Raw genomic sequence first — 59,900 nt, 5'->3', positions numbered from 1 at the left:
GAAGAAGCAGAAAATGGATGATCTGATGATCATTTTTTTTTTTTTTGTGGATAGCTGGGGACCAAAGGGGCCCAAAGGCAATGATCTGATGATCATTAATTGTAAAAGAAAAGCCAAATATATTATTGGCTTAATTATTAAAATTAATTTTAAAGATTTTTCAACCACTTATATTACTCTTTTTACGTCTATATATATATATATATATATATATTCATAATTATATAATTAAATAAAAATTAAAAAGTTAACATTTTTTGTAAACTCTCATTTTAATAATTATACACAGTCAAAACACTTTTGTTTTGCAATTTACCAAACACCTAGAAATTGCTTTTCATTCTCACAGCATTTTTAAAGACAGTTTACCAAATACCTCAGCTGCTTCCACTCACAGCAAGTTCGGAAGAACTTCCTCTCACAACAAGTTAGGAAGTGCTTCCTCTCATAGCACAGTAATCCCAAACTAAGCCTAAGTCAAGTAGGGAGAGGATGAAACTTCTTTTAAAATGAATAGCACAAAATCTCTTGTCATCAAACCTCACCTAGTTCTTTCTTGCCAAAAACAAGTCTCCAAAAAGTGGCACCAGAACGTTGGAGACAATTGATGAAGTCAGCAGAGATAAGAGAATGAATAAAGATTTGAGCCGGAGCCTGGAGATGAAAAAAATGTAGCATCCATTCCCATTCTTCAAAAACCACTCTACATTGCAAGAATAGATGTTCCAACGCATCCAGAGAAGAATTGGGGAAGGAACACATTGAACATAAAGAGTGACCACGTAGTTACAGCAAGGCATCAACTTGGACTTTCTCATGAAATACTTTCCAAGTAAGCAAACTTTTCCGTGGTTGAATAGCAGGGTGCCATATACGTATTCCCCAATTTACAATAGGATGATGAAGTAGTAGAAAATCATAGGCATCATGAGCAGAAAGTTTACTTGAGGTTGACCCAGACAAGATGACTTGGTCCTCAATGTCCTCCGTGGGGAGGACAATCTCTTGGATGTGATTAGCCACCGACGGAAAGAGTTAAGAAAACATAGGAGGCAAAACCCAGTGGTGATCAACAATGTAATCCTTGACACTTGCATTCAAAAGAGAAAGAAGTGAAGCATCAATATTACAGAGTTGAAATAGAGGTTGTCCAACCCAATTGTCCTTCCAAAAATAAGTCTTGAGACCATTTCCGATTAACCTATTTGAGCCCAAAAGTGACTTTGGGCTAGGTCCAAGAAGGATAAGCACCATGGGCTGAACTAGCGGCCCAACTTGGAAAGGACTCGCCTCGGGCCGAATGGGAAACCAAATGGGGATTCCCGCGAGAGCCCAAAATGGAGCCCATGACCCGCGGCGGTGAACAGTAATCATCAAGATTCCTTGCCCACATGAAGATTGAAGGAAACAAAAAGGCTTCCCTGCAAATAAGGGAATATGTTGGGCATATAGGACCACGCGATCACCTTTTATCGCAGAAAAGCAGGAATCTATCATCATGACTATATTAGTGCGCGACCATGGTGGAATTCTCGCGGGGATGAGCTTAAATAGTATACCCCAATTTCCTGCACTCAAAAAGGGGGCCAGCTTTACTCTTATTCTAAGCATATCTAGATTAATTAAACAAAGGATAATGCATTAAAAAAAAGGGGGTCAGCTTTACTCTTATTCTAAGCATATCTAGATTAATTAAACAAAGGATAATGCATTAAAAAAAGGGGGTCAGCTTTACTCTTATTCTAGGCATATCTAGATTAATTAAACAAAGGATAATGCATTAAAAAAAGGGGGTTAGCTTTACTCCCGAGGTAATACGTCTACAAGTCATATACTCCTGATCTAGAATAGAATATTCTACATTCTTCCAGCAAGAATAGCCTATATAAAGAGGCTAGCACGAAAGAGCAAAGCACAGAGCCAATTCATCAATTAATCTCTACGATTATCCAAGCCTCTTCGGACCAACTCCTCTCCTTCTCTTACCGGTGACCACACTCCAGTCCCAGTCTCCTCAGGAGCCGACTGTCAGTGCCACCAAACCCTCTGTCAACGTGCTTGGGTCCTAGTCTCCTCGGGAGCCGACTATAGTATCTCGACCACAATGGTTACGGAACCAACCAAGCAACGGTAACGCCCTCGCAAACCAGCCAAGCTAAAGTCACGCTTTAGCAAGTTCTCCCTACTTCCTAGTGATTTTCGCTCTACTCGATCTACGGCGTCGAGTATCGATTGTGTGATTTTGAAGAAACATTTCTCCTCACTCGGATTTCCCTTCAGCCAATAGTCAACATTTGTCCGCGAGGAACAAGGTGATAGCACTCTCACGGGGCTCAAGGAGAAGGCCAACGAAATCTTGGCAAGAAATATTTGTTCGCGAAGAACATTTTCGCCAAGCTCAAAGAGATTTCTCCTCACTTAGAGCTCTCTTGAGAAGACTTCTTCTTATTCAGATCTTCCTTAAAGGAAAAAGTCAATGAGTCTTCGTGGGTAACAAGGAGATAGGATTCTAGTCAATGTTTGAAGAAGCTTAGCAAAAGTCCTCACCACGAGTCACAAAGAATCCTGCGACGAGGTTGGTGCTCTCCTCATCCACAATCGCTTGAAAGAAGTTAGGTCAAGGGACACCCCAGACCGACTGCACCAGAACGGTGCTGGCACGACTGCACCCGAACGGTGCTGGCACGACTGCACCCGAACGGTGTTGGCACGCCCGCACAGAAAAGAGACTGTTGACTAGCTGCAACAAAACTGGAGCCAAACATAACCAATGAACATTTTCAACAAGAGTCGGCCGAAGCTTTTTCAAACCAGTCCAAATGGAAGACTTACAGTATGCATTAGAGGGAGTGAGACAAGGATCAACAAATCTATCTCTCGAAAATGAGGTCGAAGGTAAGCTTCATTGGCCACCTCCCAGCAACTTTTTAGAAGTAGGCTTTAGTTAAGTGTGACAATATTTTCAAGACTCGGGCCACCTTCATTTTGAGGAAGACAACAGGTTAACCAAGCCACAAAAGCCGAGCTTGACTTTAAAGGGTCTCCCACCCAAAAGAAGTTTCTCATCCAACCTTGAGTATAGCGTGGCCACTCATAAATTTGAAAGCTATACACAAGAATACCTTGTAGGGATAGTTTCTCTCCCGCTATCTCTCTCTGCAATAACTGTTTTATTCAATTATTTTCTTTTCTATTTTCTCAAAAAAAGAAAAAGAAAAAAAAAAACTATTACACATGGTGACATGCAAAGCATGTATAGAGAAAACTAGTATTAATTACTATGTGCGGTCTGCCTACGCATTGGAGTAATCTAACGGCTCACATTAAAACTCCAAAAGAACACACCACAAAGAAACCATATTTGGATACTTTTTCAGGAAAAAAAAAATCAACTTTATATCCTAATCAATAAAATTACATAGGTGAGATGGCCTAGTATTCTCTTCATCTCCATTGCGGACAAGATATTGTCTACCTACAAACTCCGTAATTGGTAAAGGTAAAATTCCGGTAGGGGTGGTCGATGAGGAAGAAAGAGTTTTAATCAGTATCCCGACATATAAAGTTACAAACCTTGCAGCTTCACTATTTATGGCAAAATTAATAGTTTTGGGGTCAAAATATTAAAACACCAAATTGAGAAGGGAAAATTTTGCAAACAGTACACCAAGTAAAAACCACTAATAATTTCTATACATATAGTTTCAAACCGAGTATTTTGGTACAGGAAATCTGAAATTTGACCCACTATCTAGACACGACGTCAATGACACCATTAAGTTAAGGGGTATTATGGTCTATTCAGATTTTTACTATGAGCTCTCTCTCTCTCTCTCACTATGACTCTATCAGCACCTCATCTCTCTTCCCACCTCCCAATCCCGATCACCTCTGCAATTCCAACCATCCACATCTTCTCTCTATTGGATTCATCAAACAACCCATTTTCATCATCCAACCTGCCTTCCTTACACGAGCCATTTATTAAGGATTCATAAAAAAACCCAATGCGGTAGTCGCCGGGGGAGAGAGAGAGAGAGAGAGAGAGAGAGAGAGAGAGAGAGAGAGAGAGAGAGAGAGAGAGAGAGAGAGAGAGAGAGAGAGAGAGAGAGAGAGAGAGAGAGAGCTTTTTGGGTTTGGGTATGTTTTGTTGTTCGGCGGTGGCTTTAAGAGACTCTGACGAGGTCTGTGGAGGATGTGGTGGTTCTCTAAGGCGATCGGCGGCGGCTGGGTCGCAGAGGAGTTAACCTCCAATCTCCTTTCAGTTTCAGGTCGGATCGGGAGATTCCCTTGCACCCCACAACGATGGTGGAGGTCCTGAGTTAGCCTACAGTGAATTTTGCCTTTGTTTCCTCGTCCACCTTCTTTATTATAATAATAGTATTCTATTGTGATCCCCATGCTCAAAGTTTCTTGCTTTTTCTTCCTTCTTTCAATTTTTTTTTTGTTTGTAAAAAGTTAAAAAATCCCAAATTGTAGAGGAATTCATAGATGGGTATTGATAAATAGGCGTTTAGAAAGCGACCCAGATAGTAAAGTTTTGATCTTTGGTCAATATGTGGAGGAGTGGGTGGAGAACAACCAGTGTTGTGCTCAAGGATTTGGTGCACCATGGAGGACCCAAAAGCCAAAACCCATGTGCTGTGTTTGGTTTGAGGCGTTTTGGGAATGATGAGGAACAATGTGGGTTTTTGAATTCTCTTGGAAAGTTTCAGAGAAGGGCTGGGTTGGCATCTTCTGGTGGGGATGTCAATGGGGAGGGTGAAAATATCAGTAAAGGTGCAGTTTTGGGAGGAATGCCCATAAGTTTTGGGGAGGCCAAGAGGCTTATGAGGCTTGTGAATGTGGAGGCTTTGAAGACTAAGCTTGTCAGAGCATTGGTGTGGCTGGAAGAATGGATTGATATGAAAGGGAAGATGGAGAGGAGATGGGTTCTAGGATAAATGGATTGACAGAGAGGTGTGTGGATAATGGCGGTTGTGCTGGTGCTGAGTCGGGGCCGAGAGAGAGAGAGAGAGAGAGGAGATTCTTTTTCTTTTCTTTTCTTTTCTTTTTTTACCAAAAAAGTGGGCCAGAATGTGAGAGTATTAAATTACCATTTAACAAATGAACAATGACATAAAAGTTAACGGCGTTATTGAGGTCATGTCTATATAGTGGGTCGGGCTTCAGATTTCGTGTACCAAATTTTCCCAATTGAGAATAAAACTTCCAGTTTAAAACCAAGGTCTTTTTTTCAAGTCTCCAACTCTTAAACTACTGGAGTGAGAGGCTTGAGACTACTGAGAGAAAGCCTGCAATGGAGGCGCCGCCAATTATTTCCCCTACCAAAACGCTGCCGTTCCGATCAGCTTCCCCTTCCTCCTCTCTTCTCTTTCGCCGCAAGCATCGTCTCAATTGCGGCCGCAGACCTTCTAGAAGCTTCACCGTCCGTGCCTCTTCCGCTGCTAGTGATGATTCAGGTACTCTCTCTTTTTCTCTCTCTCTCTCTCTCACTGTGATGTTCGTCTTCCATTGTTCTGATGATTGAATTGGTTTCAGTGGTGACTCTGCTTGACTACGGTGCCGGCAATGTTCGGAGTGTCAGGAACGCCATTCGCCGCCTCGGCTTCCAAGTCAAAGATGTAATTTTTTTTTTCTTTGTTAATTTGAATTGCTTACAACTACCTACGTTACATTTTCATCTGTTCCTCATTGAATTAAGTTTTTCAATTTTTGTATCATTGCGTTTTCTTGTGTCGAATGCTTTATTCTTAGCAAAGAATCTTTGTAATGTCTGGTGAATTGGTTCTTTCTGCTGCTAAGTTGATGATTTTGGGGTTGCATATTTCTTAAGATCCATATAACATTAGTAAAATTGATGAACTTATTTTTTATTTTTATAACAAAAAAAATCAAAATGTAGGTCCAAACTCCTAAAGATATTTTGAATGCCAACCGCCTTATCTTTCCTGGTGTGGGGGCTTTCGCAGCGGCCATGGATGTGCTGAGCAAAAATGGGTATGTTTTTCATTTCTCTATTTTGGCTCACTTTTTTATGCTGATTCTGTAAGGATCAATCGCTTGTTTTAGTTCTTTGAAATGGGTTGCTGATAAGAGCTGAAAATCTCTGAACGTGCCAATAAATTAAACAGTATGACAGTGATTAATGGTTGTTTAGAAAATCAAATGGTAGAAAGCATGTCATTTTCTTTAATTAATCGTGTAATTTAACCAAGGTTTACCCTAATTAATCAATTACTATGAAACAAGAAAATATAATGTAACTTCTTATATTGTGAAAAAATTCTCAACCCTTTAATGTTTATTTAGGATGGCTGAAGCGCTCTGTGAATATATTGAGAGAGATCGGCCGTTTTTAGGCATTTGTCTTGGACTTCAGCTCCTTTTTGAATCCAGTGAGGAAAAGGGACAAGGTCAGTGCTTCATGCCTCATCTTTTCAGTAAAATTCTGTTTCTACTTTTTGTAACTATCATTTGCATGGAATCTTTAAGGATCTTAAAGAAAGGATTTGGATTTGACAATAAGATCCCCAGATATTATTGGACTTCAGCTCCTTTCTGTTTCTGCTTCTGACCTTGTTTAAAATTGGAATGACAAAATGCATAATATCTCAGTGAGTGGTCTTGGCTTGATACCTGGAGTGGTTGGGCGTTTTGACTCATCAAATGGTGTTCGAGTGCCACATATCGGGTGGAATGCTTTGCAGATTAGAGAAGACTCTTTAATTTTGGATGATGTTGGAACCCATCACGTCTATTTCGTCCACTCTTACAGAGCAATGCCAGTATGTCTTGGTCTTTTTTTTTTTTGGGTGGATACAAAATGAAGAGTTCTAAGTAATGCTTCTGCTGCATATTTGTACTGTTTAATGGGGCTGACATGCTTCTATATAAACTTTCAGTCGGATGATAACAAAGAATGGGTTTCATCTACCTGCAACTATGGTGACAATTTCATTGCATCTGTTAGAAGGGGAAATGTGCATGCAGTTCAATTCCACCCTGAGAAAAGTGGAGGCAAGATATCATTTGCTCTCTCTTGTTTGTTAATGATTGTTCAAGATGTACAGGAATTACAGTAATCTTCCATGTCTTGTTTCTTTCGTTACTAGGGATCATATAATATCTAAGGGATCATATAATATCTAACAGGATTTTCGACCTTCAAGTTCCTTCTGAATTCTAATTATGTATATTGAAGAAGAAATCGAAGATCAAATGTAAAACCCACTCAACTCTCAAGATATGAAAGAAATAAAAGTGAACTCTTAAAATTTTAAAACATGAGCTTAATCTTACATTCTAGAAGTTAATTATTTATTTTTCCCCATTCCAAGGATCAAGAGGATAAAAGTTTTTGTCTGAGGTCTAAGTCGTGATATTCTGTTTGGTCTGTAATTCTTGGCTATCAGATGTAAAGAGCTCTTTTATATTTTTCTTTAACTATAGAACTACTGCAGTATTATTAACATCAATTAGTGAAAATGGTTTTGTAGATGTTGGTCTTTCCATATTGAGAAGATTTCTCTATCCAAACTCACCCTTGGAGAAGGTAACCTCTACCTCTGAAAAAATGCCTATTATATGTTGACAACTAGATCATCCATCTAACAATCTGAGAGTTCTTGTGAAGACAGAAGCCCATTGAAGGGAAGGGTTCCAAACTTGCAAAGAGGGTAGGTCCAAGTTAAAATATCAGAGCTCTGATAATTATTTACCTCTTTGTCTTTCATACACAAACTGTGAAGGTTCTCTCTGAATTGTGTTACTTATGCTAGGTTATTGCTTGTCTGGATGTGAGGACAAATGACAAAGGAGATCTTGTTGTAACCAAAGGAGACCAATATGACGTAAGAGAGCATACAAAAGAGAATGAGGTATTCCAAGAACTCTTGACTGCATTCTTGTATCATTTGTGTGGTTCTTTGGACCTGACTATTGGGTGCAAACTGTCACAATTAAAGAAATATCAGAAACCCCCAGCCTTCAGTGCATCACAATCTAGTTCTATAACCCCACTCATGGATCTTACTGTTCATTCTGTATTTTCTTCAAACACATCTAAATTGATATCCTTTCTCCCTCTTCGTGCACAAGACCTAAAGGAACCTAGGTGTCATGAAGAAAAAGCATAACTATATGTTGATGGATTAATGAGGTCACTTGAAAAGACAAATGTTTACTTTTGCAATTTTGTTGTCGTTTGGTTATATCAAGCCTGTGGAAGTCATGTTGGACATCTGTTATAGTCTGATATGGTTCAAGTTATTCATTGTGCCATGAATGTAGCTCCTATTTTTGCTAATCAGAATCTTTGATAGGTGAGAGAACTTGGAAAGCCTGTGGAGCTTGCTGGGCAGTATTACACAGATGGAGCTGATGAGGTATACCATGCCTCCTTGAGTTGGGACATATTTCACTGCCATTCATTATCAAAGTAGCTGTTGTAGTTTTACACCAAACAAGTAATAATAATAAATAATAAAATAGCTATTATATTGTGCTTGAAGTCTTGGTCTTAAATTGCAGGTCAGCTTTCTGAATATTACCGGTTTCCGGGACTTCCCTTTGGGTGACTTGCCTATGCTACAGGTTTATATTCGTAAATGTTTAACCTAAAGTTTTCAATTTCTACTGGAGAGAATATTAAAATTTTGATGTTGTGATATTACACGTCAAGTATTTTCCAATTTATTGTTTACATGCCATGTTTTGTAGGTATTGAGATATGCATCAGAAAATGTTTTCGTGCCATTAACAGTTGGAGGTGGCATTAGAGATTTTACCGATGCAACTGGCAGGTAATTGTCATGGGTGCTCTAATTTGTTTGACCAGTTTTGGTTTACATGTTTGCAACTATCTATCATTGTAATTCTCCAGGTGATGATTATATAGCTTCCACTCAAAATTTTTATGACCAGTCAAATGTAGCGTGGTACACTGGTATGGACATGGATTTTATAAGTTCGTTCTTCTTTTTCAGGCACTATTCTAGTTTGGAAGTTGCTTCAGAATATTTTAGATGTGGGGCTGATAAGATCTCCATTGGAAGTGATGCAGTTTATGCTGCAGAAGAATATTTAAGAACTGGAGTATGCAATAATTTTCATCTTTTTATATTCAGATCTGCATGTATGCACAAATCTGTGGGACACCTCACAGTTCTCAACTATTTTTTTTAGGTGAAAAGTGGAAAAAGCAGCTTAGAGCAGATATCCAGAGTTTACGGAAATCAGGTAATATCTCTGTCTAGTTGTAAATGCATGCTTGCCATAATGCTTCAGTTCATTTATATTCTGTTGAGATGAGCTGCACACTTTCACAACATGGTTACATTTTGTGGTTCCAATTAATCATAATAGTTCATTGGTTTCCTCGTTGATTGTTACCTGGCTTCTGGTTGCTGTACTATTTCGAGAACTCATGCTAGTTCTAGTAACATCACTTAGAAACTAGAGTAAAATAAAAAGATCTTTATTTGCTTAACTGTGGCCTTGAAATTTCCAACTTTTGTGTTTTCACTTTCATACTCATGAGCATTTATTGAGGATCTCAGACTTTACTATTGCTTGTGATATTTTTCTGGACGGCTTAAAATGTTCAATCTGCCAAACTCTATTTTTGCAAGAAACTAGATTTATTTCTTTCTAAGTTTATTGTATGTTTCAGGCTGTGGTTGTAAGCGTTGATCCTCGCAGAGTGTATGTTAAAAATCAAAATGATGTAAAGTTAAAGACTATAAGAGTAACAAATCCAGGTAAGGAGACAATTTCAATTTTTGTTGCTTGGCTTGGCCATTGTTCTTTTTATGCATGTAAAACCTTCTTTCTGGCTTCTGTCTTTCATGGAAAGTTTCAAATTTTGTGTGTATTATTAATTTCAGGTCCAAATGGCGAAGAATATGCTTGGTATCAGTGTACAGTAAGTATTCTTTACTTTCTTTACCAGTGCTTAGAGTTCAAAGTAAAACATCATATATATTGTTTATTTTCTGGACCTAAAACAAAAAAAAGAATACATCTGTATAGAATCACATATATTTGAATTTTGGAGCATGCTCATGACATGGATTTGCTTTGTGCAACTTGTGCGGCTCATGCCCAGAAGGAAAACATGCATTCTCCATGTCTAGGGAGTTTGCTTGGCATTAAATATTTCAGGTCTAAAGACATGATTTAATGTAACTTGAATCACCAGAACATGTCCACGTGGATATAGAGTTTTGATTCCTTAGAAGGAAGAAATGAGCTTAGAGAAACTTATGTCATCCACATAGATGCACGACATATTCGCATCGCGCCCTGCTTCTCTTATTTCTCAAACTTAACCTATATTATGTAAGCAGTTATTTCTGTGCTTTCAACGTATGCATTAAATAATAATTTGTTGAATGAGCCGATCAGCTTCAGCTTCTTCTTCTTCTTTTATTTTATTTATTTATTTAATGCAACTGAACTTGAGATGTTTGCTTTGACATGTTTCCATTTCAAGGTTTTTCTTATGGTATACTAACATCTTGATGTTTGTTCTTAAGGTTAGCGGTGGGCGGGAAGGCAGACCAATTGGAGCGTATGAGCTTGCAAAAGCAGTTGAGGAGCTAGGAGCTGGAGAAATTCTGCTAAACTGCATTGATTGCGATGGTAAAGTCACTTTTTGCACTCCTTATGCTTGCTTATGCAAAGCCTTTATATGAGAAAGGCAAAGAGAAAGTGGTCATTACATTTAATGAATGGCATGTTAGGCTTCTGATTGTCCTCCCACGTATCTTTAGTTTAACACTCATCGCAGTTTGAGATAATGCCAAAATGTTTGAAGTTATCTACATGTGTTCGGGAAGGCATTGCTATGCTTTTTTGTGTTCTCCATACTTATTTAAAATAGTTTGTATCTGCCAATTGTATATTAACTCTTTGATGCTTTTCAGGTCAAGGGAAAGGATTTGATATAGATTTAGTAAAGCTCATCTCTGATGCTGTGACCATTCCCGTGATTGCAAGTAGTGGTGCTGGTGGTGTTGAACACTTCTCAGAGGTTTTCATGAAAACAAATGCATCTGCTGCCCTTGCTGCTGGCATATTCCATCGCAAGGAGGTAATGTTTTACATTACTTGTAGTGTTCCTAGTGCTGATGATTATTTCCATATGAACACACTGACTATGATTGTTGCAGGTGCCAATTCATTCTGTAAAGGAGCACTTGCTAAAGGAAGGCATAGAAGTCAGAATCTGAACAACATTATTCCTCCTAATGCTGTCAATCTGTTGTCTGGACTCAACACTATCCAAAAAGGAAAAAGATGGAGAGAGATGAGAGATGTTGAACTCTTTGACCAGAGCGTGTACTGTATGATTAGATCAATTTTGTAGCAAGCATTGATTCCAAAAGTCCTTCAAGTTATTTGGTTGTGGTAACCTTAGTTTATTGCCTGAGACAGAACGCATAGAATGTAACTTTTGTTCTTTCCTGAATGATTCCAGTAAATGATTTTGGTAAATGAGATTTTCAAAGTTTTTTATTGTTCAACCTAGTAATTCTTTTTCTTGCCAATGTTCTATGTTATACCATTGTACGACTTGCATTGATTTCTTTTTGGCATGTTAGGATCTGTCATGGTCAAGCTGCTTAGCGTCTTCACTTGAGTCGATTAGTATGTTTGTTTTACTCAATTATAGGGGTAGTGTGACTCAGAAATCAGGGTTTCTTGAGGAAAACATATTGCCTAGTTGCAGAAACGCCAATTGCTGTCGGGGTCGATAGCTTATTAGGACAAAGGAGCAGGTTATTTTGCTCGACATCTTAATATTGTTATATTCTTACTTAAGTATCATTCTCACATGTTTTTTCATACAGAGCATCAATTATTTCCCTTTTAAAAATAGTGAATTAGTGATGCACGAAATCCTTATCCTAAGCAAATGGCTTGGAAATTCTGCAAAACACGTGTGATAAGATGATAAGGAAAAGCGCCAATCTTCTAGGCTATTTTTAAAACAAGAAATGGAAAGATGATTCGTGCTGAGAGTACTTAGAAGAGCCCGGAAGCCCTTGGCTCATGCGGGTTAGGTGTCGGTTTACGGCTAATGAGCCTTAAACAATTTTCTAAACAGTAACGGACACACTTTTAACGATGATTGATTTTCGTCAGAAATATATCATAAAAATATAAAATAAAAAGAAATTTTATTTATACATCTAAATATCAAATGTACATCTCTTTTTTCATACATCCAAAATCAAATTTTATGAATATGTCAAAAATAAAGAAAAATAATTAGAATATGCTATCCCAATTTAGTATTTTCTTCTGCTCTATGTGAATGACGTGAATAAAGATGCAAACTTAGAACCCTAATCAGTGTTTTTTTTTGTGAATTGTGAATAAAGGTAAACCTTTTGAACGGTAGCATCATATATCAGTGTTTGGCTTTACATCTAGACTTGTTGAAAAGTTATATGGCCACCAATTGAAAGAAACAAAATATGTACAAAAAAGGAGTCCAAAATATCTTCATATCTCCATAGTAACTCATGTTCCACGTTGTTGTGGAAAGCAAAATTTGATGAACTCATTATCAATGGTTGTATGTTTGCAAACCCCACACTGATAGTAATCCCCATGCCATGGTATAAGCATAATTGATCGCCAGTTTACCATCAAAACCAAAACTATTATATAGATTCATCAATTCATTTGCGTTTGGTGAGAATGCCCTATTGACATACACAAACAACGTATTCCGGTGAAGTTGCCTCCTTAAAAAGCCAATCACCTTAGGAAATTTGTCCGTTATATCTTGAATTTGGCTTACTTTTGTATAGGGACATCACTAGTAGCTCTAAGATGAATAACCACTTTCTTAGCAGCAGTCAGAGATTTTGTGATAGACATTGCTGTGAATCCTTGTTGCAAAAATCTCAACTTGATTAATACGCAGTTCGACTTACATTAAATTTTGTCAAAGATTAATGGTTTGGAATAGAGAGTGATGGAGATGAATTCGATTTTTTTTTTTTTTTTGAGGGAAATGGAATCAGGTTCCAATATATTACGACGTCACAGCGTCAAGCTAGAGGGTTCTAAGGAACCACTCATAGTACAAATACAGCACAATACAGACTGCACAAAGCAGCCAAAATCTCCTAACCAAACTACACAAAGCAGCCAAATTATTACTAGCTAAAACTAGAAAAAGAAAAAGCAACAAGTAAAGAAACCCAACACATATCCAACCCTAAACCAAAGTCACTAACATAACAAGTATTGACGCCTAAGACCTTCATGGTGTACATCGCTACTCATCAAATCAGCACACTACAACGATCAAGGGCAGAATAGGAGGTGAGCCAAGCCAAGCTCAATTATTCAAACCAAGAAGAAAGAAACTACCACTCTTCCAAAAACCTAAAACAGGCCCGGTCCAAGCAAAGAAAGGGAATCAAAGAAGCCAGACCACTAGGAGCGGCCCAGGCAGGCGGAGGCCCATCCCATACCCCTCTCCATCCTCGACCTACCCGTAACAGGCTTCGAGAAAGCAGCCTCCATTCACAAGTCCAGCGGCCAGCAGTGGACCTCCACCATGACCATGGTCAAGTCTGGACCCCGACCCGGATAAGTCGATCTGTCATCCCCTAGAGCAGATGAAACCTGCCTCTGAGATACCTCAAAAAGCCACGCCTCCAAACCACCACTGCAACAGCAAAAACTACCGCCGCACCAACAGAAACCACAACTGTAGCCGAAACGATGATCTCCTCAGCAAAATCCAACTTAGAGCCTTACGACCTCGAGCCCAAACCGTCGCGAGATCGACCTCTTATGCAGCCCAGACCGCCGTATCGAATCCAGAAAAGCACGGTCAGATAAGCCTCCAAACCAGAAGCTTCTCACCACCAAACAAGATCAACGCAGAGTACCTGCCGTGCCGCCGCCGTACCTCCCCACTCCGCGATCGTTGCCGTACCTAAAAGAAGTGCGCCGCCGCAAGTCGAAACCTAGGTTTCGAAAACCCTCATTGTGAAGAGGTTTTTTTGTCAATGAGATGAATTTGATTTGTATATTCAAAAGATTGACAAAGATAAAGAGAATTGAATTTTCCACAGATTGACAAAGATTGACAAAGGTAAACCTTTGTTTTTGTTTTTGTTTTTGTTTTTGTTTTTTTGTTTTTTTTGTTTTTTTTTCAAGTTAAGATGGTATATATATATAAAAGGATATGTATTTAGTTAATGGGTATGATGGATTTGAATGAGGATAGTTTAGAAAGTTTGGAGTTGTGTTTCTAGTAAAATGTTAATCTAAAGAAGTTAATAGGTGGTGTATCAAACATTATATAATATTTCACTATTTTGCAAGGGGGCGGATCAGTGACCACCTAAATTATAGTTAGGATTATACTCTAAATCTTGTCCATTAAATCAAATAACAATCAAAGGTTCAGAGTAAAGACAATTTATTGGTTCTTTTTGAATAAATACAATATATAATATCAATTCAACTAATTATGCATTAATACTTTTCTTTCTCTCTCTCCTTCTTTAAATTCTTCTTAATTAAATATTTTTCAGAACTACCCCATTTTAGAATATCAATAATTACCAAAATCAGGAGTTTAAGAAACATACAGGCTTGACCTAAACTTCGTCTCCTTCGTTATTCTTCGTCTTCACCACAAGGAGATCAACTCTTTATCAATGAAGCATATTGTGAAAAATTCTGATCGAGTTGGTGACCATCTCTTCCATATTGGCCTCTTACAGACACCTGTTATTCGACGTAGTCATACTTTCATTGCTTCCCTTATATTTCGTTGTGCCGCTAGCTAGAATGCTATGGGCTTCTAATGGTGGCAGTTCATAACAATTGAATTCTTCTTTGTGAATGAAAAGCATGAAATGTTTTATTAGGTTAAGCAATGAGCAAGACTTTGCAACAAAAAAACAGGCAACAAATGTTTACACGAATGATTGTTAAGATCAATTGAATTGATATGCACTGAGAGTATGATGAATCTCTGTCATCTTGATGAGGAAAGAAGTGAGAAAGAGGTAGACACGAGATTGAAACTCAATCAATTTTAATAAAAAAGTATCCGCTTTTATCTATGAAAATTCATCATAAAAAAGTATCTCTTTAGGAGATTTTTCTCAACGAATTTTTCTTTCCACCAAAAAAAAAAAAAAATTCCTCTAAGTAACTTATGCATTGAATTGTACAACGTAAAAGCCTCCTATATGAAAAAGAAAACAAAATAAAAAGAGACACACTTATGTAATTGAATTTTTCATCGGTAAAAGCCTCGTAAAAAAAATATATATATAATCAGACACTCCTTAACTGATAAACAATTTGTCCTGAAAAATTATTCATAAAAGATAATGAACACACGTTTGATTATGGTCGATAAAACCTCATATAATAAAAATAAAAAGAGGTCACTCGAGGCGACAAAAGATTTGTTGCTATAAGCTGGCTAGGTTATGGAAGGCATACAACTACACTAGTACAACCCCTCATCGAATAGTAGTGGCTAAAGTTTTTTTTTATTTTTTTCAAGCAACTAGAAACTAATGCTTTGTATAGTTATTAGCTCATGCTAACTAGAAACAACAAAAAGAAATAAATAAGAACAAATGAAAACCAGAAATCAAGGCACATGCATGCAGCGACTCCATGGTCTTATAATACTATTGGTCGAGTAGTTCATCGAGAAGAATCAATTTCAATCTTTTTAATTAAACATTTTTAATGTAAAGGTTGACTGGGAACTCTTAATGCATATGTATAAAAATGAGTGCAGTCGCATCTAAATAATTTAGCCTATTATACTTCGAAGCGTATTCAGTCTACCGCCGGTGAAGGTTCAATGACGGATCAACCACCACCAAAACGTCTAACTGGGTTTCATGTCTCTTTCTACTACTCGAGCGTTCAATGATATATCCATGAATTAACTCTAGGCTTGCCGAAAAAACCAGTGGCTTGTTTTCATTGAAATATCAACACTGGACAATGAGTTTGATGACCAGTTTAATGGTTGCGTGACTAAAGACTTGTTGTCTTATCAGGAGGTACACTCTAGCTCAACATGATCTGTGCTACCTAAATATACATTTCAGTCTCTTAGCAAATTAATCCATACACAAAACTAATCAAAAAAGCTTGCTTGCAAATTCTTCTTTGGCCTGTTGAATTCTTGAAGACAAAGATGAAGCACTTGCAAGGTCTCTGAGCTCAGACAAACTCCTCCCAAGCTGAAGAGCCACTTTCACTTCAAAGAGCTCCCCATTTTCTCTATCCCCAACCTCTCTTTCCTTCAAAGTTGACTCAATGGTCTCCTCCATGAGCTTGAAGAACCCTGCAGAGCTCCTATACATCTCAAACACCATCCCAACTTGCCCTCCATGCTCCAAACTGTTAACCACAGTGCCCAAAGCCCCCAAAACCACACCCAAAACAGCACCCCATGACCCAAAACCAGGCAATCCAATAAGACCTGACCCAATTGCAGCAGACCCAGTAAGCAAAGGACCACAGAAAGCCAAGACCTTGTTGACCTTCAACACCATGTTGCTTAGCCTTGCATATTCTGCGGAGTCCCTTCCCTTCATTACGCATAAAACCTCCTTCAGTTCCTCTTCAAGATTCTCATTCCACCCATTCCTCTCAAACTTGTCACTCATGTTATGATCATGGCACTTGGGTTCTTCCTCAGGCCACCACACAGCTGGCTTCACAATTTGAGGAAACTTCTCAATCATGGTTCCAAGTAAGGGAAGTGGGTATGCCTTATCCAAAGCCAAAACCTTTTCCATTGTGACTTTCACATCATAAGAAGTAACTGGGGTTTTGAGAGCCAAAGTGGTTTTGATTTCTTCATGAAGCTTCTTGAACAGCCTTGAAGCGTTTCTTTGTTCCTCTGCTAGCTGTGAAGGTTGGATCTTGTTCATCACTAGAACAATCCCAGTCACAGCCATGTACAGGAGACTTGATGAGATCTTGAGAGACAAAATGGACGGCCCAGATCCAGAGATAGATGCAAGTCCCGCCATGATTGCAGCTGTGGCTGTCATCCCATTCACAGAGTTGAGAAGCAGAACATTCCAGTTGTCCCTCTGCGCCTTTATGTTGTTGTGCATTTCTATTCTATCTGCCACAATTTCCATTATTGCATAGAGCTCTTGGACAAAATTTGAATCTGAAACTGAGTCACCGAGACTTGATCTTTTTCTGTTGTCAAATAATGGTTTCACTTCTAGTATTTCAGATGAAGTGGCTGTTAGGTTGGGTGACCCATTTCTTTGATTCAGTTCATTAACCAGGAGCCTGGGAACTGAAAGATGCGATGATTCAAAGTTTTGGGAGTGGAAAGTAACTTTGGTTTTTCTAGAGGAAGATGAAGAAAATGAAGCAGAACAAAAAGAAGCTTGAATAGTGGCCATGAACAAGAACACAAAGAAGCTTGGAAGTGGCTTTGATTCAAACAGATTTGTAGTGTGGTCTGTTTGAGACTTGAGATTGTAGGTGTTGTAGTGAGATGAGTGGGAGTTGGGTCCATATTTATACAGAAGGGAAAGGGAGAGAACCAGGAAATGGGCGTGGGGTTGGTTTTTTGGCTTTTAATATTTAAAGCCTTAAAGGAACTCAATACGAGTGTTTGACCATGTACTAAAACCAACATTAGTACTTGACTGAATGACTTTCAACTACAATTTGGAGGGGGTCAAATTTTGAACCCTGTCTTGGACACAGTCTATATAATTTCTAGTTGTGACTACAAATGGAAAACCAATTCAAAATGTAATTGAGCTCTAACCAAAATTTGACATTATGAAAATATATACAAATCCACCGTAAAAGTAGTTAAATCAATATTTGGCTTTGCCATCTTCACATGTTTTTCAGGAAGACAATTACGTTGTAAATGATTTGGTAAGTCTTACTCGGACTGTTGTTGCTTTGGTTCAGTGGGACTTGGTCCATTTCCCTTATACTTATAGTTATTGCTTGAGTTTTGCTAATTTTATTTTCTATTAGATTATTGTTTTGGGGAATCGATATTTGGGAGAGAATTTGCTGTGCTTTCATTGATAATAGAGATCTCCTTATATAGAAAATTACAAGCATAGAGATAGAGTTGTACAAGGAAATGTAATCATACATTGATTGGATATCTCTAAGATTCTCCGAGATTATCTCTAATTCTAACCCTATTTCAACTAGAGCAAGTAACCTCGAGTTTGGGCCAGACACAAATTCTGGATTTACTTGAACACTTCTCCCAAACGTGGTGCTCCTCTTGTAGCCTCATTAAAAACCTTTTTGAGTAACAAAAACCATGTGGGACAAAAATAACCTCAGTCGAAGGAGGAAAAGAGCACAACACACCCTTCACGTTTTGAGATCAACACGTAGACATCTCCCTCTGATGTCTGCGTCTCCCCCTGATGACTACGATCATGAGAGTTTGGATAACTTTCGCAAACCAACGCTTGTAATATGTTTCTTGAACGTGGATTTAGGTAGTGACTTAGTAAAAAAGTCTTCCACATTGTCCTCAAATCGAACCTGGTTCAATCTAATCTTAAGGAGCTTCTGTTGTTGCTAATTGTAGAAGAATTTGCGCGATATATGCTTGGTGTTGTTGCCTTTGATGTAGCCTTACTTCATTTGTTCAATGCAAGCAGCATTATCCTCATAAATGCTGGTAGGTTCATCTGTGGTAGGCTTCAGACCACAATTGCTTCAAACATGCGTAACTATGGATCTAAGCCATATACATTCATGAACTGCTTTGCGAAGAACAACAATCTCTGCATGCTTTGAAGAATTAGAGACTAGGGTCTGTTTTGTAGACCTCCAAGATATCGCCGTCTTACCCATGATGAACACATAACCAGTTTGGGAACAACATTTGTGTGGGTTAGAGAGGTACCTAGCATCAGCAAAACCTTCCAAAACACTAATGTCGTTTTGGGATGGGGAGAGGAAACGCAGACATTGTTAGTGGCGTCCTTAACATATGATGGGTCCAAATCCATCGTCTCTCTGTAGGGATAGAACAAGTCCATATCAATGGTACCACTTAGTATCGAAAGATATCTTTAACACCAGTTCAATGGTGTCGTGTTATAGCTGAGCTATATCTAGCTAACAAGTTCATGGCGAAAGAGATGTCATGTCTTGTGCATTGTGCTAAGTACAATAATGCTCCTATTGCACTTAGGCATGACACCTCTGCCTCTAGCACATCTTCATCGTCATCTTTTAGATGGAATAGATCCTTATTTGGATCAAGACTACGGACAACCATTGGGGTGCTTGAAGGCTTAACTTTCTCAGTATTAAAAAGCCTAAGCATCTTTTGGGTATAAGCTGATTGATGAATTAAGATACCATCTTCATGGTGCTCAAGTTCCAAACCAAGGCAAAACCGTGTTCTTCAAGATCTTTCATCTCAAACTCGGATTTCAAGTGTTCAATGGTTTCCCATAACTCTTTAAGGGTGCCAATTATGTTTATATCATCAACATAAACCGCTACTATTACAAATCCGAAATTTGTTCGTTTTATGAACACACATGGGCATAGTTCATTGTTAACATATCCCTTCCCAATCAAGTAGTCACTTAGATGGTTATACCACATCCGTCCGGATTGCTTCAATCCATATAGTGAGTGTTTCAATCTTATTGCAAAAGCGCTCTGTGGTTTAGAGTCACTTGATTTGGGTAACTGAAGTTCATTTGGGACCTTTATGTAAATCTCTGTATCTAGATCCCCATATAGATACGCAGTAACCACATCCATAAGCTGCATGTTCAGTTTTTCAGAAATGTGCTCCATTACTGAAAAAATATGTCTCCTCATAGTCGATTTCATGGCTTTGTGAGAAGCCTTGCGCCACAAGGCGAACTTTGTACCTTAGAATCTCGTTTCTCTCATTACGCTTTCTAACGAATACCCATTTGTGACCAACTAGTTTGGTGTTGGGCGGTATTGGCACAACTTACCCAAATACCTTTCTTTTCGCTAGAGAATCAAATTATGCCTGGATCACATTTTTCCATTTTGGCTAATCGGCTTTACATTGACATTCATCAACAGAGTGTGGTTCGATGTCATCGGTCTTAATAATCTCTCGCGCTACTGAATACGCGAATACATCATTAATGATGATGAGTTTCTTTCCCATGTTCCATGTACACTAGTGTAATTTACAGAGATCTATACGTTCTCAGGGGTAGGTTTTGACATTGAGGCGTCCTCCAAACATGTCTCTTGGACATAACCATAATCTAAAACATTATCATAGGACCGATTTTGAGTATCAATAATAAATGGATTTGTTTGTGCCTCATTCGCTCTCTTTCTAGGGCGAGTGTCCTTGCAGGACTTGCAGCCATAACGCCACATCACTGCAAATATGGGCAGTGGTGCCATCTCCTGGTGTCACAGGAGCGGTGTTACGTCTAGTATTTGGGATGTTAATCCTTGCAGGCACATTTGCAGCAAGTATATGTGATCTTGTCACTTTAGCAACATCAGAAAATGCATCAGGCAGAGTGTCTGCTACGTTCTGGAGCTTGATAATTGGTCGCACTTCAATTTCAGACTGTGCAGTATAAGGATCGAGATGAGACATAGTGGGGACAGACCACGACGCTTGTGTTCTTATCTCCCCCTAACGACAGGAGGACTATCTCATCAAAGTGACAATCCTCAAATCTAGCGGTAAAGAGATCACCTGTCAAGGGTTCCAGGTAGCGGACTATAGTTGGAGCTTCATATCTAACATATATGCCCATTCGTCTCTGTGCACCCATTTTAGTACGTTGTGGCAGCATAATAGGTACATAAATGACACACCTAAAAATGCGTAAGTGCGAGATATCAGGCTTGTACCTAGCCACTAGTTGTATCGCAGAATAAGGTTGGATGATAGTGGGTTGTAGAAGAATCAGCATTGCTACATGCAGTATTGCATATCCCCAAGAGGAAACAAGGAGATTGGTGCGCATAACCAATGTACATGCTATCATTTGTAGACGCTTAATGGCGATTTTCTCGAGACAATTTTGGACATGCACATGGGGAACTAGATGCTCTACTTCAATCCCCAGTGACATACAATAGTCATCGAATGTTTTTGATGTAAACTCTTGTACATACCTCCAACAATATGGAGGATTTGCTACATCACCAAGCATAAGTAACACCCTCTTGAGGGGTCCAAAAGCCATGGTGGGGCCCAACCGAGACATGCATGCCATAGCCCGATGTCCAAGCTTCGCCACAGTAGTCGGAAGCGGCCAATACCTCACCTGGAAGCCACCTTCTCAGCCTTGCCAACATGCCTCCACAATATGGCTTTCTAGACTAGAATAGTGGTTTTGCATCCCACATCTAAGAAAATGTAAATGAGAGGGGGTTCCATTACCTATAAAAGGGACCCCTCCTCCCACATAAACTCCATCCCATTACACACTTTGTAATCCTCTTGGGCCGCAAGGCCCAACACACATAGTTAAGCTTTCAAGTGGACGTAACCACTATACTTCTTGTGTCATGCTCTCTCTCTCTCTCTCTCTCTCATATGTTAATTAGACCCCTCGGTTAACAACATTAACATTGGCGCCGTCTGTGGAAAGCTAACACAAAGGCTTCGTCATATACCATGAACTTTGGCCCGTTAGAGTCAAGTCAATGCTCGGTCAACATCAAACTAGGGCTAGTCAAATGCCCATAGGGTTGGTCAACGCCCATCAGGGCCGGTCAACACCAACCAACTCTAGTCAACTTTGATCAAATGTCGGTCAACGAGTGATAACGCTAGTAAACGCCAATAACAAAAAGTCAACGTTGCACCACTCCAAAAAAGAAAAAGAAAAAGATCATTTGTCAATTTACTTTGGGCACCCATTCTGGACACCTACTCCTTCAGTGAAGCCTCATCGCCTCAACTTCCATTTTGTCGCTCCTCTGCTCTAGAAGCAAAAAAAAAAAAAAAAAAAAATCACTTGTCGAATTACTCAGGACACACATTCATGCTTTGACAGAGCTTCACTACCGCTGGGGAAGGCTCCACCAGAAACCAACGCTAGCAAGCCAGCTTTTCGCTGGAAACCTCAGCCCAACAAGGCACCGCAACATGGTCGTCAAGCATCAATCATAGCAGCACCATCACCTACCCATGGCAAGCATCAGTAATAGCAACAACTGGCAAACACCATCCTCTTTAACCCAACACCGCTAGCACACAGCCAGATGTGGCAATGCCCAGCGTACGACGTCAACCTCCGCCAGCACGACACCCCCAGGCCTTGCTCCTCTGCCAAGTTCGACAGCAGCTTCCGCCAATCAAGCACCTGCTGAGCACCAGTGGCCTCCATTCGGCCATCTTCTACCACACTGTACACCGCTACTTTCAACCGTTAGCAAGCCAAGCCTCCGTTAAGCAACTTCAGCTGCACGCAACCCGCTGGGCAACTCAACCCCAAATAGCCGCCGCTAGGATCCTCCACCAAGCTCTGGACACCTAGAAATTACTCTGGACACCTATTCCATCTTCAATTATCCTCTCCGCCAAACTCCAAGCTTCCGCCGAGCTCCACGTCTCCGCCGAACTCCAATCACATCTAACACCAGCAACCAGCGCCCCCGCTAGTGTGGCCAGCGACCATCCTCCGCCCGAAGAGGCTAACAACCATCACCAAACTCCGCTTAGTGAGGCTAGCGGCACCAACAAAGGCACAACTAATCGAATTAGACTCCGCCAACCGTCGTCGCAAGTCAGAATTCTGCTCAGTCAACCCGCATTTCTACCAAGGCTCCTCCGAGCTCCTCCGCTGACCAACCAGTTGTGTAGTAGTCATCTTTTCTTCTCTTGGCACCAGAGACCAATTCTCTCCATCGACAACAACGTTCATCGCTGAGCTCTCAGGAAACCGCCAAAAGGCAGCCATCAACTACAGATGGTCAACCTTGATGAGTCATGTTGCGAAACTTGCCGGTCCTAGCGGTAGCGCGCGTTAACTATGATCAATCCTTCGGGCTCATCCCCACGTTCTTCACCGAGCCTCCACTTTGAATCTCTTTAAATGGAACACTTGGTCTCTTCACTGAACTTGCCCAGAGCCAACCATCAAGATAAGTCTTCTTATATCTTTATTTGGTTATTCACGTGCCTAGGTGTTCACATGGATGAACTAACTTATAACAGTTGGTCAAGTGATGCATGGTTAATAATTCAATGCCACGTCTAAGTTATGCTTGTCTCATGTACACACTTTTTATGCATTGCTGCAATTACACTCTCACGTGCTGCAATTAGACCATGATTTCATACACTTGTTATCAAATATAACGACACAACATTATAATCATGTACACGTATATGCTCTTGTCTATGCTACACGTATCAACTACAATAGTTGTTTACCACACACAAATACATAACTTTTTATTTGGACGCCTCGTTCACACAGAACATGCACTTTGTCTATTCATAAAGCATGGGCACATATAATTGAACTTGGCTAATGTTTTCTATATGCCTGAACACAACTATAGCTTAATTGCTAGACACATGGTACCATGCTCATAATACTATCAACACATTCAAATGGGGTTTGCTCATTTCTCCCATACAATTGAGCTATTCACTCTAAACTTCGAAGTTCATGGTACAAACCCACAAATGAAACAACATTTTCTTGTACACTTTGGTTAAAACTTTATCAAAGTACGTATGCAAATCATTGATGTTGATTTTACAAATCCACATATTAATCATCTATTTTGTTTCAAGGAAATTCAACTATTTCTACTGAGTATCCAAACTACTTACAAATGATACCTCAACTACGAGTTGATGTACGTTATCGGAGCACTTTATCTGCCAAAGCAATGGAGCGTCATGCTTGGACAACTCCAACATGATTTGGGTACTTACGGTGATTCAAACTCTAACTCGCTCCAAATCGGCATAAGCTAAGTAACTATATCGTATCTTTTACGCTCTTGCAATCAGACCTATTACCATGCCTATGCCACGCTTCATATATTTTAAATGATCCTTAGCATGCTTACAACAATACAAAATGTTATTAGCAACTTTACTACAAGTACATGCTATACACATGCCGTGCTTAAATCAATTTAATGTGACACTCACGTAAACAAACTATGTCACATCTAGAAGCTTGTGACACTTATGACTTAATTAAACATGCTCAGATAAACACTTGCAACGGTTACGACTCGCTTGGGTATTGAGCACGGCCACGACTTGCTAGGGCCACGCCCCGCATGCTCGCACAATGCCTATCCTCTCAACTACACCCAATTGTCGAACACAACCTAACTCACTCAAACATATCCAACATGCTTTAGTTAAGCTCTAGGTTCACAATGCTTCATAGCTTTCATCGGAAGCTACTCTCAAAATTTTATATGGACACCTATTATACTTGTCACTATCTATTGCGCATGTTACATGGTCATAAGATCCACATAAAATTACTTGCTATATTTATTTGTTCCTCATGCAATTAAGCAAAATTTACATGTACAACGAGTCTAGACTCCATGAGTCTATAGTCCACGACCAACCACCAAGTGGTAAGGCAACGCCTCATAATGACAATGACTGCCACGCGGCATTGCAGTCAAGCTTTTCTCCTTCAGGAAAGACTAAAGGGACCGCTTAACGCAGCCCACGGCAGCCATTGATCCGGCAGTTAACCCCCGACACTTGGGTATCAAAGATTAGGTTTGCTACCTAACACCCACTGCTTAAACACAACTCTCTTCATCAAACAATTTTTCGACCATACGGAGGTCTATAGCCAGGAGTCGGGGACTCCTCGGAGGGCCTAGCAAGGGCCCACCCGAAAGGGCATAAGAGTTCGCTCCAACCAATTCTAAATGGACAACACACTTGCACTAATTTGCTTGATATACGGCACAAAGCTACGCTTTGGTATCAACCCGCAAGAACACCCTCCTTTACTGGGGACTTCGAGGACTTGTACATAAGCCAGCATAATTAACAACGGTTACGTTTACGCCTCAGGGCATCGCATATGAGCTTTCACGCTCTTGCCTCAGCGGCAACCTCGAACTTTCACGCTCTTGCCCCAGCAGCATCGTTAAGCTTTCACGCTCTTGGCACAGCGGCACCGCCGAGTTTTCACGCTCACGCCTTTGCGGCACCCTCGAGCTTCTCGCTCACGAGCTTACTGCTCATTCCTTCCCGATAAACATCGAGCTTCCCGCTCACGAGCTTACCGCTCAAGCCTTCGTGGCAACCATAGAGCTTACCGCTCACGCCTTCGCGGCAACCATTGAGCTTCCCGCTCATGCCTTCCCAGCAACCATCGAGCTTCCCGCTGACGCCTGCCCGGCACCCCCGAGCTTTCACGCTCTTGCCTTCCGGCATTCCCAAGCTTTACACCCACGTCTCCTCGACATAGTGCACATTAATGGAACATTGAATTCTTCTACCATTTGTCAATTACCTCAAATCAAATTCTTTTCGTGTTCCATTAATACTAGCGAAAACCAAACAAACATAAGCGTTCGCGTATTCATGGTTCACGAACTACAAACGCTTGCCTTCATGGCACTCATGCAACTTACACCGAGCATAACCTTGTAAACTCGACCTCGTTCTTCCTCTTGCGAGCACCACGCACATTCATATACTCATTCTTAGTATGCTCAAACAACTATATGCGCTCTCGATCCTATACGTCATAAACGTTCATACTTAACGACATTCACATGTATACATCAACATGTATCATGCACCTCGTACATTCGTATATGCCAACGCATATCAGTGCAACTCACATTTGTTGCCCAATACAACAAGCATTCTACATATGTTGCTTTGTCTTTGTTGTGTAGGTTAATGAGTCCCTTCTTGCTTACAGAGTTTGGGGACTTATAGGGGCTAGGTGCCTCTTGGACGTTACTTGTGCTTGATGGCATCATATGTATAACTCCCGAACCAAGAAGCTCCTCTTACTTGGGGACTTCGGGGACTTGTACATACCTCCAATAATATGGAGGATTTGCTACATCACCAAGCATAAGTAACACCCTTTTGGGGAGGCCCACAAGCCATGGTGGGGCCCAACCTAGATAAGCATCCCGTAGCCCGATGTTCAAGCTTCGCCATAGTAGTCGGAAGCGGCCAATACCTCGCCGGGAAGCCACCTTCCTGGCCTTGCCAACATGCCTCCACAATATGACTTTCTAGACTAGAATAGTGGTTTTGCATCCCACATCTAAGAAAATGTAAATGAGAGGGGTTCCCTTACCTATAAAAGGGACTCCTCCTCCCACATAAACTCCATCCCATTACACACTTTGTAATCCTCTTGGGCCGCAAGACCCAACACATATAGTTAAGCTTTCAAGTGGACGTAGTCTCCCGCTAAGGCTGGAGATGAACCATTATACTTCTTGTGTCATGCTCTCTCTCTCTCTCTCTCTTAAGTTAATTAGACCCCTCGGTCACTAACATTAACAACTCCTAAGCATTATCAAGTCGAATAGACTTAATGGGATGGTTCGGCTAGTGAGCCCATAGAAGGATAATCTGGGCAAGAAGTTTAGCATATGCAACATTTCAAGTGGACAACAGCGCGACATGTGACCAGCGTCTCAACGCATCAACCAATACTATAAATTATTTAAAAGGTCCGCAAAATGGTTGAATTGGTCAACAGATATCCCCTTGGATTCTTTGTAAGAATGGAATGAGTATTTTGGGATCCTTTGTGTAGGACGGTCTCGGTCCTAATTTTCTTAAGGAACAGGCTTTGCAAAATGAGCGAGGGTCTTTAGAAGCAACTAATGAGGGTTTTGGTTGGGCTTGAGCCTCTGAAGCGCTATTTGAAGCAAAATTTGTGAATACATCACCCATCATAGCGTTGGAACCATGGGGAGTGGCATCCAGGCGCCATGGCCATGGGTGGCGCCATTTATGGTGTTGTCAAGGGGGACAGAGGTGACCCTAGGTGACAGTGGATGGTGGCGGTCACACTAAGTCCGAGAATCAATTTTTGATTCTTGCTTCGATTTACTCGAAAGAATGGATGTATGTGTGAAGTTTTTAGTATACGGATCATCATATCACGACCAAGATGTCCTAGTCTGTCATACCAAAGCCAATATGTGTTAGAATCCAAGAGATATTCTCTTATCACATTATTGGATTCAATAGGTCAAATTGTAGTGACATAAAATCCACTAGATTGACACATAAGCTTATCTAAGATGCGCTTTCATTCACAATCATTAGAGGTAATGCAAAGGAACTCTTTTCATTCTCAGTATGGATTTTCACATGGAATCCGTTAGCTCTGATTTCTTTAAATCTCAATAAGCTTCGATTTGCCTCAGGAGCGTAGAGAGCTTCTGCAACGTTTATCAAGGGGCCATTTGGTAAGAGGAATTAGGACATTCCATGTCCTTGAACTAAACCTGATGGCCCAGTCATCGTAGTCACAGAGGAATATGTAGGCAACATCTCTAAGAATAATTGCCTATGGCGGAGAATGGTGTGCGTAGTCACACTATCCGCAATACATTGCAGTTCTCAAGAATCCATTCCTAAAAGATAAAAATTAAAAAGGAGTCATAATGAACAGAACTCAACTTTCATTAATAAGCCAAACAGAATTACATCATTGTCTCTTTAACCAAAGAAAATCTAATCCAAAAAACTAGCTAATGCAAAACAATGGTAGTCATCTAACTTCTTTCGGTAACTCCAAAGCAAATGTGACCAGGTGAGTAGAGAGATGTCGGTAAAGCAAGGCTTGATTAAGTATCACTTATCTCAAGACCTTCCTAGACATCACACTTTTTTTGGATGAGCCTACTTTGAAGAAAGACTAAACCATTGGCATCTACTACAAAAATAAGATGGCAATTGCCTACATCTCTTGGGAAATAAAAAGATTTAATCAAAATCGCCAGTCTCTTGGCCTTTGAAGTCTTCCACCCTTAGAGCGAGATCGTCCTCTTGATCTTCTTTCTCCATGTAATTTGCTTCCCTTGCTTCATGGTACTGCTTGTAAGCGTTTGCAACATTCTGGGATGCTTTACATGCTTTGGCCCAATGTCCGAACATTCCACACTGAAGACAAGCATCTTTATGGTCAGGCTCCCTTGATTGAGGAGCTTTAGGGGCGAGCTGGGGGCGGCTTCTTTCCTTGGTGGCGTGACTTGGATACACATTTATGCAAGCGTACGTATCATTGTCAAGATAGGGAAATATTATGCCCAAAGTTTATCATACCACGGGGATTAGTGGCTAACCCACAATCCTTGGGTAATCAAAAATAAAGACACTTAGCAAACAACAAAAAGAAAAAGAAAATAAATAAAAATGTTAATCTAAGGCACCAAGCCTTAGCGATGCTCGGATTTGATTTTCACCAAAGCCTAATCAAAACTAAGAGCCTAGTGATGAATATTTACAATGAGTTGGAGTTCAATATTTTGAGAGTTGATTTTAGATTAACAAAATGTAATGAAATGTAAAGCAATTAATAAAAATGAAAATACATTAATAAAAGTGCAACCAAATAAATAGGAATGTCGGGTGTTAGGGAGGTTCCTTCACCCAAATTCTATGTGTCGGAAGCTAATATAATGTGGATGCAAATCCCTACTTTGGCGGTAGTCGTATCCAAGGCGGTTCAAGGCTCAAGGACCGAAATTCCTTTTCATGGTATTCCTACTCCAGTTCAAGGGCCGTAGGGACTCACTTGGCATAAATTAGAGCCGGTTCAAGGGTCACTAATTCACATCAAGAGGCGTAGAAATCGAGGAATTAGACTACTAAGCGACCCGCCCGCGCAATCACGCAACGGGTGTAAATCACCATGCTTATAACCCCTCGAATACGAAATTGAAGGTTTCTAGCTTAGGAATTAGACGGGGTCAAGCCTCTAACTCCGTCCTAGACATGCTCAAAATACACACCCTAGAGTTGTCTAGGCTCCTAGACATGCATTTTAACCCAACAAAAATAGATATAAACATCCATCATATGAAAATTGCAACATTACATTAAATTAAACATCTTTTACACAAAATTTGGGTTAGGGACACAACCCTAACCCTAACAAGGAAATTACTTACAACCCATAATCATAGACATCAAGATTACAAAATTCAAGTAGTAAAGAGTAGAGAAGTGTAGGAGAAAACAAGTATAGTCACAAATAGCTAAAAAGCTAGCATGACTAGCCTTGCATTACAACTCCCATAAAATACCCAAATATTGACTCTTGTAGAGGAGAAGTCTCCTTGATGGATCCTTGAAACTTTTTTGTGAGAAATCCTTCAAATCTCAAAATAAACTAAAGAAAAGATGGAAAAAAGGTGAAGAAAGATGGGGAAGAGAGCAGCCCAAAGGGCTGCCTCTGTTTTGAGGTGGTGCGGCTCTGTTGGTGATAGAGCATGGATAATTTATTATAATTAGGGTCTGGTCTATATATATGAAAGAGGAAGAATGGGTCTTCATTCCGTGTGGCTGGTCGTGAGAGAAAGGAGGAGGAGAGAGGGACATGTGTCAGCGGGTAATTGGTTCAAAAAGAAAGATAAAATGGTCTGGTCCTTGTAAAAGAAAAGAGGATCACGTGGTGATTGGTTTGGCTAGTGAATGAAAAGTTTGCCACATGTCAAGTGTACAATTATGCAATGGCTAGCTAATTGACCCAAACTTTCTTCATGTGCTGCACGTTTAATTACTTGGGTAATTAACCAAAGCATGATTGCTTAGTTAATTGGTTAATTAACCAATACTTAATTAAGGCATTGATAATTTCGTCCATTTGTCGAAAACTTCTATCTTCACCATTTTCGTGTCATTCTATCTCGTTTCCGCAACTCCGCTTATTTACTACAAAATAAATAAAAATGAATTAATTACATAATAATTGACTTAAGGATTAACTTAATTCATGTGTTTTGAATGTAATTTCGTGCATATAAATGCATGTAATCATGGCGTCACCGCCATAGCCGGAGGGCTTGACCTCTCTCTCTCTCTTCACACGTAGACCTCCACGGTTCCATGTATGCCTATCTTGGCAGTTTCCTTCCTCTTTAGGGCTAGAATATGGACCAAAACGTCAAGAATCATCCCTCTATTAGGGTTTCACTCCTTGCGTCCTCCCTTGGGGGCGCGATTGTAATTAGACTATGGAATAGACTTGGTTCCCACGGGTTTAGAGTTACAGTTCTTCACAAGGATATTATCGTGCTTCTCAGCTACGTTCATGGCTCCAATAAGCTTATGAAACCTTGTGATCTGTCCTGCATTTACATCAATCTTATAATTCTTTGCAATCATCATTGCAAAGATGAGGAAGGTAGAGAGAGTCTTCTCGATCAACATTGTATCAGTGATGGTATTGCCACAGAACTCCATCAAAGACTTGATATGAAGGGCTTCCGAATTGTAGTCAAGTACGAACTTGAAGTCACAGAAGCGGAGGCTATGCCATCTCACTTCTAAATCTAGAAGCAGGGAGTCTCGAACTTTGCCAAAACGATGCTCGAGTTCTATCCATTGCTTTCTAGGGTCCTCCTCATCGAGGTACTCACTCTAGAGCACGTCATTCATGTGCCTTGTCATGAGAATTATGGCTTTAGCTTTATTTTCCTCTCTAGTAGCTCTATTCACTTCAAAAGTGACATCTTGTTAGGAGTAAGCACAGTCTGACTTGGCTCTTGGATAGTATCTAAGATCCCATCAGCCTAAAGATATTGGCGCACATCACAGACCCACTTGTAGTATATTGCGCCTGTTGTCTTTAGTGGAACAAAGTTCAACATGTTCAGATTACTCATCCTAAAAAACAACAAAAGATTAGGTTAGTTTCGGACAGAAAAAGTCTATCACAAAAATAATAAAATTTCTCAAGAAATTAGGGATTTATGAGCGTAGTCGCTTCCAAGAAATCTGATTCAAAGAGGAATTGGATTAGATCGAAACAATGATGTGTTTGTAGTTGATCATAACATCTTAACAAATTCTGAGTTTGGAGCACGAACCCCCCACAGTTCGGTTTTTGATCTCCCCTATGAAAAAGAAAAGGGGGTAGAAGAAGGGAGGTTGCAAGTTCCCGAGAAAAAGAAATCTAAATTACAAAAGCAAAAGAATTGAATGAAAGAAAGAAAATAAAATATCTTTGATGGGCTTGAGAAAAACTGAGTCTTCTCCTTTTTTTTTTTTTTCCTTTCTGGGCCCGCTCCCTTTTCCTTCTCTTTCTTTCTTCTTCTGGGCTTGCTTCCTTTCCTTCTCGGCTTGCTTCCTTTCCTTCTCTTTCTTTCTTCTTCTTCGCTTGTTGAGCTCTTTTTCTGGACTGTGTTGCCTGCTGGGCTCGTTGCTTGTTGGGCTTGTCTAGGTCTAGGTCTAGGCCGGGCGGCAGGTAGGTGTAGGTTCTGGCGGTTCAAGGGTGCAGCTGCTCTGGTGGCCGGCTCTAGAACTTTAACGCCGGTTCCGAAATATATTTTTTGGTTCCCTGATCCTAGAGTAAAGGAGCTGACGGTGACGAAATATGACTGTAGGAGGCAGACTGGAAGGGTGCGAACAGGGCAAGGGACCTTTTGTTTCTTCTAGGGGCCAGTTCTGTATTTTTCCGGCCGAATCTGGGAATGGCCCCTCTCTTATGGACTCCTGGGATTGAGGGCTTCAATATATGCGGCGATGGTTGCTAGGTTTGAAGACTACGATTTTAGGATTTCAGTGTTAGGACTTAGTGTTGATAACGTGTTTTAGGGAATCGATATTTAGGAGAGAATTTGCTGTGCTTTCATTGATAATAGAGGTCTCCTTATATAGAGGATTACAAGCATAGAGATAGAATTGTACAAGGAAACATAATCGTACATTGATTGGATATCTCTAAGATTCTCTGAGATTATCTCTAATTCTAACCATATTTCAATTAGAGCAAGTAACCTCGAGTTTGGGTCAGACACAAATTATGGATTTACTTTAACAATTATTTTGTTTTCAATTGTAATTTTCATTTTGTTTTCCTATAAATTTTGAGATATTATCGAGATTCTCTGTCTCATTGCAATTTTAGCCCCAAAGAAAACAAAAAAAAAAATTATGGCACGTTTACTTATTTAGAATGAAAAATAATCATGAATCGAAGATAACTGGAATGGGAGAAGAAAGAAATCGGTATTGATTCCGGAAGATTTGATTCCTACACCCAGCTCCCCTCTTAGTAATCAAATTCTGGAGTATTCAAAAATCGATTCTTGATAAGGAGATGGGACCTACACCCATTCTGATTCATTCATGTGTTAGTAAACGCAGGAATACTTTTACCCAGAATAATTCTGATTCATTTTTGTGTTAGTAAACGCATGAATATTTTTACCCCGTAACCATTCCCTCCAATTTCAAGTAAGTAAACGTGCCTTTGCTAATGGTATTAAACACAACTCATCCTCCTCATTTCATTTACAAAGAAAGACTTTGGGTCAAATAGTCATGGACATGGATTGATTCATTTTTTGTATGTTTTATGGGCACCACGCATTTTTTCCGATTTTGAAAAATAAATTTCACTAATTTTATACTATTTGTTTGAATTGTTGCTCGCTGATATTTTTCCTATGGAAATACGAAGGTACTTTTAAAATAAAAATTACATATGATATTTGATTCTTTTTCTGAGCACGACAATAAAAGGCACAACCTAAGTAATTTCACTCATTTTTTTTTCTTTTTGAATAAAGGGCTGGTGCGGCTGCTCTCAAGCCTTGATTAATGAAACTGTCGAATATAAGGGGAGGGACATTGAGCCTAAACCCCTGATTACAATAAGCATCTAGAATATTTTCTGAAATAATTTCAGAAATCTCTACAGGAGACTTGTATTCTAACAAGCACCAACTAGCAAAGAGTGCACAATTAACTACTCCATTTGCTTTAACATAGCAGTGACATAGCGGAAAGATAACGCGATATGTAACCCGATTACAACATAGCATAATTACCAGCTTTAGCATAGCTTTCCTTTTCTTTTGTTTTTTTTTTAAAGAAGAGAATTCATTGAACTAGCGATAGAAATCGCTCAAGAGGGCATCCCACATGAGATTGGGAGCATATAAAAGCCAAATTCGGCTTGACCATAGAGCTAAATGAGAACAAATCAGAAGGTGTACTACACCAATGGTTTGTCCTTTTACAATAAAACATTGCTCTGAAGCACCAATAGGGAACTTAGCAAAAACTGAAGATAAAATCTCAGCCTCCTCAAGATAATTACCAACAATGGTACCATTGTCATGACCTTGAGATTTGTAGAGTAAATCATCAGTATTTGCAATTCGGGTATGCAAGGACTTGGTAGACCAATCAAAACTAAATTCATCCTAGCCTAAAACACACTGCTCACCAAGGTACTCAATTGTGGTACTCACAGCGTGATTGTACCGAGACTCTTAATAGAATGTAGCAATGATCAATGAAGAGTCTCCGTACAATCTTTGTAATGTCTGGTGAATTGGTTCTGAGACTCTTCATAGAATGTCTCATCAACGTAAAGCTCTGTTTTTGTATCATTGTGTTTTCTTGTGTTGAATTCTTTATTTTTAGCAAAGAATCTTTGTAATCTCTGGTGAATTGGTTCTTTCTGCTGCTAAGTTGATGATTTTGGGGTTGCATATTTCTTAAGATTCATATTACACTAGTAAAATTGATGAACCTTTTCTTCTTCTTCTTTTTTTAAACAAAAAATCGAAAAACAGGTCCAAACTTCTAAAGATATTTTGAATCCTTATCTTTCCTGGTGTGGGGGCTTTCGCTGCGGCCATGGGATGTGCTGAGCAAGAATGGGTATGTTTTTCCTTTCTCTATTTTGACTCACTTCTTTATGCTGATTCTGTAAGGATCAATCGCTTGTTTGAGTTATTTGAAATGGATTGCTGAACAAGAAGGGGAAGTCTAAGATGTGTTGATGTTTATCATACATCAACTTTTTAATAAATATATATTAAATTAAATTAGTTGGTGAAACCTATTGTACATGTCAACATGTTATCCACTTATAATTTGACATGTGTACTTAAAAAAAAAATTGGCATACTAAGTACTCGTTTACTTTTTTATATGTAAATTGTTCAAAAACTTGTAATGAATATCGTAAATATAGTAATTACTTTGATGACAACTGTAATTATCACTAAATAGGTCCAATGTGGTCGTTTGTTGTAAAATGTGTCATCAATAATATAATTTACAAAAGAAATGACTCTAGTTACAAAAAGAACAACTAGATTACAAGAATAAGGACTTGAAAAATTTTAGGTCTAATATGATTGTTTACCATATAAACAAAACATTTGTTGTAACATTGGTAAAGTGATCATTTTTTTTTAAATGGAATCATATTTCAAGTAATTATCATCAAAACAACCATAATTACCACTTTATACCTCAATTGTTGTAATTTATAGTAAAATGCATTGTCAAACGAGTAATTCTCTCATGGATTATGAGATTTACACAAGAAAAGTATTAGTTACAAAATAGAGAAAATTAATACACAATTAAGGACTCGCACCTCATTTACAATATATACATAAAGTTTTACCACTTTGACAGCAATTCATTGTCACATTAGTAAAATGGTTCTCAGACTTGTAATATAAAAAATTACCACAAATAAGAGCTTGATTACTACTTCTACAACAATTCGTTGTCTCATTAGTCAAATGGTTCTCAGACTTGTAATATTGAAGAATTACCACAAATACAACCCTGGTCACTACTTTGAACCTTAATTGCCGTAAAATCTAGAAAACACATTGTCAAATAAGTAAATAACTCCTAAAGGACAGTAATTACAAAATAGACAACTTTATTACACGATAAAGGACTCACCGCAAATTTACTTAAATATATGAAGTTTTACTATTATAGCAACACATTCGTTGTTTTATTAGTAAAGTAGTTTTGAAAACTTGTAATAGTGAAGTACTAACACTTATTACAACTAGATTACCACTTTTTACCACAATTTGTTGTTTTATTGGTAAAATATCGAAGTATTATCAAAATTACAACCTTAATTACTACTTTTGTCCTCTATTATCGTAAAATCAAAAGAGAATATGGTTAATTAGGTTTTTTTTTTTTTTTTTTTTTTTTTCCCGAAGTGAGGACTGTTCTTCTCTATCTGCCTTTCTTTTCCTTATTCTTGCTCCTTCCATCTCCTTCTTCCTTCTTGGTCCGTAGTTGAAATTCTAGCTTATCAGTCCAAGATCAATTTTTGCAGTGAACGACAATTCGAATCCGGTGATAACCACAGTGAGTCGGAGATTGCTGGGTTCTTAGAGGCTAGCAATGGGAATGGGAGTGGTAATGAGGGTGAAATTGAGATTGAGGGTGATGTGGTGGAAGAAATGGGTCTATTAAGGAAAGGAATCAGGGCTGATACTCTAGGATATGAATGAATAGCTGTAAAGATATGTATAGTTAGTTTCTGATACTTTACTATAGTTATGCCTACTTTCACGTAGGAGAGATTAGCATGGATTTGTATATAACCTTGTAACCCACTTTGATTCAAATACAACATTGAAAACATATTCATCTCCAAATTCTTTATGGTATCAGAGCGACAAGGCTTCTAAGGACCTAGAAACCCTACCGATCCAACAACCACACTTACAACCTTTACCTCATGGCCGGAGACGAAGAGCAAGCTGTCATTCAAAAGACTCTCGATCAACAGACCTCCAAGAATACTGCACCATGGGAGAATTCCAATCATCCGCTATTTCTCCATCACTCAGACCAGCCAGGCACCATGCTTGTTGTGTAGGCTTTGGTGGAAGACAACTATACTACATGGGAACAATCGATGCTCATGGCACTAACAATCAAGAATAAGAAGGGCTTCATTGATGGGACTCTGGCGAAACCAACTCATAATCCTTTCAAGCAATTGCAGTGGGAGAGATGTAATACCTTAGTGAAAATGTGGCTACTGGGATCCATGTCGAAAGACATCTCCAACAGTGTGATAAACTGTAAAGATGCACGAAGCATGTGGCTAGAGTTGAAGGAGAGGTTTTCACAAGTAAACACAGTTGCGTTATTTCAAGTAGAGAGTGCTATTCATGGTTGTGAGCAAGGAGGTACATCGGTGACTTCATTCTTCACCAAACTGAAGGCATTATGGGATGAGAAGGACTCTCTTTGCTCTTTCCCTCCTTGTAGCTGTGATGCCGCCCCAGAAGTCAAGAATTTTATCGAAGCTCAAAAGACAATGAAGTTTTTTATGGGATTGAATGAAGGATTTGCACAAATCAGGAGCAATATCATTAGTCTTGATTCCCTACCAACACTGAACAAGGCATATGCCATGGCGCTTTGTCAAGAGAAACAAGTGGTATCAACTGTATGCAAGAGTGAATCGATGGCAGAAGCTTCTGCCTTTGCCGTCAAGAGGCCAGAAAAGTTTGAGAAACAAGAGAAGAGTGCTAAACCCCTTCCTCGTGACTCACAGTTCATGGGAGGAGAGAATAAGTATTGTGAGAAGTGTAATATGACCAATCATTACACAAGGTATTGTAGGGCACATCTCAAGTGCACCTACTGTGACGGCAATGGTCACACCTACAATTATTGCAGAAGAAGAAAGAGGATGATGGGAGAAGGATCAAACAATTCGAAAGCCAACCATATTGGTACTATGAGTGAAGGAAAGGAGGATGCAGTGAATTTTCCATTCTCCAAAATAGAGTGCGATCAGATGCTTGGGCTACTGAACCGTATACAAGCAGCGGGCCAGGGAACAAGGTGAAAGATGGAAACCAATTGCTAGAGATGCTGAATACCAACAAACCATCCACGAACAACTTTGTGGGTAACATACCAAACCTTGAAGAAACTTCAGGTAAAATTTGTGCACTTTATCGTGATAACAAGGATGTAGTATGGATTTTGGATAGCGGGGCTAGCGACCACATTGTATGCAGTGCAACCTTTCTTTCTTCTTGTTATCTTGTGCACAATTAGACTGTGAGATTACCTGATGGAAAGAGACTTCTAGTGTCTCACATTGGGACAATAACTTTTTCCTCTCATTTCATCCTTCATAATGTTCTATGTGTTCCCATATTCTACCTGAACCTCATTTCGATAAGCAAACTTGCTTTGGATTCATTTTACGTTACCATATTTCTCAAGAATGTTTGTTTCATTCAGGACCTGCGTTCGGGAAGGATGATTGGGACGGGAGCTGAGAGTGAGGGACTATACTGCCTCAACATGCCTAAGGAAGGAACGTGCAATGTGGTGAGAAGTAAAACCGATGACTTATGGCATTGGAGGCTAGGGCACCCGTCGAGAAAAGTATCTCCATTTTTTTCTTTCTTGCGCAATAAGTCATGTGACACAAACCATTGTTCCATTTGTCCTTTGGCCAAACAAACTCGAAAGCCATTTTCTTTAAGTACTTCTTTGAGTAATCATTGTTTTGAATTGATTCATGTTGACATATGGGGAGGATACCATGTTCCATCCATTTCAGGAGCACAATATTTTCTTACTATGGTAGATGATTTTTCTCGTTTCACTTGGATTTCTCTCATGCACAATAAGTCTGAAGCACGAAACCTTCGTATGCAATTTATCATACTCGTTGAAAATCAGTTTGATAGTAGGGTTAAGACAGTCCGCAGTGACAATGGCCCCGAGTTCAAGTGTTCTCAATTTTATTCCTCGAAAGGTATCTTGCATCAAACTAGCTGCATCAATACGCCACAATAGAATGGCGTAGCTGAGTGCAAGCATAGACATTTGCTAAATATGGCTCGTGCACTCTTGTTTCAATCTCACTTGACTAAACCTTTTTAGGGTGATGCAATACTTTCCGCTGCATATTTGATCAACCGAACACCAACACCTCTTTTGCAAAACAAAACACCTTTTGAAATGCTCTTCAACAAAGTCCCAACCTACTCCCATTTATGAGTTTTGGATGTACATGTTTCGTTTCCACTCATCCCTTATGCCCTACAAAGTTTGATCCTCGTTCTTCTGAGTGTGTGTTGTTAGGCTATCCAAATGGACAAAAGGGCTACAAGGTATATCGTTTACATGATGAATAGATTTTGGTCTCTAGAGACGTAGTGTTCTTTGAAACTGAATTCCCTTTTCAAAATAGGGTTTCTTTGAGTCCTAACTCCACACCACCACAAAACCCATTGTTTCCTACCCCAACTCTATCTTCTCCTATTGAAGATCATGTGGCTGCACCAAATCTCTCTGACTCTACCATATCTTCTAATCCGTCACTAAATCTCTCAGATTCTCCCACATCTCCTAATTCCAACTCACCACCTGTTAAGATATTCCCTTCATCAACTCTACCACCGCCAAATCCGGATATTCATCCTCCAGATACCATTCCTATTCCAGCCTCTACTTCCCAACCTTTGCTACGACGCTCCACACGTGCAATAAAGCCTTCTACCGCATTGCAAGGCTTCCACGTTAAGACAGCCCTACATTCACGCTTTGCATCTTCATCTTCCACGAGCAATGCAGTGTCAGGTACGCCATACTCTATCTTTGAGGTTCTTTCATATGACAGACTATCTCCCAAACATAGAGCATTCACTGTCAATCTCTCTCTCACACGAGAACCTAAGTCATTCTCTCAGGCCATTCTTGATCCTAAGTGGCGTCTAGACATGAATGAAGAAATCCAAGCTTTGCAGAACAACAAGACATGGAACATCGTTCCTTTACCTCCCAACAAACACCTAATTGGCTACAAGTGGATTTATAAGGTGAAGCATTAACCAGATGGTATCGTAGAGCGTTACAAAGCTCGATTGGTGGCCAAGGGATATAGTCAAGTTGCTGGAGTTGATTATGGTGAGACATTTGCACCTGTAGCAAAACTCACTACTGTGCGTGTTTCGTTAAGCCTTGCAGCATTGAAAGGGTGGCATCTTCACCAGCTTGATGTTAACAAGGTTTTTTTGAACGGAGACGTCACTGAAGACGTGTACATGAAGCTACCTCCTGGTTTTGGAGGTAAGGGGGAGAATCAACATGTTTGCAAGCTCCATAAATAGTTGTATGGCCTCAAGCAAGCTTCGAGGCAGTGGTTTTTGAAACTCTTAAGTGCATTACAAGCTGGTGGTTTCACTCAATCTTGGTCAAATTATTCTATGTTCATTCAAAAGTTTCAAGACAAGATCACAGTGCTACTTGTATATGTAGATGATGTAATTGTTGTAGGGAATAATCTACAAGACATAGAATCTACAAAGTAGTTTTTAGCAGCATGTTTCAAGCTCAAGGACATGGGAGCACTTCATTATTTTCTTGGGATTGAAGTGGCACGTTCACAGCAAGGTATAGTACTATGCACTGGAGGTGCTTGAAGATGCCCTTGGGTGCCAAGCCATCCAAATACCTTATTGATCAGAACTTGGTCTTAACTAAAGATGATGGAGTTTTGTTACAAGATGCCTCTCAATATCAAAGACTCGTTGGTAGGCTCATTTACCTAATGATTACGAGGCCTGACTTGGTTTATGCAGTACACGTTTTGAGTCAATACATGGACAAGCCTCGACAACCACATCTTGAAGCTGCTTATAGAGTTTTGAGGTATGTCAAGCACACACCAGGTTAGGGAATTTTACTACCTTCTCATGGACGCATAGAACTTACAGCATATTGTGATGCCGATTGGGCGAGATGTAGAGACACTAGACACTCTACAACTGGATACTACTTGTTTCTAGGGAAGGCACCGATTTCTTGGAAGAGTAAGAAGCAAGGAACAGTCTCTTGATCGAGTGCAGAGGCAGAGTATAGGTCGATGGCTACAACTTGTTGAGAGATCACCTGGGTATTGGCATTGTTGCGAGATTTACATGTTGATCACAAAGAAGTAGTTCAACTCTTTTTGACAATAAGGCAGCAATCCACATTGCTTCAAACCCTGTTTTTCACGAGAGGAAAAAGTACATGGACATTGATTGTCATGTTGTGTGCGAGAAGGTTCAAAGGGGGCTGTGAAGACCATTCATGTTCGGACTCATGAGCAGACATCAGATTTGTTCACAATGCCTCTTGGTTTGAAGTAGCTTACAGCTCTATTAGGCAAATTGGGTGTTCTTAACATACACACCAACTTGAGGGGGAGTATTAAGGAAAGGAATCAGGGCTGATATTCTAGGATATGAATGAATAGCTGTAAAGATATGTATAGTTAGTTTATGATACTTTACTATATTTATGCCTACTTTCACATAGGAGAGATTAGCATAGAGTTGTATATAACCTTGTAATCCACTCTGATTCAAATACAACATTGAAAACATATTCATCTCTAAATTCTTTAGGGTCAACTGAGAATTGTGCAAAATGGTAGCAGCAGTGGTGTGAGTCATGTGGAGGAGTCAAAGGGGGCGAGGATTCCGTTAACGTGGGAGCTTTTGCAACCATTCACACTTGAAAGTTGAAACTGGGTAAGTTTACTTTAGTTGCTGTACTGAGTTGTTCTGTTGTTTTTTTTTTCTTTTCTTCATAAGTTATGCAATTGGAGATTGTAAAAGCAGCATTGAGAAATTGGGCTTTATAGGTTTGTGGGTGTGGGTGACTCAAACTCCTCCAATTGTTCTACTATTTTGTTGAGTCGAAGAGAAGACCTTCTGAAGACCCTCTTTATGTTAATAGGAGTTGCTGTATCATTAGTGAAATACTTACAGAATAGAGAAAAGAAAGTTTCAGAAACTTAGATTGTTAGATTGTTGGTTTTTTGGAGTGCAGAGAAGGTGTTTGCAAGAATGCCCAAGTCAAATATAGGTAGTAGGGAGGCCATGGTCTATAAACTCAACGAAACGACAAGGGGTCAATTGCGTATGGAAGGTTGGTGTAATGTTTGTAAAGAGAACCAAATTTCATTTGGAGACACCTTTCAAACTTCATTTTTACAAAGTAGGAGCATCCCTGGATGCCGAAATTGAAAGCTAGGTGGCTACAGGATTTCAGACTCGAGGATGGCTTTGTCAAGACTCGGTAATGGTAGATAAGAAAATGAAGATAAATTAGGACACTAGTAATGAGCTAGGGCCCTGGGATTCATGGGGTCTTCCCAAGCTGCACCTTTGAATCTAAGATAAGACAAAAAGAACAAAGCACCATCAAAACTGTGACTCAAGGATGGCTTTGTCAAGCCTGAGCAGTTTTTTAGAAGCAATGTATGTGTCTATTAGAGGAAAAGTGCCTTATGCAGGACCATCTATATATGTTTAGGTGATAGTTCATGGCTACTCCATGCATTCATACATTTGAGTTTATATTTAACATGTTATGTGGCAAACTATATAATATGTCAAATTGTCCATAGCAAAGTATTTATCAGCTCAATATGTATCAGTGGCACATTTCTTGATAGCCCAAGTATTTGGAGCTAGCAATTATACATGGTAGCAGAGGTTTATTGCAAGAGTTTCTCCACTGTGTGCAAAGAAAGCAAGTTAGAATTTGAATAGACTCATTCTACTTGTCTGCTTATACACATTGATAACCACATGACATTAGACTCATTATACTGAAAAATCCCGTGAAGTAAAGATTAAATGGTAACAATAGGCATATATATTTAAAAAATGGTTATTATCACAAATGGTACCTGAACTTATCTTCTATTTTATTGATGGTACCTGAACTTCAATTTTGATCACAATCAGTACCCAAACTTTTCGATTTCATTTTAAATGGTACCTGAAACCACATTCGGTCATTATTCCGGCCAAAAATGGCATGTGAGTTGCACATGTCTCATTTATTAGAGGAAATGATGTTGTTACCCTCACATGGATCTCTCATGACAATTCCCTCCAAAAATAGTTAATTGGCTCCATTTCTTTCATTTTTAAGCCCAAGCCAAATCAATATTGATAATTGCAACACAAACATACTCAACAATGCTTAATTTATTAATAACAATTACAATAGAAACAATATCAGATTTATACGTCCATAAAATGGACACTGAACACTTGAACAATCCATCTCAAATACAACAATAATTAAAGGTCTATTATTACACCATTATTCACTTCAAAATCAGCCATAACTTGGATCCTTTCCACACCATTATTCACTTCCTCTTTATTCATTCTAGTAAGTTCTGATGGCAATAAGTGTTAGGGTTTGAATAGAAAATGTGGGGTATAAAAAGGTCATTGATCAATCAATCTTCTTCTTCCTCCTCCAAAAAGTTATTCTGAGAAACATAAAGTAGAATTCGTCAGGGTCAAGTTCTTGTGCAAGAACTTGTACCAGATAGTTGTATCCTCTAGATAGACGTCCGAATCTACATCACAAGTAGGGGCGAATTTCTGTCTTAGGTCTCTGCACTGCAGGCCTCTATCTGATCAAGTTAGTAAATTCAATTTCGAATTAAAGTTTTTTGATTTCTATTAATTACTTGCTATTATATATTCAATTTGTGTTCTATATTAGATTATATACACTGCTACTATTCGTAGATACTGATTGGTTCTAACAATCTAAGACAGAAATTGTTCGCAATGGATCAATCTGTATCTACCATGAAGAATCATGTGGAGAAACCTGAGAAATTCAAGGGCTCTGACTTCAAACGCTGGCAACAGAAGATGTTGTTTTACTTGACAACTCTTCATGTGGCAAATGTTCTCACAACCGAGGCTCCCAAGGCTTTACCGGAAGGAGAAGGAGATGATGTTCCAACTGATGCTCAAAAGGCCAAAAATCAAAGGGCTATAGAGTCCGGGCAAGTAATGAGTTTCTGTGCAGGAATTACATCCTCAATGCCTTAGACGATTCCTTGTATGATATTTATTCGTCATTCAAAATAGCAAAGGAATTGTGGGAGTCATTGGACAACAAGTACAAAACTGAAGTTGCTTGTTCAAAGAAGTTTGTCATTGGCAAGTTTCTGAACTACAAGATGGTTGATGCCAAATCTGTTGTCAAGCAAGTGGAGGAACTCCAAGTCATTGTTCATGAGTTAGATGAAGAAGGTATGGGACTGAACTCGAATTTTCTTGTTGGTTATGTTATTGAAAAGTTACCTCCTTCATGGAAAGATTTCAAAGTATATCTGAAACATCTAACTGAGGACATGAATTTTGAGCAATTGGTTCTGAAACTTCGTGTTGAAGAGGATCACCGGAAGAATGAAAGGGCTGATGCTACTTCTATGGAGCCAAACGCAAACATGATTGGAGGAAGTCCATCAAAGGCCAAGTTTCAGAAAAACAAAGGCAAGAATGTTGCTGCCAAACCAAGTCTTGCTGCTGCCAAGAAGTCACTCGCCCTACAAAAGACCAAAGTTTTCAAAAAACCACAAACTGGTGGATGTTGGGTGTGTGACAAACCAGGGCATAGAGCAAAAGAATGTCACTTCAAGAAAGATCAAGGAGGTGGTGGTTCTGGAAATTCCAACAAACAAGCAAACCTTGCTGAAACTGAAAATCAATTCATTGGAGTGGTTTCTGCAGCAAATCTGGTAACTAATTCAACTGATTGGTGGATTGATACCAGTGCTTCAATGCACGTATGCTCTGCAAGGGAGATATTCACTTCATACCAGCCAATCAAGGAAGGCGAACCTTTGTTCATGGGGAATGCCACAACTGCCAAAGTTGAAGGAAAAGGGAAGGTGATTCTGAAATTCACTTCTGGAAAAGAACTTATACTTACTAATGTACTTCATGTGCCTGAAATATGTAAGAACCTAGTGTCTGGTCCTGTTCTAAGCAACAAGGGATTCAAACTAGTGTTCGAATCTGACAAATTTGTACTCACCAAGGGTGGGGTGTATGTAGGAAAGGGTTACCTTAGTGAAGGGCTCTTTAAACTAAATGATGTACCTACTATGGTTGCTGCTATTAATAATAATAATGCAGGCACTAGCGCTGCTTCTATGTACATGGTTGAGTCTTCTTCCTTATGGCATTCTAGATTAGGCCATGTTAATTTTCGTTCTTTACAAAGAATGTTACATTTAGGCATGCTGCCAAAGTGTTCAATGAATAAAATGACTAAGTGTGAAATCTGCATTGAATCAAAATATGCAGGTCACTCTCACAAATCTGTAGAGAAATCCAATGAAGTACTTGGTTTAATCCATAGTGATTTGTGTGATTTTAAATCAACTCCAACTCGTGGGGGAAAGAATTATTATATATCATTCATAGATGATTGCAGTAAATATTGTTATGTATATTTGATACATAGCAAAGATGAGGCTTCAAATATGTTGAAAACATATAAAGCTGAAGTTGAAAATCAACTTGGGAAAAGAATAAAAATTCTAAGATCTGATAGAGGTGGAGAATATGAATCCAAAGACTTTGCAGAATTTTGTTCCTCTCATGGCATTGTGCATCAAACTACAGCTCCATATACTCCACAACAAAATGGAGTAGCCGAACGAAAGAATAGAACCTTGAAGAATATGATAAATTCAATGTTAATTAGTTCGGGAGCACCACATAATCTATGGGGAGAGGCTTTGCTTACTGCAAATATGATATTAAATAGGATTCCTCATAAACTAAGTGATCAATCTCCTTATGAACTATGGAAAGGAAGATTGCCTACTTATAAAACTATGAAAGTGTGGGGTTGTCTTGCTAAAGTTGAAGTTCCCTTTCCAAAGAGAACTAAACTTGGACCAAAAACAATAGATTGCATATATATTGGCCATGCCAATAATAGTGCTGCCTATAGATTTTTGGTTTACAAATCCGATATTGCTGATATAAGCATAAACACAATCATAGAATCTGCTGAAGCAGAATTTTTTGAAGACAATTTTCCTTACAAGGATAGAACAAATCCAAGGAAAGGAACGTATGAAGATAATACGCTGCCTCAAAGTGAGTTAAACAAAAGTACTGAAATTGGGGAAAATGATACTTCTACTGTTCAAGAAGAAATTCTAGAACCAAGGAGAAGTAAACGCGGAAAGATTGCTAAAGAGTTTGGACCCGAATTTATGACCTTTAATCTTGAAGGAGAGCCTCAAACATATAAGGGTGCCATGGAATCCTCGGAAGCACCTTATTGGAAAGAGGCTATTCAAAATGAAGTGGAATCCATTATACAAAATAATACTTGGACATTGGTTGATTTGCCTCCTGGACATAAACCAATAGGCCATAAATGGATTTTTAAAAGAAAGATGAGACCTGATGGTACAATAGAAAAATACAAAGCTCGTATAGTAGCTAAAGGGTATCGTCAAAAAGAAGGTGTAGATTTTTTCGACACTTATTCGCCGGTGACAAGAATTACGTCCATACGAACTCTAATTGCTATAGCAGCTGTACGCAATTTGGAAATACACCAAATGGATGTGAAAACCTCATTTCTAAATGGCGAACTAGATGAAGAAATCTACATGGAACAACCTGAAGGGTTTATTGTTAAAGGTCAAGAAAATAAAGTTTGTAAATTAGTTAAGTCACTTTACGGACTTAAACAAGCTCCCAAGCAATGACATGAGAAATTTGATAATACACTATTATCAAATGGATTCAACATTAATGAATGTGACAAATGTGTCTATGTCAAAGAATGCAAAAACGCATTTGTCATTGTATGCTTATATGTGGACGACATGCTCATTATGGGAACGAGTAAGGATGTAATAAATCAAACAAAGAAAATGTTGCATTCCTCATTTGATATGAAAGATATGGGAATTGCGGACGTGATTCTTGGTATTCGAATTCAAAGGAATTCGGATGGTTACATACTTACTCAATCTCATTATGTAGAAACAGTCCTTAGAAAATTTGGACACTATGATGATAGACCGGTGGTTACTCCATTTGATCCCTCTAGTCATCTTAAGAAAAATCAAGATGATAGTGTGTCTCAATTGGAGTATACACAAGTTCTTGGCAGTTTAATGTACATAATGAATTGTACAAGACCGGATTTGGCATATAGTGTAAGTCGACTTAGTAGATACTCAAGCAATCCGGGAAAAGAACATTGGATTGCCTTAGTAAGAGTCTTACGATATCTAAAGCATACAATAGACTATGGATTACATTATACCAAATATCCTCCCGTAATAGAAGGGTATTGTGATGCAAATTGGATTTCCAATAATTCGGAAAGTAAGTCCACAAGTGGATACGTATTTACACTTGGAGGTGCAGCCGTATCTTGGAAATCATCAAAACAAACTGTGAATACACGCTCAACTATGGAAGCAGAATTTGTAGCCTTAGACAAAGCCGCCGAAGAAGCGGAATGGCTCAAAAATTTCCTAGAAGGTATTCCATTGTGGCCAAAGCCTGTTACGGCCATTTGCATACATTGTGATAGCATGGCTGCTCTTACAAGAGCAAAGAACCAAATCTACAATGGCAAATCGAGGCATATAAGGCGACGTCACAAAACAATTAGAGACTTGCTCAAGAATGGAATTATTTCCATTGACTATGTAAAGTCAAAGGAGAATATAGCGGATCCTTTGACTAAAGGCCTTAATAGAGAGCAAGTCCTATTTACATTGAGGGGAATGGGCTTCAAGCCAATACAATGAGTCAATACTTGGCGGAAACCTAACCTAGCAACATTGGAGATCCCATGGTCTAGGTTCAATAGGCAAACTAGTTGGGGAAGACTCAAGATGTTTAACACACACATATATGCTCATTCCTAAGATGAAACATAGTGTGTTTTCCGTTGACGATTGAGGGATGAATATTAATATATATTCTTAATAATGCTAATATCTTTTAAGTGGGATAGTACGGACTATTCTTAATTGGCATTACCTATATGAGACTGATGTGGGGTCGCATCTATGAGAACCGACATGGCTAAGTTCTCTAAAACTCTCATGAAGTAAGGAGTTGTTCAGGACCAAAATGAACACAACCGTAAGAATTTGAACTATGTCTAGATATGATATGTGTGATACTTGTTGTCTCGGTTTACTACAAAATGTGAATAGTTCAAGACTTGAGTTCACTACTTCACAAAGTAAATCCGATAAGTATTCACTACGAAAGGTTCACGTCCAAAAGACACCTTTTCCGATGCATATCCTATCAAAGTTCTCCGAAATAACGCTGAGTTCCTAATTCGATCTCTTATTTTCTATTCAAATGTGGGGTATTGTTAGGGTTTGAATAGAAAATGTGGGGTATAAAAAGGTCATTGATCAATCAATCTTCTTCTTCCTCCTCCAAAAAGTTATTCTGAGAAACATAAAGTAGAATTCGTCAGGGTCAAGTTCTTGTGCAAGAACTTGTACCAGATAGTTGTATCCTCTAGATAGACGTCCGAATCTACATCACAAGTAGGGGCGAATTTCTGTCTTAGGTCTCTGCACTGCAGGCCTCTATCTGATCAAGTTAGTAAATTCAATTTCGAATTAAATTTTTTTGATTTCTATTAATTACTTGCTATTATATATTCAATTTGTGTTCTATATTAGATTATATACACTGCTACTATTCGTAGATACTGATTGGTTCTAACAATAAGAGGTTCAGAGGATTATGCCAATCCTGTGGTTTCGGTTTTTCATCCTCTAGCTCAGCCTCTTTGATCTTTCTTGGACCACCCCCAGTTATGAATAGCTGCAGTACCCTCTTTCTTGGTGGTATATGCTTAGTCATCTCTATAGCATTTGTATCGTTATCTATTCTATGAAAACCCTCAGTTTTTGCACATCTAGGCAGCTTGTACCAATAAGAAATTGGCCTCACTCTATAACCCAGATCCCAAGCTATATATGTTGTTACATTCCACCCAACAACATTGATCAGGATCGACTCCATCCAAAAAGTGCACGCTCCCACCCTTGTACCTCCTTCTATCATTATCTAAATGCTGCCAATATCCACCATGATGGATTTCAAAGCTAAACGCATGATCAGCTGCATTAAGAAGCAAATAATCTTCTAAGTTAGTCAAATAGTAGTCTTCAATAACTCACTAGATTCCAAAACAATAATTGCATTTAAAATCATACAGACTACCACTTGACCATTGAACATAAATAAACAATCATAACCACCACCCACAAAAAGATATATTCATGTATGCATCAAGACAAAGAAAGCATTATTATGACCGTATTTGCAGACAATAAAGCCACTTCTGACTATATTTGCAGACAATGGACCACCGAACTCAATTAGAAAATTCCAACAGCTAGTTTCAATAACATATGCATACAGCATCCATGACCATAATTGTAAAAGAAACCAAGAAATAAACTACAGACTTCAAAACGGAACTGTAATTCAAAGATTCACTTACGATATTTTGCAACATCTCCAGAAACTCTAAAGTGTCTCCAATACGTGGCCATCAATCATTCAATAGATTCAATTCAAGAATCAATTTCAGCTTTTTGAAGACAAAAAGTAATGAATTTCTCTGCAAAGTTGCTTTGGGTACCCAGAGTTGGGGTCTGGAAATCAACTGATGGAGAACAAAACGAGAGGGAAATAACAAAAGGGATTCCAATTTTCCATCCTTAATGGATTTTTTTAGGTCATGAGTAGAAAATGTCCACAATACCCTTAACGACTTGTAAAATGTCACCTTTAACCTTGAAAAATGAGACATGTGCTCCTCACATGCCGTTTTTAGTCGGAATAGTGACCGAAGGTGGCTCTAGGTACCATTACAAAAGAACTCGAATAGTTCAGGTACTGGTTGTGACAAAAAATAAAGTTCAGGTACCATCGATAAAATTGAGATATAGTTCAGGTACTATTTGTGATTTTTTCCCTTAAAAAAATTACCATTAGACATCCAAGGAAGGATAAACAAGGCTTAGAGTTTGTCATCATCCATAGCAGTTTAAGGTATCTTCTGTAGCTTATCATACCAAACTCCCTTGTATTGCATTTCATTACTGTCAGTTGACTCAGTTCCATTAGACATTCATATGATCCATCCATGCCTGAAATAAAGAAAAAATTACACAAACTAAGATTACAAACTAATATGCAACATATAGTTCAAGGTATTTGTAGCTAGATTATCTATATCAAATTGAAACCTGTAGGATGCTTTATTCAAACAAAATTACTGTACTGAGAACAATATGTATGTACGTACATAGTAGACCAGTTTAAGGAAGAAATAGGATTTGGGATTTGTGAAATGGAGTCTTTTGGGGTGTTTTGGATTGTGGGGTAGATGATGGTGTAACGAAAGCTGGTTCCTGGTTTATATGAAAGATCAAAGTAAAAAGATTTTAGTTTATTGTCTCCATCCATGACAATAAATGGATCTGTAGCTAGTTTTTTTTTTTTTTTCTCAATAATGTTTACATTAGTTCAACTCAAGTGGGATGAGAAGCACTTGAGAATAACAGATAAGATGCCTCAGTTTCCACCTTGCAAGCCAACAAATAAGAACGCAAATGAATATTAGGATATTTAAAACCATTAACCAGTAAACTCTATAAAATTCCACCTAGATAGAGGCCCAAAATATGATAATAATCATGAATCTGGATGCACCTACAAGATTGATGGCCTACTCATATCTGTGTCTGGGACTAAATTAAGTAAAACCATGATTAGCCTACTCATCATTCTTCACCATTTTTGCCCCAGGAGATTATAGAACAGAACAAGGCAAACTTAACCCAACATTACAAGTAAAACTAAGAAGGCAGCAGAACTAAAAGAGATAATACTCATTATTTATGATCGATCGAGTTAGCTAGATGCTAGCATGCATCTTGTTAACTCAGCTGTCAATGGATGACTTTAGACATCATAAGCAGAGGTCAAAACTTGGAGGCGATGCAAGTCAAAATATTAATGAAGGCGATGCAAGTCAAAATTTTAATGAAGACTTTGAGCTCTTGGGCTTTGGCGATGAAGATACTGGGGAGAGATTGAGCGACATATCTGATGGTGTTCTTTCAATGGGAACAGAAACCGATGGTTCAATGTCCAGTTCTGCTGTGGAGTTTACTCTTTTTCCTGAAGTTACAAAACCAACAGAACGCACAACTACTGAAACTCCAGAAGCCAAGAAAACTCAAGCTCAGAATGCTCTAGGCGAGAAGACACCATCCCATCCGACTGTAAGGTGGGTTTCTCATTTTCATTATATGCTATTAATGGAATTTTATATGACTTTTCTCGTCATTAAACTCCCTTAGATCCTATGAATCTAATGCTTTGTTTTTATGTTTTCTTTTTAATGAATTTGTTTTAAAGGTTTGCACCAACATCTAAACTTCCAAAGCCAACACCTAAGTTGGTCGATACAAAAGCCACTCGTTCATCATTGGTTAGAAGCTCGTCAAAGGTTTTGCCGAGTATGTATCGATTTGAATCCTCTTCTCTCTTGTATTCAACCTTAGAGTTGCAGTGATTGATCTACCTTCTACCGCCGCCGCTCTAATTTACTGAATCTTATACTTCTAGTTATGTAAATGCCGCCCACTTTCTACTCATTTTTCTGGTATTTTCTTTGTATAATTCATGTCAGGTCCTAGGAAAGCTACTGCTGGAAGCAGCACCTCGTCGGTGAAGTCTGGCAAACGATGGCAATAAGCAATTTTGAAAGCGATAGAGTCTGTTACATAATTGGCATTGTTGTTAGAAACTCACTGTATTGTACTGTGTATTCAACTATTCATAATTATGCTGCTTCCTTCTAGGCCGTTAGTAGTTTCCAGTTGTCTTTATAATGAAATGACAAGTGGAAACTTCAAACATCAAAATCACCTTGTAATATATGTACTATTAATTGTCATAGTACAACTTTTAGTTTTTAGATCTCTCTGTTCGATCATCATTGCATTTTCCCTTTTTGTTTAACAAATTTGGATTGCACGGAGATAAAAATTGCTCAAAAGAGAGATGAAATATGAAATACAAATGATCCTAATGTTCGCACCATCATGTCCTTGATACATACAATTGAGAAGAAGATAAATATTTACAAAGATTCAAATTATCTTCAACCTTGGTTAATAACACATGAACTTTTAACTAACATACTTCAATCTTGATTGATTTTTGAGATCTCTCACTTCGCTCAACGCCATCATCATCACGTTTTCTTTTCTTGTCGAACAAGTTTGGCTTGCATTCCTCGGATGGAGCCTTGCAGACGAACGGGTGGGTCAAAAGTTGAGCCGCTGTCCACCTCTTGGAGGCCTCCTTGTGCATGCAGCACTCAAGAAAGCTCCTAAAGTCTTCCGACGCACCCTCCGGCAAGCACGGCACCTCTCCGAAACAGATAGCGCACATAAGAGATGCCCAGTCCGGTCTCTGACCCTTCGGGAGCAAGGGGAAGTAACCCATGTAGAGTTCCATTATAGTCACCCCAAAGCTCCATATATCACAGGCATAGCCATTGTGACTTCCACCGTATCTCTCCGGATCAAACCGCTCCGGGCTCATATAAGCACAAGTCCCCACAGAGGAACTGCAAGACTCGTCACTACTGCAACCAAAGTCGGCGATCTTGACCTCCTTCTTGTTGTTCATTAAAAGATTCCCGGGCTTGATGTCGCGATGAACAATCTTGTGAGTCTTGTGAAGGTAGTCGAGGCCTTCGAGGACTTGGCGTGCGATGGGGGCAAGCTTTTCTTCGGAGAAGGGACCTTGGGACTTGAGCAAGGTTTCAAGAGAACCCAAGTCCATGTACTCCATGAGAACCGACACGTCTCCGGAGGGCTTCTCGAAGATGGCGTGGCAGTGGACGACGTAGGGAGAGCCGGTTGTGCGGCGGAGGATGTCGAGTTCACTCTGAAGTGTGTTGTTATCGGAGGAGGAGTCAGCAGCCGGCGAGTGGAGTTGTTTGAGAGCGTAAGGGGTGGAAGTGGGCTTGTGAAGGACCTTGTAGACGGTGCCGCCGCTGCCGTGACCCAAGACTTGGAGTCGCTCGAGGTCTGAGGCGGAGATGGGTGCTGTGGAAGAGGAGGAGGTGATGGTGGTTGTGACGGCGGGGCGAGGGATGGTTTGTAGGGAGAGAATTGGGCGGTGGTGGACGGGGGTGGAGGCTAAAGACAAGGAGGGGATCTTGCGACGTTGTTGGAGAAGAGCCATGTTGATCTGAAGTTGTGAGTGGGATACTGGAGTGATGCTACTCCTATATATATGATTGGGAAACTTTCGTTTTCCTAGGATATGACGGACTACGTTCGCTTGGTGACTACGTCAGGGTATTCCAGTTTTGATAAGGGAACTCTCGGCTCCTTTTAAATTTAGGAAACTTTCCCTTTTTTTTTTTTTTTCCTTTTTTTTGGCATTTTTCCACTGGTATTTTAGTGTGGGCTGCTGCTCCTACTAAAATAATATATAGGCTCTTTTTTTTATCATTTTATGTATAGAAGGCTTTTTTCTTGGGCAACGTATTTTGCCCTTACTGCAATTTAAGGGATACATTGCGTTTCCTCAAAAAAAAAAAAAAGGGATACATTGCGTCCCCACAGATATAAACTTAGTTGTTCTTTATTATTATTATTATTTTTTAATCAGGGTGAGGTAGCAAGCAATTTCGATAACATTGGTGAGTTAGTAACATACTCATTCAGTTAGTATTTTTACATAGATATCTATGTGAATATCAATTCATACTAATTTTTGTAAGTATTATAAATTAGTTTATTTAGAAATCGTTAATTTTTTATGTTATGTGAATTATGGAGAGACGAATTAGCTACAAAATTCCATGTGAAAAAGGAGACTAGAGACAGAATTCCGTGTAAGCAATCGAATGAGAATTGACATGACAGTTAGTGGTTACTGAGGTAAAGACACACGGATATCAGTTGCAAATGTGTGAATATTTCACATGGAGTTTACATATTTGACACAGAAATATGTGTGAAATAGAGTTGTTCACATGGACTGCATTTCATTAAGGCAACTTATATTTATGGAAAGATAGTGGGGCCCACGCATTGAGCGCAGAGCGAACTATTCTTTCGCCTTTTACTAAAGATTTACCGTGTGCGCGGCGCTTTAAGTGGCATACGTCTATTTTTGGAAGGGTGCACCTCTGCAGGTGCCCCTCAAAAAAAAAAAAAAACAGTGGGGCCCATGCCAAATATTCACACGAACAAAATAATCCGTATGAAATGAGTATTACCCCATTTTCAAACCGCACGGTAACTCAATCTATGCGTGTATTATGGATAAAAGTCATCACATATCGAAATCCGTATGAGAAAGTCTCATTGCACACAAATTAAAATCTATAGGTAATTGTTGTTCTGCTAGTAGTGGCACCTCACACCAATGAGGCGGCTGAGATTTTTCGAATTATAGTTCTTTAACCAAAAATAATTGCAACGGGTAAAATCAAGACTTCTACTCTTATTACAGTAGATTTTCTTAGTATGGAATAAATTTTCTACCACAAAGTAAAGTAAATAAAACAAAATAAAGACCTAATTGGTCCAATACTGGCTCTCTTTAGTCTTTACAATGGTTGATGAGACTCTAGCAGTCTAGCTAATTCAAATTCCCTCTATCCCCCAGCAAAAAGAAACACACTAAAGTAGAAGGCTAGCTACTATCAAATGGTAAAAAGCATCTCATTTTCTTCAGTTAATCATGTAATTTAACCAACACCCTAACCAATCAATTACAATGAAACAAAAAAAGAAAACGTCACTTTTTAAATTGTGAAAAAATTCTCAGCCCTTCAATGTTTTTCAGGATGGCTGAAGCGCTTTGTGAATATATTGAGAAAGATTTGTCTTGGACTTCAGCTCCTTTTTGAATCCAATGAGGAAAAGGGACAAGGCCGGTCAGTGCTTCATGCCTCAACTTTTCAGTAAATTTCTATTTCTACTTTTTGTAACTATAAGACTAATGTGAATACAAATCCCTCTTGGACTCTTTGATGATTATACACATTTGTACTTCTCGATTTTTCTATATGTAAAGGTATTATAGATTTTGCTGTTTATGTTTCTGACCGTGTTTAAACTTGGGTGAAAGTCTTGGGTAGGGGCTGCCACGTGGTAGGACAGTGCGGCCCACCAATCAAAACTCAAAAAAAAAAAATTCTTGTTCCAAAACTGTCCTCAATTTGCAAGGTAAAATATCCAAAATACCCCCCTGCTAGGTAGTGATTGGAGGGCCGCACTGCCCCACCACGTGGCAGCCCTACCTAAGGCCTTCTCTTCATTCACTCTTACAGAGCGATGCCAGTATGTCATAAACAATTTATTTTTTATTTTTTTTGGGTACAAAATGAAGAGTTCTTAGTAATGCTTCTGCTGCATATTTGTACACTATACATAACTTGATTTATTGGGGCTGACATACTTCAATACAAATTTTCAGTCGGATGAAAACAAAGAATGGATTTCATCTACCTGCAACTATGGTGACAATTTCAATTCCACCCCGAAAAATGGAGGCAAGATATCATTTTCTCACACTTGTTTGTTAATGATTGCTCAAGATGTACCGGAATTACAATAATCTTCCATGTCTTGTTTCTTTCGTTACTAGGGAGCATATAATATCTAACAGGACTTTCGACGTTCAAGTGCCTTCTGGAATTCTAGAAGAAAACAAGATCAAATGTAAAACCCACTCAACTCTCTAGATAATGAAAGAAATAAATGTGAACTCTTAAATTTTCAAAACATGATCGTAAATCGTACATTTTAGAAGTAATTATCTTTTACTTTTCCCCATTCCATGATTCAAGAGGATAGAAGTTTTTGTCTGAGGTCTAAGTCGTGAGATTCTTTATAGATTCTGTTTGCTCTTTAATATTTTTCTTTAACTACGGAACTATTCATCCTGCATAGCACTAATCCAGTTATCATCCAACAAGGCTTAATATTTTTTTGTTCAACTATGGACACGAAACCAAAATGGGATATAACATTCATGCTTAGCAGATTTTTGGTAATAAAACACAGTAATACATTCTCTTGACTTACCTCAGCTAGACTTACCTGTGCTGCAACTTGTCCCCTTGTTGTCGGTCCATCTGATAGACCACCGATGATATCCTGACTAGAGTGGTCCTTTTGAACTTGCTTGAACCCTCTCCTCTGGATAGGAGCTGGTTCAAAAATGTTGTCAAGTATTTCCTCTTCCTCAGTTGGAACTTCTGTGTTTAATGATGGTGTGATAGAGATGGACGATGGATTTGCAAATGAGTCTTCATGTTTCATACACTCATCATCAATAGAGACATTAATAGATTCCATAACAACTCGAGTTCTTTTATTGTAGACTTTGTAAGCCCTACTGTTAATGGAATACCCCAGAAATACACCATCATCACTTCTAGCATCAAACTTACCAAGATGCTCTCTATCTCGTAAAATGTAGCATGGACTTCCAAAGACATGAAAGTGTCCTACATTTGGTTTCTTACCTTTCCACAACTCATAAGCTGTTTGATCTGTACCTGGTCTTAAGAAGACTCTATTGATTGTATAACATGCAGTACTTATAGCCTCAGCCCAAAAGTGTGTACTTAAACCTGCAGCATGTAGCATAACTCGAGCCATGTCCAGCAACACCCTATTTTTTCTTTCCACAATGCCATTTTGCTGAGGAGTGATTGGAGCTGAGAACTCATGTGATACACCAAGCTCATGAAAATAGTTAGCAAAAGCAGTATTTTTAAATTCCGAACCATTATCTGCCTTACTCTGACCATGCAATTATTGAATGACTTCTTTTCAATTATCAGTTTTTGACTCAAGTTCTTAAATGACTCAAAGGTTTCTACTTTGTCTTTTAAGAAATTGAACCATGTATATCGGGAGAAGTCATCCATAACTACTAACATGTAACTCTTACCTCCAATACTTTTAGACTGAGCTGGTCCCATTAAATCCATGTGCAACAGTTCCAAAGTTTTTGAGGTTGTTGCTGAGTTCACCACCTTGTGAGGTGCCTTGGTTTGCTTTCCAATTTTGCATTCGCCACACATCTTATCAATCTTGCCATTCAGATTTGGCAGGCCTCTGACACATTGCTTGTAAGATAGCTTCTGTAAGTCCTGAGGTGATAGTTCACATGTCTCATTCTTCTGTGCTAAAGCTCAAAAGTCTCCTCAGTGGATCTCACATACAAACATGACTGCAAGCTGAAAGATTCATTAGCTCGAATGTGATAGCAGTTATCAAAAGATATCTTACCTCACATAATACCTTCTCCTTTCTGATTTAGCACCAAGCACCTCTGTTTGTTAAACCACACATCTTCATAGTCATCAGCCAAATGGGTGACGCTGATTAGATTTGCAGTTAATCCTTCAACATATAAAACATTTTTGAGATTAGGTATACCTGTAGTGTTGACTGTGCCCCGAGCTAGAATGCTTGCTTTTCATCCATTTCCAAAAGTGACAGAACCAGTCATGTTTTCCTCCTTAAAGGAGACAAACCAGGCTTTGTGTCCAGTCATATGTCTAGAACACCCACTATCAACATACCAAAAATCTCGTCGCTTGTCCGCCAAGGCAGTTAGAGCTACCAAGCATGTTGCCACAATATGAATAGTTTGCTGAGCTGTACTTGCACGAGTTAAGAGACATGTAGCATCAGTTTCATTAAACAGAGCTAGAAGACAATTACTTGCACTTTTCTTAGTCTAGACAGGTTTTCCACTTCTAGTTTGGTCGTCCTTCTTAGAAAACATTTCAGTTAGTTTAAAAATGAGTTCCTTTTGTTCTCTAAGTTCATACTGTAGAGATTCAACAATGCATTTTTCTTGAGAAGCATTTGAATTTAACCATCTTTCATTGCACCTAGGTCTAATATGTCCTATCTTACCACAGTGATGACAAGTTGGAATAAAAGTTCTAGAGTTTGGATACCTGTCTTGACCAGTGGAAGTCTCTTGGTCAACCTTTACCTGTGTTGGTTGACCTACCTTTAAGTCTTTGAGCATTGTGACGTGGTCATCAACATAGGCTTCCTTCTTTTCTGCAATTTGCCTCAATGCTCTTACGAACTTGGTAGTTTTAGAGTTCTCTCCAGTGTATCCTAGTCCGCACGTGTCATGAGGAGCTCTCCTTGACCCAACTAATTTTGACATAGTCCCAGAGGTGACTTCAAACTTAGTAAATTTTTCTTGAGTCGATTTTAACTCATCTTGCAGGGACTTGTTTTTAGTCAACATATCCAAGTTTAAGGCTTGTTGTCCCCCAACGTCCAATTCTAGATTTCCTGTATTTTGATTCTGTTGAAGCATTCAGTCTTTTCAGCCTTCCAAGTTGAAGAACCTTGGTCGCAAGTCAGCCAATTCACTCATAAGCTTGTTTCTTTCTTGTTCCCACACAGACTGTGAAGTTTCCAACAAGTGCTCCATTTTTTCTTTTTCAGTCCTCAGAACTTCAATTTCCTTTTCCAAAATCAAGTTTCTGAGTAACGTGGCCTTAGAAGCCTTGTAGAGTTGTTTGCAGCGGATATTTGTTTCATCATCAGAGAAAGCCTCGTCACTATCAGAATCAGGTAGAAGTGATGACACAAAGGCCACATTTTCCACTTCTATAGACTCATCATCGCTCCATGTAGAAAGAAGAGATTTATTGTTGCTATTCCCATGCTTCCTATTGCCACAGTCAGTAGAAATATGACCGTAGCCACCGCATTCATAGCACTTGGTTTTCCTTGAAGGAGCTCCCTTGAAACCTCCTTTCCCATTCTTTCCATTGTAGTCACTGCTGCTACTACTACCATTATAAGAGTTTTTCCTAGGAACAAAATTCCTAGACGAGTTCTTGTTTTTGAGAAATCTTTTAAATTCTTTTGTCAAAAGAGCAAGATCTAGTGTTTCTTCTTCCTCCTCTACTCCTTTCACTGCCTTGAAAGCTACACTTTTGTTCTTCTTTTCAGGTTTCAACCTCATCTCATATGTTTTGAGATTCCCAATGAGCTCATCGAGGGGATATACATCAATGTCAAACGAGTCCTCAATACTAGTAACCTTGGAGTGAAACTTTTCAGGCAAGGCTCTCAGTATCTTCTTGACCAGTTTGTCATCTTCAAACGGTGTTCCCAAGCTACGACACTGACCAGCAATTTTCAGAATTCTTCCATGAAAATCATCTACTGTCTGATCATCCCCCATAGCCATGGTTTCAAACTCATAGATCAGACTCTACAGTTTTTGAGCTCGTACCTTTTTGTTACCTTCATAGGTTATCTGAAGGAGATCCCAAGTTTGCTTGGCAGTATCACAGTGACTGATTCTCAGTTTTTCTCATTCAGATAGAGCTGTGAATGTGCTATTCTTTGCCTTGAAGTCCTCTTGAAGATCACGTACCTCTTCATCTGACCAATCTTTTCTTGGCTTTGGGATGCTTGTGGAAGATCCTTCATTTTTACTCGATACCACCGGTGCCTTCCATCCATTTGCGACAATGTTCCATACATGCTCGTCTTGTGCAAAAAGGTAAGATTTCATATATATCTTCCATTTTGTGTACTTTTCACATCATCCATCAAACCATGGAGGACTGTTGACGGATCCTCCTGCAGCCCTATCACGTGAGTGTTCCATTTCTCCTGGGATCACTAGAAAGTTCTAGAACCCGCTCTAATGCCAATTGAAAACACTAAATGGAACAAAATAGATAATTATGAAAAATCAACACAAGTATTGCTAACGCAGTGTAAACCTCACCATTGAGGAAACATCACTGCGAGACGTTTTATATAGCCCACACACAAGAAAAATCCACTATGAAATCAAGTTCTTACAACACACAAGTTGTGGTGTTCAACACAACCACTTTACAAGCATCACAGCTAACTTGTTTATAATTTGAAGACCCTATTCTACACAAGAATGACACAGCCTATTATAGTTATCAAGAACTGAAATTCTGGATCTTCTTGTGAAACAGATGCCTCACTGATCTTGAATGATATGCATGTAGTGAGTGTAGTGAGCAATATCAAATACCATAAACAATTAGAGTTTTTCAAAACAGTTTGCAAGAACTATATCTCACACAAACGAAACTCTTTTTAAAAAACTCTACTTGTAAAATGCAGTTTCAAAACCTTTTATAGAGGAGCAAGACTCCCCCTCAATCAAATCTCTTTTAGCACCACAGAATAAGATATGTATATAAAGGTTTTAAAACTGAAATCAAATCTTCCTATTTTTTGTGCATATCTGATCTCCATTTGATATGCATGTCGAAAACCTTTTAATGAAGATAAGCATATCAGATCAATCTATCCGGTATCCAAATCAATTTAAATCATGTAAAATGATATGAAATGAATCTCACCTTTAATCCAACATCAGTGATAGTGATTCTCCTTGATTTCCTCTTGGTGATCCGATTCTACAAATTTCTTCTATTGCCTTGAGCCACTGGAAAATCAGGAGAAATATCTCCTAAACCTTTGCAGCCTTTGATCTCCTAGTGACTTTGGGAAAGTCATGTGTTGAATGGTAATTACCCAATATACTTACAGAAAGGTTCCAAACTTACGAAGTTGAATTATCAGAGCTCTGATAATTATTTACCTCATTGTCTTTCACATACAAATTGTGAAAGTTGTCTCCGAATTCTATTACTTAAGCTAGGTTGTTGCTTGTTTAGATGTGAGGACGAGTGACAAAGGAGATCTTGTTGTAACCAAAGGGGACCAATATGATGTAAGAGAGCATACAAAAGAGAGTGAGATGTTCCAAGAACTCTCGACTGCATTCTTGTATAATTTGGGTGGTTCTTTGAACCTGATTAGTGGGTGCAAATTGTCACATTAAAAAACCCTCATCCTTCGGTGCATCATGTAGTTCTATAACCTCACTCAAGGATCTTATTACTGTTCATTCTGTATTTTTTTTCAACA

General features: G+C 39.0%; 5 protein-coding genes and 1 non-coding gene across 6 annotated transcripts; 3 read left to right on the top strand and 3 right to left on the bottom strand.

Annotated features, from left to right (window-relative positions):
• The first annotated feature begins 5,191 nt into the window (after window positions 1–5,191).
• Window positions 5,192–11,528, top strand: LOC112203973 (imidazole glycerol phosphate synthase hisHF, chloroplastic). Its single transcript, XM_024344864.2, has 19 exons — window positions 5,192–5,462; window positions 5,542–5,624; window positions 5,906–6,000; window positions 6,313–6,416; window positions 6,619–6,788; window positions 6,906–7,020; window positions 7,500–7,555; window positions 7,641–7,679; window positions 7,782–7,880; window positions 8,325–8,387; window positions 8,533–8,595; window positions 8,722–8,804; window positions 8,988–9,096; window positions 9,187–9,240; window positions 9,674–9,761; window positions 9,888–9,925; window positions 10,539–10,644; window positions 10,929–11,095; window positions 11,175–11,528. Exons 1-19 carry the CDS (start codon window positions 5,300–5,302, stop codon window positions 11,232–11,234), a joined length of 1,755 nt encoding a protein of 584 aa, XP_024200632.1. The 5' UTR covers window positions 5,192–5,299; the 3' UTR covers window positions 11,235–11,528.
• Window positions 11,529–12,577: 1,049 nt separating this feature from the next.
• Window positions 12,578–12,894, bottom strand: LOC112203715 (ubiquitin-like protein ATG12). Its single transcript, XM_024344639.1, is given in 2 exon segments — window positions 12,578–12,795; window positions 12,798–12,894. Coding segments are annotated over 2 exon segments (315 nt in total).
• Window positions 12,895–15,964: 3,070 nt separating this feature from the next.
• Window positions 15,965–17,551, bottom strand: LOC112203974 (probable F-box protein At4g22030). Its single transcript, XM_024344865.2, has one exon. The coding sequence runs from the start codon at window positions 17,442–17,444 to the stop codon at window positions 16,155–16,157; it is 1,290 nt and encodes a 429-aa protein (XP_024200633.1). The 5' UTR covers window positions 17,445–17,551; the 3' UTR covers window positions 15,965–16,154.
• A 32,279-nt stretch (window positions 17,552–49,830) lies between these two features.
• Window positions 49,831–50,720, top strand: LOC112203975 (kinesin-like protein KIN-14K). The gene is made up of 3 exons (XM_024344866.1): window positions 49,831–50,173; window positions 50,305–50,405; window positions 50,579–50,720. The coding sequence occupies exons 1-3, from the start codon at window positions 49,836–49,838 to the stop codon at window positions 50,641–50,643; spliced, it is 504 nt and encodes a 167-aa protein (XP_024200634.1). The 5' UTR covers window positions 49,831–49,835; the 3' UTR covers window positions 50,644–50,720.
• Window positions 50,721–51,084: 364 nt separating this feature from the next.
• On the bottom strand, window positions 51,085–52,146 carry LOC112203714 (mitogen-activated protein kinase kinase 9). The gene has a single exon (XM_024344638.1). It carries the CDS (start codon window positions 52,144–52,146, stop codon window positions 51,085–51,087), a length of 1,062 nt encoding a protein of 353 aa, XP_024200406.1.
• Window positions 52,147–52,994: 848 nt separating this feature from the next.
• LOC112168598 lies at window positions 52,995–53,112 on the top strand. Its single transcript, XR_002924357.1, has one exon. It is a non-coding gene; the product is annotated as a U5 spliceosomal RNA (small nuclear RNA).
• The last annotated feature ends 6,788 nt before the right edge of the window (window positions 53,113–59,900 follow it).

This window comes from Rosa chinensis, chromosome 5 (genome assembly GCF_002994745.2).
Source record: "Rosa chinensis cultivar Old Blush chromosome 5, RchiOBHm-V2, whole genome shotgun sequence".
NCBI classification, from domain to species: Eukaryota; Viridiplantae; Streptophyta; class Magnoliopsida; order Rosales; family Rosaceae; genus Rosa; species Rosa chinensis.
This window is presented reverse-complemented; position numbering and strand designations above follow the sequence as displayed.

Bases quoted from the DNA above. Each gene is read 5' to 3' on its own strand.
- LOC112203973 (XM_024344864.2), top strand. From the start codon at position 5,300: ATGGAGGCGCCGCCAATTATTTCCCCTACCAAAACGCTGCCGTTCCGA. The intron at 9,097-9,186 runs GTATGCAATAAT...TATTTTTTTTAG, and splicing joins AAGAATATTTAAGAACTGGA to GTGAAAAGTGGAAAAAGCAG. The intron at 9,926-10,538 runs GTAAGTATTCTT...TTTGTTCTTAAG, and splicing joins ATGCTTGGTATCAGTGTACA to GTTAGCGGTGGGCGGGAAGG.
- LOC112203974 (XM_024344865.2), bottom strand. From the start codon at position 17,444: ATGGCCACTATTCAAGCTTCTTTTTGTTCTGCTTCATTTTCTTCATCT.
- LOC112203975 (XM_024344866.1), top strand. From the start codon at position 49,836: ATGGATGACTTTAGACATCATAAGCAGAGGTCAAAACTTGGAGGCGAT. The intron at 50,174-50,304 runs GTGGGTTTCTCA...TTTGTTTTAAAG, and splicing joins CCATCCCATCCGACTGTAAG to GTTTGCACCAACATCTAAAC. The intron at 50,406-50,578 runs GTATGTATCGAT...AATTCATGTCAG, and splicing joins CTCGTCAAAGGTTTTGCCGA to GTCCTAGGAAAGCTACTGCT.
- LOC112203714 (XM_024344638.1), bottom strand. From the start codon at position 52,146: ATGGCTCTTCTCCAACAACGTCGCAAGATCCCCTCCTTGTCTTTAGCC.